The 72,089-nt window shown below is 41.5% G+C and overlaps 4 protein-coding genes across 4 annotated transcripts in view; 3 read left to right on the top strand and 1 right to left on the bottom strand.

Moving 5' to 3' along the window:
- cabin1 (calcineurin binding protein 1) overlaps positions 1-18,823 on the top strand; it is an 83,991-nt gene extending 65,168 nt beyond the window's left edge. Inside the window, 4 exon segments of the mRNA XM_080738004.1 lie at positions 5,790-6,066; positions 11,251-11,394; positions 14,612-14,814; positions 16,362-18,823. Coding sequence (XP_080594130.1) covers positions 5,790-6,066; positions 11,251-11,394; positions 14,612-14,814; positions 16,362-16,505 — 768 coding nt within the window. The 3' untranslated portion in view covers positions 16,506-18,823.
- Positions 18,824-26,014: 7,191 nt separating this feature from the next.
- tbx16 (T-box transcription factor 16) lies at positions 26,015-29,836 on the top strand (the record flags this gene model as incomplete). Its single annotated transcript, XM_080738547.1, is given in 10 exon segments — positions 26,015-26,105; positions 26,487-26,643; positions 27,060-27,162; positions 27,581-27,745; positions 28,269-28,415; positions 28,525-28,601; positions 28,725-28,823; positions 28,825-28,912; positions 28,917-29,116; positions 29,371-29,836. Coding segments are annotated over 10 exon segments (1,593 nt in total).
- Positions 29,837-35,744: 5,908 nt separating this feature from the next.
- klhl22 (kelch-like family member 22) lies at positions 35,745-44,283 on the bottom strand. The gene is made up of 8 exons (XM_080739108.1): positions 44,163-44,283; positions 43,342-43,680; positions 43,066-43,231; positions 42,667-42,978; positions 40,894-41,303; positions 40,185-40,377; positions 39,039-39,272; positions 35,745-38,420 (listed from the first exon to the last, which is right to left on the bottom strand). Exons 2-8 carry the CDS (start codon positions 43,560-43,562, stop codon positions 38,076-38,078), a joined length of 1,881 nt encoding a protein of 626 aa, XP_080595234.1. The 5' UTR covers positions 43,563-43,680; positions 44,163-44,283; the 3' UTR covers positions 35,745-38,075.
- Positions 44,284-69,560: 25,277 nt separating this feature from the next.
- On the top strand, positions 69,561-70,661 carry npy8br (neuropeptide Y receptor Y8b; the record flags this gene model as incomplete). Its single annotated transcript, XM_080738038.1, has 1 exon — positions 69,561-70,661. The coding sequence occupies one exon, from the start codon at positions 69,561-69,563 to the stop codon at positions 70,659-70,661; it is 1,101 nt and encodes a 366-aa protein (XP_080594164.1).
- Positions 70,662-72,089: the final 1,428 nt, after the last annotated feature.

Genomic DNA, 72,089 nt, shown 5'->3' with positions numbered 1-72,089 from the left:
GTGTGTGTGTGTGTGTGTGTGCAGGCTAGACTCAACAGCACCTCTCTGGTCACCCAGGGTTACTACATACAGGCTACATACAGACCCACCCACCCACATACCCACCCACATACCTACACACACGGCCACGTATAGGGAGCTTGTGTTCCACACAGCTCCAAAAAAAGCTATTTTTGAGTGAGGACCAATTATATGAACATAGGTTGAAAAGTGGTGGAGTGCCGCTTTAACAAAGGAGGCGTTTTAAGTTTTAAGCAGAATCATAATATGAAAAACTATGATCCTGCAGGATACAAACCCTTTTATAATGACATACTGTATAAGGTCAAGTACTAGAATACTTAAATTACTGATCTGCGAGTGACCAGTCATTTAAGTATTCTAGTACTTGACCTTATACAGTATGTCATTATAAAAGGGTTTGTAATGTGGTATGATTGCTTTATGAGTGCTTAGAAATGTAATTATACAGTGTTATAAGCCGACCAAAATGCATTTATACATGACCATATAAAAGTAAGCCTTGCCGAGCCATGAGGCCCGTAGGGCAGGAGCCTAGCTCCAAATTCTGTAGCGTGAGGCAGCTTGATGTACAAGTACACCCACTGGACATGACGCTAGAATGTTGCAGGGACTTAGCCCCAATCCAGCGCTTGATGCTGAGTGCCAAGCAGAGAGGCACTGGGTCCCATTTATGGTATGGTTTGGTCTTTGGTATGACCCGACCGGGGTTCGAACCCTGACCTTCCAGTCTAAGGGCGGACACTCTAACCACAAGGCCACTGACTGTATAAGACATTATGCAGTCATGTTCTAATCTAGATAGATAGATAGACACTCACAAACATAATACATACATACACCACATACAAAATATAAAAGAAAAACATATTGATTGTCCACAGTGTGTTTTTTACGGATACAATGTTCTCCAACGCAACTGCCATGCCTTCTCTATGAATTTTGCTAGAACAAAAACGTCCTTATTGAACAACCAGCATAACATAGAACATTCAGACATTCAAAACAAATCTGGATTTTTGGCTTGCATTTTTTCAAATAAAGAATTTTTTAAGTCATGGTAGAGTGGACAGTAAAAAACCTCCACAACTCCCAAATCACAAAGAGCACACAAACGTGTATAAAATGCTCTATATGTGTTATGTTTATTGTTACAAAGCATTATGAATCTAATCATTATAACTATAATATACAGCATTATAAGTAGATTTCTTTTTTTTATGCCAGGTGCATGAATGGGACTTTGGACTTGGTGAACTTGACTAAGTGTTCGGAGCATGTCTAGCAAGCTAGCACATTCCAGGTTCATCTGCAAACCGAATAGGGACTTTATTGCCGGATATAATTAGGTCACTGCCATTGTGACTGTATACATATTATAATTAATCATATTCATGTGGTCATATTCGTGTTCCATTATGGTCCCTGTTATACTTTAGATTATATAATTCTACATATTAGTTTCATATGTTTATGAAGTCCATCTAATGGCTCGTGTCTGTTTGTGCTTCAGGTGCTTTTTATGAGATGAGCTACTGTATATGTAAGTGACTCATCCAGGGGTCTTGGAGTGCTAACTGCTAAGATATGAAAAAGAAAAGTCTCTATATGTGCAGTCCTGTGTTATAAACTCAATAAAGACTTACTTATTTCAACTTCAAGTCCCCACAACTGTACAAATATTGTGATAGCGACCCCACTTCGGGTAAGGAAGAACGGTGCACTGCAGCTGCCAATGTAATCCCAATGAGAGGCATCGTGAAATATCATAATTTCAGTGGTTGACTACTGAGGCCGTAGCGATTTTTATTGTGTTCTAATAAAGTATCCCATGAGTTTAATTTAGCCTTTTTAAAGTGGCATATCTGTCATCTTGATACACTACCTACAATATACTTTAATATACTTCATCAGTGAGTCAAAAGTGCTAGCATTGGAAATCTTAAGTTTAAGTGGTCGCATGGTACACACGTCATGGACGCATCCCTTGAGGTTTTTAATACCCAGATACGCTTGTCTCTCATGTATAAGTAGGCTGTTTATTTTTGGGACATTTGGCATATTGCTTCTTCCAAACGGAGTATTGCAGGTTATTTTTGGTTAATACTAACCTGGAGAATTCACTCTGTAGTTGAAAAGGTGGGGATCTTCAAAGTCGGCGCTCATAAACGCACAGCAGTAAAGACAGTGATGTCACTGAAAATCGACAGGTTTTCTGTCTGCTGTTTCCCCTCTTCTCTGTTAACATTATGGGTAATCCATTCAAGTGGCAAATTAAACGTGACACACATCATGTATTTAGAAAACAAGAAGATATGTTGGCAGGTTCATGCCATATATTTGAAAACATATTTTTATTTAAATCAATATAGTCTTCACCGTGCACCGTTCTCCCTTACCCGAAGCGGGCCGCTGTTTCAATTGTGGGCATGAATTTGTAGGCGCCCGTGTGTCTCTATAGTACTTAGCCGCAAAATCAGCACTGGTGTTGTGCTACGCTGTGTTCCTTTTCATTTATTCATGTTTCTTGCTTCCTATATCAGCAAGGCATGACAATTGATATACGTGAATGTAGCCTAGGCTATGTGGCAAGGAGTGTCGTCTTTAACCTGCTCTCCTGTCCTCTGAAGCCTGATTTATGCTTCGGCGACAAAGCGGTGTGTGATGTCGTGAGAAGAATGTGACACGTCAACACTTTTTCAGGACGAAAATACATTTTTGTGCTTGACACATCTGGAGTCTCGTCTAAAACCACACTGTAGTGTCACTCACTGAATTGGCAGGCTTAGCCCTGTTGGAATATTGAGCTTCTCTTATGGACGAATATGGTGATTTAACATCACAAAGGAGCTCCTGTCATCAGTCTTGTTTAGGGAGGCAATTTAATTAAAATGTTAGCTCGGCCTGCCTTTCCTATTGTGTTTGAAAGATGACCATAGCCTCGGATGACATCCATAGCTGCGATAAGCTGATTTAAAGCCCCATCTCAGTAATTGCAGAGAAGCACCATTGTTTGATACACGGTTGGGGTAGGCTGCCAGCAGCCCACTATATTATCGCACGGTGAACACCTGAGGAACCCGCGGCGTGACTGCATGAAATCTACTGCTATGTTTTCAGGTATAGTGTTTCCTGGGGCACTGGCTCGCATTTGTCTTGTGTATGTTTAATTAATGACAATGTGAATCACCAGGGGTAGTGTTGTTTGTGTATAATTCTATGTGCACGATGGTATCTGCTAGACTGGGACGCCTGGGTGTAGTTGAGGAGATCAATTGCCGTCTGAGGATTTTGGAGGGCAGCTGTGTGTTTTTTTCAACGCATGTAGGTCTACCATGTGATTTGTCGGCAGCCTCATGATACAAGCTCTACCCAGTGGTGGAAAGTAACTAAGTACATTTACTCAAGTACTGTAAGTGCAATTTTGTATTCGTACTTTACTTGAGCATTTCCGATTTCCAATACTTTTACTTCTGCTCCAGTCTCCAGTACATCTCAGGGGCAAATATTATACTTTTACTACACTACAAACATTTGAAAACTTGAGTTACTAGTTACTTTGTAGATTATTATTACATACATGCATTAACTTAACCACTTCAACCCTAAACATTTTGGCCAGATTGGCAGCAGATCTCACAAATGTCTCACAAATGTGCGACGCATTGTTAACTTATAGATCTGCTATTTTCAAAAGATATTTGTACATAAAAAAACTGGACATTTGGACATTCTGCGTACTGAGTACTTTTACTTTTGGTACTTTAAGTATATTTTGATTCCAATACTTTTGTACTTTTACTCAAGTAAATTTTGAATTCTGGACTTTTACTTGTAACAGAGTATTTCTACACTGCAGTATTAATACATTTACTCAAGTAAAACATTTGAGTACTTTTTCCAACACTGCTCAGAGCATGACTGAAGAGAGATTCGTGTTACTTGTAAATTACGTGGTGATAGTTTTAAAACGAAACTGTCGCACCCTTTGATAGTCAATTTTGATGTTTTGGGCATGAATCCGGTATGCAAGAATCCATATTGGATATTGTCACATGCTCTGGACAGTGATTGGATCAGTCTGCATATGATCACTGTCAAGGCAGAAACCTTGTGTGTCCATTTGAATCTTTTTATGCCTTTTCATAAAGTATTGCCCTGTTTTAACTCATCTGCTGCCATTTAACAACACCTTCGTACTCCCACCTGCCATAAGTCTCCATAGACTTCCATGTAATTCATAGTGCACGGATCATGCACACCCATGCCTAGATCATGCACCACGTGTGTCCACATTGCTCACAGCTTTCAAACAAAAAAATCCGAATGGAAATCCGTTCAGGCATTCATGAGATAACAGCCATTATGTTTTCCTAAAATGTAAACAAAGATGGCTGCCATGCTTGAAAGATGGGGTTGCTATGGGGGTTAAACATGCGATTTCGCGATTGCTATCATGCCTACAACATTTTTTGGGGTCAAAATAAAAAAAAAAAATGTTTTTTTTTTTTTTTCGGGATTTACGGGCTTGGCAGGGAGGTACAATGGGATTTTTACAGGATTTTCGGGCTTGGCAGCAAATGAGTTAATGCCCTAGGCCTACTTGTATATTGTATGATGACGGTGTCGCTCAAAGATACAGAGAATAGCTGATCTACAAGCTCACGTTGCGTCGTTTGTTAAACGGGTGTGGTGATCAGCCAAATTAACGAACATTTCATCCACTGACGACTCGCATTAACTCACCACCAGTACAGAATCCAAGGCTCGTCCTGGATGATCGTCAAAAGACAGGAGTGGAAGTATGAGACAAGTCTGGTAAGTTGGCTTGAGCTGTCAGTGGATGAAAAATGTCTGTTATTTTTGGCTTTTATAAATATTTAACCAATGAAAATCATTTTTAAAAGCTTGTGACTAAATAACTACATTGGATCCATTGGAACCCTGGTTCTTTTTTCTATTTCCTGAAAAGTAACATTGTCCAAACGTCCAAAACCAAATACAGTATATACTGTAAGTTTCATTGCCATGTTTCTGCATTGGGATTGGGATATGGATATGCTATGGTCCACTAGGTGCTGGGATAAGGGAAATTCATTTTTCCCTCATTTATATAGTTTAATCTTACAGTATGTACATATGGCCAGTTTTGATGTGTTTAACAGAATATGTCATGCTGTCCATTTCAACACCGCTTCCGTTTAGAGGATAAAACTGTGGAGAAAGTGTATTCATTGCCCGTGCTCCTCTGCGTTGCCATGGCAGCGACCGTGGGAGCAGGGCGGCTGTTGTCATAGGTTGTTTGTGTGGCTCTTTGTGTTTTCATGAGTGGTCCTCAAAAGACACCTAAGAAAGTAGCAGCGCGCTCTTGGAGTTGTCATCATCAAAACCGGCCCACACGGAGACACAGGGTCCAGAGCACACAAAGTGAGCCTCTTGATCCCCCAGGGAAGTCCTCGGAAACATTGTATAAGATATCCTAGCCTCCCAGTGTGGACAGCATTGCATAATAGGTGTTGTTCAGTATTGTCTGAAAAAAAAAAAAAAGTGCAGCGGTATCGACTGTGACTCATCCTGTTTCCATGGCTCTGAATCCTGCACAATTATGACTCTGCCTCCAGGGAAGAGGTTGTGCCGTTCTCAGCATTGTACCTGTACGGGGGGGTGGTTGGTTGGGGAGGCGGGGGGTCCATCGGTACTGCAGATGGATAACCACCAAGGTCAGTCTCACACTTCATTACCGCCGCCACTTTCCTCTGTGTCCGCAGTCTGCCGGCGATGCCCCGACCACACCTAAGTACGCCAAGGACCACCGTGATATTTTCTTCCCTGCCTCGTTGCCGACGCCGGTCCTGCTCAGCCACGGCTCCTGCCACCACCCGCTGTCCGCCGCCCCGGACGGCCAGCCTGCCAAAGTACCGTCGTACGAACCCCCCGGCAAGGTGCACAGACCTTTGGCCTCCTCTGTCTTCCAGCACGAGCAGCCACAGCACAGAAGAACGGCCTGTCACCCGGCTGCAGCCATGGCCTTCCTACCACACACAGGTCAGTAGCCTCCCTTTAATCACCTCTGCTATCGGAGGAGTTGCTCGGTCACTATACCATGTCTCCTCTAATGGTGTGAGCCTGCACTTTAATGTCACTCTTTACATTGGGATACTTGTTTTAGAAGGCAAATACTATCTTTGTATGGACTGACTCATAATCTTGAACTGAAGGGGGGTGTGTGTGTGTGTGTGTGTGTGTGTGTGTGTGTGTGTGTGTGTGTGTGTGTGTGTGTGTGTGTGTGTGTGTGTGTGTGTGTGTGTGTGTGTGTGTGTGTGTGTGTGTGTGTGTGTGTGTGTGTGTGTGTGTGTGTGTGTGTGTGTGTGTGTGTGTGTGTGTGTGTGTCGTGGAACAATCCTTGAGGGTGTTGGTGCAGCTGTGATATATATCCTTTGCATAGTCATGGTCTGACCAGCAGGTGGCACACTTGGCCTTTCCCAGCTGAATGTTACATAATCTCTGACCTGCTTTATTTTGCCTATTGAGCTTTCTTTGTCTGGCTCCTAATTAAGTTACAATAATGTCTTGGTAAGATTGTGACCTTTTTTTTGTATTATTATTTTTTTTCTTTTTTGCATTTGAGGTCTATATGAAATCCCAGAACTGTTTACAATAAGTGGTTTATAAACTTGTGAATGTTCTGTTGCTGATGATGCATTTGCATTTCATCCATCTTCTAGCACCACCTACTTGAACCTGGGGTCAATGACGTAGGTCTGAAATGACAGAGATAAAGTGAACCTCCAATATGCTTATAGGACATAATTACAGCAAAGATAAACTCATAACTTTGTTTGCAGCCAGATCTAATTTAGTCTCTGCCAGGCAAATGCTGAGTTTGCTGTAGCTGTTGGTAGTCGGCCGTTCATACAGGCAGCTGTTTTGTGCCTGTTCTCACATGTACTTTCCAGGTTTAGTGTTATCCCCTGGAATGTCTCAGACACAACTTTTAGTCTTGGGTTACGTCAAGGCCCCTGACCTTTTCTTAAAGGAAGCTACAGGAAAGCCATCAATCTTATTAATAGTGCATTATGTACTTTTACAGCAATCTCATGATGGTGGTGGAGAGGTCACAAACTCTACAATGCTTTTCAGGAGATTATTTTATACGACTGTTACGCAAAGAAATAAACAAACAATAACTAAATAAACAAAATTAATCTGTGTCTGTAATTGTACTAAAAACATATGCATTAAATATGTTAATTTAAATCATTAAATAAAAGGTTACAAATACAGAACTACCGGTATTTAATTCTTCAAGATTATCGTAATTCAAATAATTCTCACAAAATAATTCTGTCTGTCTGTGAGAAGTATTTGAACTATGAGAAGCTTGAAGACATGTGCGTACCTGCCAACACTCCCTTTTTTGGAGCACTTAAGGGTTCATGGTTCCCAACTTCACAGGGTGATGAAATTCCTGGAAAAGTATTTTGGCTATGCATTGTTTTGGACTATTTCTAACATTACATGAAATATGTAACATAATAAAGTAGTCTTAGTAGGTGAAGTACTACGACATGATTCATGATTCTGAATCCATCGCAAGCATTTGTTTTGCATGAAAAACATTCCTTGGGTTAACTTTCGGCAGCCTAAAACTGTGAAAAGTGGAAAAAAAGTGATGACTTTTCACAGTTCTGGGGGGCCGAAATCTAGCCCAAGGAATGTTTTTCATGCAAAACAAATGCTTGTAATGGATTCAGAATCATGAAGAATCCCTAGTTTGACCTCTCACATGCTACTTAAAGCAGACTTTTTTTCTCTTTTTAAATATTTCTAGTGGAGTCGATGGGACAGTGAATATACAAATGGCCATAACTTTTTTTCCGCGACTTTTCCAGCAGAGCAGGCCTCTCATTCTGTGGACCTTAATGACCAAACTAATAGAGAAAACAGAAATAAAAACTAAGGCAGAAAATCACAGGTCCCCTCCCATTTTGGTGACTGGGTCCCCGGCTACTACCTCCACGGTGTGTATCAAAACAGCAACCCGGTATCGCCAGTGGAAGCTTGTGATTGGCTGAACCGGAGGTAGGGAGCGCTCCGTTGTGTTCGTCTGGACCACGCGGAGGTGACGAAATTCGGGGGGATGAAGATTTACTATTCTGCCCATAACGGCAGACAGCACATAAGCCGGTAATGGAGCTGAGTCGGCTCATGCGACCGTCACAGACTCGCAACGCTCGACTATGCGATGTTTCATAACATATATAATCATAAACATTCTATATTTATAAGGTCAAGTATTATACTTAATAATTGGGACTAATTAAGAACCATTATCATAGTTATAATAGGCCTACATTTACAGTAGTTTAGGCATTTTGGTTTGATAAGGTTGTAACTTGTGGGCAGAACTATTTGTCCTTGTTTGTTATTTGACTATTTTTACTTTAATTATAATTAAAGACACTTCATAGTGAATTAGTGATTATAATAAATAGCCTATGTCATGATTGCTAGATCAGATTGTGTTTATGATATAACGCCGGCGTGCCAACGTCATCTCCACCGAAAACAAGCGCTCCCCCCTTGTTCCATTGTCGAAACCGGGGTGCTGTTTTGATTCACGCACCTCCATGGGTGGGAAACAGAAGGCCATGGTGAAATATGATGTAAGAACAATAATGGCCTATTGATAGTGTAGTGCAGGCCTCTTGAACGTTTTCAGGCCAGGGACCCCTTAGTTGAGAGAGAGATGAAGCAGGGACCCCCAAAACCTTTTCAGAGACTTCATATAGTTTTGTTATTTGACAGCACAATCATCAGTGTATTTTGGATTCATGTCAATTTGTGTTTTCAGATACTGAACCACTTGAACTGTCAATACATAATGAACTTGACCTTTCACTCTGTAATTAGTCTGATCTTTTCCCCCCTCTACATCAGAGCTCTTTGCCAAAAATAGCCGACATTATAAAAAAAAAACTATGGTGAAAAATGTTTGTTGACTACCTTTTTTCAGTGACGAAAACTAAATAAAAACTAAGCTATGATGACTAAAACTAAGACTAAATATATTGAAAATTTCTAAAACTAAATCAAAATTTGCTGTCAAAATCAACACCGGTTCCACAGGGATGGAATTTGCCACCCCTGCGTTCACATTTAACCTCATAATAGTGATGGGTCTGTTTGACAACGTAATGAACAGCATACTCTATCCATGTGGCATTGCAAAAGGGGAATAATCTTTCTGTCCCAGCTAAAGATTCTCTGTATAAAATGAACTGTATTCATGTTTCAAGTAGGCTGGCACATAAATGTGTGTTTGCATGTATACAGTCACAGTGCCCTTCCACCCGGCTAAATCTCGATATTCCGACGGCACGGAGATCCGAATCCGATGTCCCAGACAGAGAGAAAGAGAGAGAGAGAGAGTGAGAGAGAGGGGTCCGGTCCCCCCATGCGCAGAGGTTGGCATGATTACAATAATTAGGCCTAATTAACAAGCCCAAAAGCCAGCAAATAGCCAAATCTGAGCAGTGAGCACATATCAATATGTAAGGCCAAATCTCAGTAAAACATTTAGAGTATAAGCCATTTGAGATATAGAATCTTTACACACAGGTGCTGCCAAATAATTATATAATCCCAGTTCACTGCGCAAAGTAGGTCATTCCAATTAAGCACACTCACTCCTGTCAGCTGGTCTGAACAGAGCCGAGCAGCTCACTTAGTTTAAACTGGCTATAAAATGACATAGGCTAGAATGGATCTTCAGCCAACATCTTATCCATCACAACATCTTAATGAAGAAGGTAGATACCTTTTTGCTTTTGGACAGATGCAACCTCTCTCGCGTGCACTCTCTCCCTCTCTCTTTTTGCTTTTTGAGAGAGAGAGCGACACACACACACACACGCACACACGTGCACGCACGCGCACACACACACACACACACACACACACACACACACACACACACACACACACACACACACACACACACGTGCTGCAAGCGTTTGCATCCTCAGTCTAACAGCCGCCTCTCCGCCTGACTCGGACTTTAAGGCCATTGGAAAATCACCACGCGCCCCTTCCACCCCCACCCCCGAAAAATAGGACTCACCCGAGAGACACTGTGTCATTTCAAACACTGCATCGATCCATTTCTATATGTTTTCTCTTGTGTACTTTGTATTGGATGAACTGTGTGTGTGTGTGTGTGTGTGTGTGTGTGTGTGTGTGTGTGTGTGTGTGTGTGTGTGTGTGTGTGTGTGTGTGTGTGTGTGTGTGTGTGTGTACAGTATATGCATTACACAACATGGAATGTTAGAACGTGAGGATATGTTGTGGTATTGCCTCATACCATGACATCATCAACTTGCGACGGGCATTTCTCCTATTGAGTGAAAGATTAGCTATTTCTAGAAGAAATAAAATAATTAAGGTGTTTTTAATCTTACATTGTATTTATAGAGGACAATTATAATGTATTAAGGCATATTTGTATATAGGGCATAGGGATCGGAGTGTGGTTCCCTAGCATCCTTTAAAAACGCCCTGAAAAACCACTTACAGGCGGCAGCCATTCGCAACTGGCAATAACAAACCTAGCCCAGCCTCCCCTGACCCTTCTTTGTATTTACCTACTGTATATATTTTTTGCACTGTTTATTTTATTTTTATTTACTTTTTTTCTTTTTCTTTTTTACTATATCTACTGCATAGTACTGTGTTCTATCCGTCTGTCATTCAATGTTATATGAGATACTTAAATGGTTTCCTATGGAAATAAGCGTAGTCTTTTCTAGGATCTCCTTTTAGTTGACCTTGTGCCAGTGAACTGTACCGTCATGAAACTGTACCTTTTTCTATGCAAACTTCTAATAAAGTCTTCAATCAATCAATCAATCAATCAAACATAAAAGCCCCAAAACAAGTCTTTAAAAAAAAATGTATTTAATATTTTTTTCAAAACCGGCTACAAGAGACTCTTTTCCAACTCCTTCAGAATGGCAGTCAGTGGCATTTAGGTTGGCACAGACTAAGCACAAACTGGACTAGAACTTCTAGTTATTAGTTGTAAATCAGTGTCATGCACCAAAATTAGACAAGCTCACAATGCATCACAGCATGCGTTGCAGATCTCCTTGTAGATCTGTGATGTATGTTGTTAGAAATAATGCTTAATAACACCTGGTCTGGGTTGTTGACCTGGTGATGTATCTACAGAGGAGCGAGAGGAACCCCCAGAAGGCTTGTCGTACCGCCAGCAGGAGTCTCACCTTTGCCAACAAATGAAGATGGCCACTGTATCTCCTGGGCAAGACCCCGCAGGGACTGGCTGGTACCAGGAGGAGCCTGCCACATGTAGTGGTAAGTTACTATATTTACTATATTATAGGGCATTCACCAAATATTCGAATATCAAAGTCACTATTCGACGTTGTTCACCAAATTCGAATATTCGCTTTTTTTCTTCTTTTTTTCTTCTTCTTTTTTTTCTTTAAAAATATATATAGTTTATAAAGCTTGGCTAGATTGGAAGTTATAAGAATGAGTTGTCAATGCCCCTGGTGGATGAATTTGTTAATGCTCTATACCAGGAGTTCTCAAACCTTTTTAGGCCGTGACCCCCGAAATAAACATATTTGAACTGGGGACCCCCACCCTGACAAGCACTTGGAATTGTAGGTATTACATTTAATGTGACTCTGTTCCACAGATAAATATTGTGAAAATAGCAGATCTACATGCTCACAACGCCTCACAATGCGAGGCGTTGTGAGCATGTTGTGAGCATGTAGATCGGCTATTCAAATACTTTGAGGTTGAATAATTTGAATACTAAAAATGTTGTAAAAATCACTATTCGTGAATGCCCTACTATATTACTATATTTTGTATCAGCTAGTGGTGGGAAAATCCGGTCATTTCAGTTCAGGGCATTGATCAGTTCACATGATTCATTTATGTTCACCGTTCACATTCCGGTCAGCAGCCTTGCGCAAAGATGTGCATGTCTCGCACTGCATCTCGCATGCACCCACACAGACACTCGTTGCTTATCGCTAACTAGCGACCATTACTGTCCAGTGTCCATTCACTGATTTCACTCCATTGATCATTGGGAAGGAGGCTGGACCCATGCGCATCTACTATATCCCTTTCATACTTAAATGTGGCGTGCTAATGGGTCACTACCTGTCTTTTGTCCAGGAACAACAAACACAATCACATTGACACAACACAACGGGGTGCCTGCTGGCCTAATGGTCCAGGCGCATACCACATAGGCTATGATGCCTGGTTCCACCCTGACGGCCTTTGCTGCGTGTTACTCCCCATCTCTGTCCCTGTTTCCTGTCTACCTGTACTATCAATAAAGGCAAAAAATAGCCCCAAAAATATATATATTATAAAAACACAACACAACGGGGTGCCTGCTGGCCTAATGGTCCAGGCGCATACCACATAGACTGTGATGCCTGGTTCGACCCTGGCGGCCTTCGCTGCATGTTACTCCCCATCTCTGTCCCTGTTTCCTGTCTACCTACTGTACTATCAATAAAGGCAAAAAAATAGCCCCACAAAATATAAAAAAACACAACACAACAATAGTTTTTAATTTGAATTCAAATCGTAAATTAATGCATGTCCACTGACTGAGCTCACTCTGTCTGAGTGTGCCGTCCTGTGTGCGGGGAGGTGTGAACGAACGTGTGAACGCAACATTTTAAGGACATGAACAAATCGTGTACGAGTCGTGATTCGTTCTTATGAACAAATCACTTAATACAGTCAACCCCAAATCGCCAAAACCACTTTGACTTTTACGAAAAGTTGAATTGTATGTTGTAGAAATACTGTGGAGCCTTTACATTTTCTTTTTCTCAAGTGTAAATTTAAATGTTAAAAAGCTGTATTTCTGTGGACACAACTACAATTTATTAAACAATGGATTTGTAAATAAAATATTATCTGGAATAAATTATCTTTTTACAATTTGATTACCAAGAAGCTCCACTTTGCTGGTTGTTACCCAGTTGATGACCAGCTGGTTAAGGCAATTAAGATGAGACAAATTTAACTGAAATCTCAACGCAGTCTTTGAGCACAGACAGGATCACTTGCCTGTATTTTCTATATTGTTTACACAGACAAGGCTATCTTTTATGTTATAAACCATGATCAAACATGAAGCAGTTTGATTGTGTGGGTTTCCTTTTGAAGTACATGGTCCTCTTAAGCCAGGAGTCCAGTCTGTTCCTATACACCCATTTGCCAGAGATTTGCCCGGGCATGTCCCGTTTTGGCGACGTAGCGTTAAGGCGACGTAGCGATAAGGCAAAATACAAGTGTACTAACAGCCTTCAGGCAGCAATTAGCGATGGAAGACTCTCTCTCTCTCTCTCTCTCTCTCTCTCTCTCTCTCTCTCTCTCTCTCACAAATAAAATATATATAGGCTATTAAGCCTACTTGATTCATTTAACAATAAATAGCCCAAGAAGGCGTGGCCAAATAAAAACATAGCTCAATAAGCGTCACCGTTTCCACATCAAATAATCTCTCTCTGTCTCTTTCTTTCTTTACAAGCAACGGGTCCATAAATATATAATCCTATCCTTATCAGGTTGGAAATGTGAAGCTAAATTAATAAATAACCTAAATAAAAACAATAAAATAATGCATAGGCCTACTCCCAAGTCCCAAATGTTGAATCTAGCATAGGCATATGCGTGTGAGCCATAACTTTATATTCGGTGGCGCATGCTTAACAAGAACAGATCTAACAGGATGCTAGCTTGCAGATCTGTTCTTTTTAACCACAGGATTCATTTTGCCCTGAAACATAACAGCCGTGCTATAAGGAATCCTATACTGTACTATCAGACAGTAAGCTTGTGCACTGCACACGATTACTAGGGACAAGCAGTCGCCTTATCGGCACGGCAGAAAAGCGTGAATGAAAATTTGCATGTCGCCCTATCAGTACGGTAGGAGACCCCGTTAGTACATTTGCCGCTGTTAGTACACTTCGCCTTATCGCTACGTCGCCAAAACGGGATTTCCCCATTTTAACAGGGGACCCCCACCCTGACGAGCACTAAGAGTTGAGGAATTACATCACATAACTGCCTCATTTTGGCAATTTAGTCAATGTTTAATTTGCCATTTTAGAGGTACTAAAAAGTCCTTAAATTGTCACGTTAGAAATGTGCATATACTCTGAGTCTATACACTTAAACTTTGTTGGTTTGTTTACTGTTGAGTGAGGAAACAATCTTTCATCTGGGGACCCTTCAAAATAATTTGGGGACCCCGACCCACAGGTTGAGAACCACTGGTCTAGACTATATAAGTAATGTATAAGTAATGTCCCATCCTTAAATCAGAAGAAGTGCCAAAATGATGGCACTTAATGTCTTTAATGAGAGACCCTTTGTGGTTCCATGGAATGAGGCAGGTAATGTGTCTCATAAATGTGCCGGTTTTTACTTGTCAGGCACGTCCTGCACCAGTAATGATACTGCATCAAATGAATGTGCAGCTGCAGCACTAGGTTCAGCTCTGCTTCTCTCTCTCCATCAGACCAGCAGCAGTATTCCAGTGGTGAGCAGTCTAAACTTCCAGATCCCAGTCGCATCCGTTCACGGATCCCTCCCAACATGCCAAAGCTTTTCATCCCTTCCACGGTGACCAAGTTCCCCCCAGAGATCACCGTAACACCGCCCACACCCACCCTACTCTCACCCAAAGGCAGCATCTCAGAAGAAACCAAGCAGAGGCTCAAGGTACTTTGGATGCCTGTGTGTGTGCGTGCATGCATGCGTGTGGCTGCTGTGGCTGTGGCACCACGGGCCAAATGTCGCCACAAGTATAGTAGAAAGAAATAGACATTTAGGAGTCAGTTTTAGCAGTTAGAGTTTTGCCCGATTCATACATGGTTACACACTGGTGTCATGTGCTCAAGCTAAAACTTTGCTATGAACGAGTACATTTCTCTTCTTCGACGGTGGCTGAGTTATTGTTGTGTGCAGATGGGATACTGGCAGCAGCGGCTATTGAAGCCAAAATACTGTGTTGCTTACCGCACTGGTTACCAAACAGTGGGTCGAGACACATTTGTGGGTCACTGACACATTTTTATGGGTACATTTGCACACTCACTTGAAAACCTGTTATGCAAAGTAGCCATTTGTGGTACTTGGCTCATGAATCGGGGGAGGGGCGTCTACATTCGGTACCAGTGCGTGCGTGAAGTGACCAGTACACCCCTGGTGTTGAGGTCCGTACACACCAGTTGCGTTTATTTTGTGCGATTAATTCATATCAATTATTATTTGTTATGTGTACATGCACACTGAGCGTGATTATAACATGGTGATCAAGCGAAATAAAATGTTTTCGAAACGAGGTAGATTTTTCAGCGCAAAAGAAATCAGCAAACCTGTATGAATGAGGCTCAAAGTAAAAGTTTGATTTGAAATAATCACACGTTTTTCATATCGTTTATTCACATCGCTCCTGGAGTGTAATGGCCTTTGGGGTAAAATGTTATACGTAAAAATCTCACCATTGCGAAGTGAGTGGTGCAAACACGCCACACGTGCATATCTCCTTGTATGGGCCGTTCCGGCTGTGACGCCAGTTACTTTATGTGAGCACAGATCTCCATACACAGAGAGCCGTACTAATACACACAAAGTGAAATGTTGGAGTGGATTTCATAAAATCACCATCCAAAAATGTTGATGTCAGTACAAGTATAGTAATACAAACGTGGATGTACACCAGGGTTCCCCAATTAGTTTTCCCCAAGGGCCGAATTATGTCTAGGGTACCAAGCCGAGGGCCACAACATTGCAGGGGGCGACGGTGGCGTTCCTGCTACTCCAGCGACAGTTCAGATATCGTCGTTGTCGGGTGAACATTTTGTATGTCCAAAACCGTTCGTTTTGAATTTATAATTTTTAAAATTATTTAAACTAGTGAAAACAGCCGATCTACAAGCACACAACGCCTCACGGTGCGTTTTCACTACTTTTGTGCGACGGCCTTGTATGATTTGCAAAAGAACGTACAAATTTGGAGATACAAGATTTCCAGCCGACAACGACGATATACTAGTGTTGTTGCTGCTCTTATACCACCATTATAACTGGGGTTGGTGGGGGCCAGACAGTAGCCATCCGCGGGCTGCAAATGGCCCGCGGGCCGCCTATTGGGGAACCCTGTATATGTTACATGTGGACACGTGTATGTGTATGTGTCTCCATCCAGCCATTGAATAAGCATTCTAACACTTAACCAGTGCCCCTTGCTGTTCCGTCCCGTTCAGAACGTCATCCTCTCCTCCCAGTCGGCAGCCACAGTGAAGAAAGACACACTGAGCCAGCCGGCTCTGGAGGTGCAGGAGACCTCCAGCCAGGAGTCGTCTCTGGAGAGCGAGTCGGACGAGGAGGACGACTACATGGACATCTGAGGCTCTGGTTAATGCCATGCCTGCCATGGCCTCGGACCCTCGGCTTTCTGTGGACTGCATAACCGAGCAGCAGCAGTCGGGCCGCTCTTTTGAGCACTACTACGTTGGCCTCGCCCCGTGAATTAACAGAACGGTACCTGTCACTGCAGCTAAAAGTCTTTAAATGTCATTATTCTCTTTTAAGTGTGTATTTACTAATTCTTCTAGCGCAGGGGTCTTTAACAGGGGGTCCGGGACCCCTAGGGCAGACCTGGGCATTGTGCGGCCCGGGGGCCGTATGCGGCCCTTTGGTTCACTCTGACCGGCCCTTGTAACCCTACAAGGGACAGTCAATGTCAAATTACAAAATAAACACATTTTCAAATTTTACCTCATCCATGGACTAAAGCTGTATTGCTTTTATTTTTACATTTTTTATTCACGTACATATGGGCGCAATGCGTACATCAGCATGTGCGCGTGATCATTGGATGTTGTCTCAATAACAGTCAAGACGACCTGCCTTACCTTAACCATCAAAAATGGCTAAAGTGGCTAAAAAATGAAGAGTCGATGCCAAATTCCGGGTTTTCATCAAATATTGGACTGCTAAGTATTTATTTACTGAAGTCGGAGGTAAAGCCATGTGTTTAGTTTGCGGGGAGCACATCTTGTGGGGAGCACTGCCTTTTGGCCCGGCCCTCCACAATATTTTCTGTTGTTCATGTGGCCCCATGGAAAAAATAATTGCCCACCCCTGCCCTAGGGGGTCCTCAGAGTCACTACAGGGGGGCCTCCAAATCTTTGTGTGATAGAATCCTTTGCTTCTCCTTTTTTATATTAACCACTTGAAAGCTAGTGTCCTTATTTTGTAAACTTTAGCCAAAAATAGCAGATCTACAAGCTCACAACGCCTTGCGCTGCGAGGCGTTTGCGCTGCGAGAGGTTTGGTGTAGAGGGGAAAAGGAGCAGACTAAGTACAGAGTGAAAAGTATTGACGGTTCAAGTGGTTAAATATTTGAGAACACGAATTGACATGAATCCAAAGTACACTTATGATTTTGCTGCCAAACAATGAAACTATATTGAATCTATGAAAAGGTTGTGGGGGTCCCTGCTTCATCTCTCTCTCGACTAAGGGGTCCTTGGCCTGGAAACTTTGAAGACCCCTGTTCTAGCGGGAGAGAAAAAAGAAACACCCCAGCTGAACAGATGCAGTATTTTCTGTCTGTGATGTGACAGGTTTCCTCTTGCTGTGAGCAGCGTGTATGCAGCCAGTGTCTGTACTTCTGCAACATGTCTGTAACGTGCTGTTCACAACACATGTATCATATATCGGCTAACAGGGAAATCGCACGAATGGACAATTCAGCACCTAGATACTTGGTGCTGTTAAGCTGATTTTGTGGGCTAGTCCCAGTTGTCCGACGTTCCAGTTGGGCGAACAGACTGTAAAGCAAGCGATCTTCATCCCAATCATGCTTTTATCGTGCGCTTGCCCAGGCCTTACGGCCTGGGCATAAATATAACGATTGCATTCACCACGGCTTCGTAACTCGCGCGGCGCTCCGCCGGCCGCGCGGCCCTGGCCCGCTCTTCACGGGCACTCGCGCCTGCGGCGCTCGGGCGCGAAGAGCAGGACCAAGGTCCGCTGGCCTTCGCGCCGCTTGCAATGTCGTGGACAATAATTACAGTCTGTTCGCCCAACTGGGACGTCGGACAACTGGGATTTTCCCGATTTTGTGGGGGGCATCTATGGTAGTCCAGTCATTTTGTTTAAGCATCTCTTCTTACTTTGTTTGCACGCTACCTGTGTCGCTGACCTGCAGCTAAATCCTCGCCCTGAGAAGTCCACGTCCCCAAAACCGAGGTGTTCTTGTCTGGACGTTTGCTCGGCGGCATGTTATTAGAATACTACTGCTGCCAAACACTTTGAACATTTTTACAAAGGCATGAGAAATAAAATGCACTTGCATTTATTTGTATATGACATTTCAATGGACACTAAGGTGAAATTAAGTACAATCAGCTTAGTTCAAGACCTGTCTGTCATGGCCAGTAGGCCACGCAGCCTCATAACCTGTAGCAGATTGGATATGTTTACACTTTACACATGGGTTGTCTTTTATTTGTCACTTAATTTTTTTTTGTTTTATTTTTGTACTGTTTTTCTTGTAATACTTAGTCCCTTTTGGTGTTCTTTTGTGTGCATTTGTGTAGCTATAAAGAGGAACGGTACCTACTAGGAGGGAGTTGTGACACCAGCATCGCACTGAATGATATGGATATGGAGTTGGTTTTAAATATTAGAAATTAGCTTTTGTACATATCTTTATCGACAAAAAGAATTTCCAGCATGACTGCTTTAAATGGTGTTAAGGGTGTTAAGTTAGGCAGCATAGGTGTGTGTGTGTGTGTGTGTGTGTGTGTGTGTGTGTGTGTGTGTGTGTGTGTGTGTGTGTGTGTGTGTGTGTGTGTGTGTGTGTGTGTGTGTGTGTGTGTGTGTGTGTGTGTGTGTGTGTGTGTGTGTGTGTGTGTGTGTGTGTGTGTTTGTTTGCGTGCGTGTGTGTGTGTGTGTGTGTGTGTTTGCGTGCGTGTGTGCGAGTGCGTGTGCGCGAAAGAACCATTAAGAGGTCACTTCAATTCCAGTCAACTCTAGAAACTATTGCTAGGTCTAGTTATTACGTAGATTGTTTTGATTATTTAGACCTTTTTGATAATTCCTGAATTCATTGGAATTGAAATGAGTATGGAATACCTTCTATATAGATGCCTTTACAATGGATCCATTTTGGTAAGTTTGTCACAATTCTGGACTAACTCAGAGGAAGACAACCGAATGTTTTTTTTTTTACAGATTGTTTTCTACAAGGGACGTTTACTGATTGTCAGAGTTTCTTAAAAAGAAAAGCATGCAAATCAATAGCTGTACATGATATTCACCTTTGAGAAAACCTGTTGGGACTGTCTGGGAGTTTGTATTTTTTTTTGGTGTAAGATATCTTTTCTATTCTAGTGCTGAGTGTATAATGGCCAAAGGCTAATTTATCATTTGTCTCACGACAGAGTCACTTTTTTCAGTCACTCATTTTTGTCGAGGGAAGCAGTTGTGAGACTAACTATAATTTTAGCCTGAGAGGTTACTGGGTTCAAGGATGTTTTTCTTTTTTGACCCCCTCTTAGCTCAGGCTACAAGGGGAATTGTTATATACATTTGGACTGATTCAAGATGTCACAAACCAAAAATATTGAGAAACACATATCTGTTCCGTGTGATATTTAAAATGCCTTCAAAACAATGCATACAAACCAACACTGCATGGGGTCTTTTACATATATTTATACTGTAATAATGGCTGTAGTGTTAATTGAGAGCTGGGTAAGATGCAAATATTTCAGTATGTATCTGTCTATTTCCACAGTAAATATATTTTTGAATTGTACTTACAACTCCATTCAAATGAGGATGGGAAACGTTTAAGCAACATGCTAAAAATAAATAAAAGATAAAATGCTGTTACATTGTAGCAATTTTTTACTAAAATGACCAGTGCCATTACATGTTATTGTCTCCGCCAGGCCGTAAGGCATGGCCGAGACTATGTTTTTGCCCCTGTCCGTCCGTCCTTCCGCGTGCGTAGTCTGCGTACATGTCCTTCCGTCTGTTTGTGAACGGCTAATCTCCGGCACCGTTGGCACGATGGCAGTGAAACTGTGCACGCACACTCCCTGGGTGCCAGAGCAGAACCTCTGATTTTGTCAAAAAATCGCGTTAATCGGTACACACTATCTCTAAGTCATTAAATGAAACGGGTCATTCAGATTTTTCATATTCCATCCCGATTGGCTAAGATTGGCTTCCAAAATTTGCAAGAGTGCTTGCTCCCTTTTGAACAAAATGCCTCAAATCAAGAACAGAGACTGCGATTCCCATGAAATTTTGCACGCACATTCCCACTTGGCCGAGGAAGAAATGCCACTCCATGGTGGCGTGATTACAGGCCGATTTGTGTTTTTACCAATAACTCCACCGATCACTGTAAAACTTTTTATGCGCCTAGAGGCCAAGGAAAAACCTTTGCCATGCATTTTCCTGCTCTGCTTTTTATAGCGCCACCTGGAGGCAGACTTATTTAAAACACGCTTTTGGATATTATTATTACTCCTTCATATTTTATCCAAAAATCACGCAAAACGATACACAGTATCTCTATAGTCATGTGATCAAGACTGATCTGTCCGATATTCCCTCCCAATTGGCTTACATTGGCTTCCAAAGTTTGCGGGATTTGTCCGTTTTGAATAAACTGACCAAATTTCTTTTTGACATTTTTATTCACTTCCCCATCAGAGTATGCATATACAGTGGCTCTTTAAGTATAAACTATATATGGTGCAATATTGTAATATTATTTCTGCCGTTACAAATACCTCATGGTGTATTCCATCATGAACAAATGGCCATGACTACAGATTTTAATGATAGCTTTGCCTTATAAGAAATGGCAACATAAGGTTATAACTTATAACTGTTATTTTTACAATGCCGTTTGGGTATTCTAATACAGTGGTTGCCGAACTTTTTAGCCTGTGACCCAAAAGAGAGATTCGACGTTTGCCCGGGACCCAAACTAGTGAAAATAGCAGATCTATTTTCTCTTAAACACTTCTCACTGCATTTCTTTTTTTAATTCATGATCGGGGGAATATTTTTTTAAAATGTTTTGAAATAATAATTAAAAGGAAACAAAAAATTAAGGGACCCATAGAAATGTGTCCGAAGGGACCCATAGAAATGTGTCTGTGACCCACAAATGGGTCCCGACCCAGTGTTTGGGAACCAGTGTTCTGATAAGGCCAAGTTGTCTTCAGAAGTATGTGTATTATGTAGTGAAAGAAAGGTGTCGCTCCCTCTTCTGTGTCTCACTGCTATTTTCCTTCTCCCCTGACAGACCACCCTGCTGACCATTGACATTGTGGTCAATGGGCTTGTACACTGTAGTGCGAAGTCTTTGACACGAGGGAAGTCATTAGTCTTCATTAGCAACTTCCAGAAGTTTCTTATGAAGTGCTGTGAAGTTGTCATTTGCCCCTTTACCAGGCAAGCTAAATTTGAGGTTTGTTTTCTTATGTAGCAGACCAAATGTGTTCACCCCCACAGCCACTACTTTGATGATGTGACATGACTGTCACTCCTATTTTAAAGAGGGGGGGATTTCAGAGAGGGATTGTAACAACATGGGTACTTCAGATCTATGCTCTATCCTTAAATAATATGTATTGTTTGGCCCATGTGGCAAAAGTAATATAGGCCTAATACAAACACACACACCAAAAAAACAATCATATCAACTATGCGTCTTGCTTTTCAGTGTTTTGCTGCACATTCGTTCATATGCATTACTTTAGAATCAAATACTGTTCTCATTCATCTGAAGAGAATAAACCTTGTACCCACACACAACACCTTTTCTCCCGGAGCACAGTGGTGAAAATATAAATTCAAATTGTGATGGACCTCTGTTGTCAATACACAGCAATCACTTCTGTCTGATCTGAGAGGACCCCATCTCGGTTGGATTCTAGGTCTCGTGTGACATCGGGTTGTTTTCCAGCCGATGGGTGCTAAGCTCTACAAGCCCCTCCAAAGTGGCCAATTAAGGCATCAAAAGGGCATGCTGCATGGCTAATGTGAGCGAAAGGTGTGAGATTTCTCGTCAGACCACTCCGGGGGCTCTTTATTGGGCTGCTAGAGTGCCGTCTGAACCCTGTGTATTGGCAGCTGTTAAGCATGGAGCACAAGGGGATCTGTGCACTTAAAGCAAATGGCCAAACACCTGGGGATGCGGTAGAGCACTGGTGCTGAAGGCTGGGCAGTTAGCAGAAACATGGGTGATATGAACCTAGTTGGACCGCAAATGGACTGGTAAACAAAAACTGAGAAACAGGCCAGTGGAAAAACATCAGTCGTAGACATCTGGATCTGGACGAATACTGTATCTTTATTGAACAACTCATACAGTGTTTTAAAAAAACATACACTGTACTTTCTCTGTGCGATAAAATGCTTCCATTGGTCCCCACCATTCACGTTTCACCGTCAACTATTAATGAGTGGTGTAATACATATTCAATAATTAAACTATTCATAAACGGGAGGAAATTAGTGAGGGCCTTGGACGGGATACCTCTAGTTGTTGGAACTGGCAGTTATTATCAATGTTCTCGCTCACTGATGTGCTATCTAAGACAAGTCCAAACATCCCCCCTGAGGCTAGCAGCGGCCCCTCTCATGAGGCTCTGGCCTCTGTTGCCAGCCCAGCCACGTACGGAAGCAGAAGTCACACCTGCCACCTCCAAACCCAGAGTGTGTAATGGGAATGACACTGGCACTGTTGAAATGTACACCTTAGCTCTCAACAGTGACACTCACTTTGGGCGGCATGAGCCTGGTAAATAACAGGACTTTAACCTCACAATGTCTCAGATTTGGAGCTTCTTTGTTCATTTATATCAGTGTTTTTCAACCTGGGGTCCGGATGGGGGCCTTGTGTCGCACCAAATTCTGGTCCCTGGGTACAACGATTCACTGTGGGGCCCCCCATGAATGTTCTTCATAGGGGGAGGGGTTTAACCCATTTAGACTGGGAGTGCATTATTACGGATTATGTTATGCTTTAACTTTGAAAAATGGCAGATATACAAGCTCACAGCACAGCACAGAGTGCCGCGCTGCAAGCTTATAGATCTGCCATTTTTGAAAAATTGTGAAAATGGGTTAGGGTTAAGTCTTTGAATATTTAAAATCCTTCTAAGGTTTTTTGAAAAAAAGGTTTCTATGTCAGTGGTGCGAGTTACAAATGTTTGCTTAAAAAATACATATATTCAAAGATTTGCACACATGGCACTCGGTGCCGCGCTGTGAGCTTGTATATCTGCTATTTTTCAATATCTAAAGTATAAAATAATTAAGGCCCCTCCACCTTGGGCCCTAGTAACTCAGTCCCACTTTTCCACCCCTTGTGACGCCCCTGCTTGTGTGTCTGGAAGTAGTCCAAAAAAATAATAACTTGCTTTCATCCACTGTCTGCCTGTATGTTCTCAATGTGACAATAGTCCAACTGCAGAATTTACATTATCCTGTAACTTTTTAAAGCCAACTCCTCCATGTAACATCATTGTAATAACATGGTTAACATGTAACCACTTTCAACATGGCATCCCTGTTTTGGGCATGTCATATTTTTCAAAAAATAGTCAATAGTTGTATATAACTGTAGATTGGCTATTTTCACTATTCGGCACACAAGAAGTTATTGGGGACTTCAGTGGGTAACATGTCTGAAAATCACAAGTGTACGTGCATGTGTGTGTGTGTGTGTGAGAGAGAGACGAGGGGGGCTCAGCTTTTGTCAGATGTAAGAAAAGAAAAAAGATTGGGAACCACTGATTTAAATATAAAGAGCTGTGTGATTTATCTCCTTGAGAAACAGTTCAATTTAAAGGGTCCTATGCTGGATACCTGGTAATCTGCAACTGGGAGAGGAAGATTACCCAGTGGTCCCTGGCTGGGAATTTAGCGTTGGCCCTCAGAAGTGCAAAGTGAGGAGAGCAACACTGAACCTGTGATTAATAACTCCTTCACAACAATTGGGTTCACGTAAAGGAGCATAATGCCACACATCACACTTCCTCAAGTTCTCCCACCAAGGTGACTCCAAACCGGGGGATTATTGAGATGATCCTCTCTGGCTGTTATCTTGTTTTGTTTTGGCATTTTATGGTTTATTTAAGACGGATACAGTGAGAGTTGAGACAGGAGAGAGAGGGGGGATTACATGCACCAAAGCACCTTGGGTCGAACTTGAACAATCCACGGCTACAATGTCGAGCCGAAAGCAAACAATTTTACTTGTGTGTAGCTTTCTTGTAAATGGGATGTAACAAATGCAGTCTAGAGTCATTAGAGCTTTGCATCTTTTAATTGCTTCTCGTTGATGACACCATTATTCTGTGTTCGTATTCTAAATTGACTCATCATAGGGCCCTTAGACAAGCAACTCAATAATTTCACAGGCACGTCGCTGTAGTTGTAAACATGTAGTTGTAAACGTCTTTAGATGAGTTTAACTGCTTGTCCCTCAGGTGGCCGTGCTCTGCTCATTTGCAAAGTGCCCGTCTGTCTTCGGTTCTAATAATATTAATTGGTGTTAGTTTCACATGCATTTGTTTTTGTTTAGATTTTTTTGCAATAGAGCTGTTTTTCATATAATTGCTGAGGCTCAAGCAGCAAACATTCCCATTGTGTATGTCTGCAAGAAAACTACTAGACAACAGATGATATTGTATGCTATATGTAAATGTCAGAATACAACTTGAGATTGGGTAGGTGTAATTGGACGTGTTGGGGGAAGCTTGCATGAGATTGGATAATTCTGTTTTTAACGTAAACCCCAGCCAGTGGAGACAGGACATTTGGAACTGGGCTCAGATGTGAATTCAGGTTCTCCATTCAAACAATGCTTGTGTTTAGCATTTGCATTGCCTATGGTAACAGGGCACAATGCAAGATGTGGACTATGAATAACGCTTGTAGATTTGCTCTGGATGTGAATGGTTGGGATGGTTCAGCTATTGGGGAAGGTCTTTATTCTCTGTGTCTCTCTTGGCCCATTCATTGCTGACTTGGGCTTGTGGTGCTAACAGGCTGTTAATTGCTTGCCCATACAGTGTCTTTCTCCACATGCAGAAACCAGGTCTTCAAGGGAAACTAGCCTAATGAGATTATCTATCAATGCATGGCCCAGTCTAGACACCCAATACACAACCCCCACTGCTGGCCACTCTGCAGCCATCAGCAAATGCCCTCAGGTAAAACTCACCTGGAGAATTACCGTGGTATCATCACCCTATTATGGGTTTACACAGAGGTTCCCTCCCACGTTTCAGTTTCTATTATGGAGAGTGGCCCTAAGCAGAGACATTTAGGAAAAGTGTGAAAGTGTGGCCAGATATTGCTGTAATTTTTAATGCAAATCCACACCAGTAGGCAACATTTGTATTTAGGAGACTCATAGGCATCAGAACTTTTGTTTGGTTGTGGCGACCAAAAGGCTATTATTTAATGGGGAAAAATAAGAAAATGCATTGGGTTATTTTTACAATTAAATCTTGTTAATTCTACGAGTTCTGTCAATGGAATTATATGGGATATTTGACCACATTGCATAAAGACACTAAATGTCTATTTTGTGTACACTTATGTCCCAGTTGTACTTAGGCTATGTCTGAATTGCACTTATGTCTGAATTGTATTTTCACAGATTCTGTGAGCGGGACAGATGCACTCTTCATTGGGGAAGCCTGTCCATATTTGTTTAAAAGTCTCTTAGCAGTTAATAAAGATGCATTTCCTCCGTCCCTCTTCCTGTGGGGACGGTATCAAGGCTCTGTTAAGTCTCTTTGATTTCCTGCACCCTCCAATCAGAGTGGAACATTGACCCATCATTGTGCCACTTCAAAGACACAGAATGGCTGTCTTGACCCCTCCCACTGCAGGGCTCCCCTTAAAAGTCAGGGACACCCCATGCCACAGATATGTCCTGCTGCAGTTCTGCAGAAGTAACTGATGACTCAACATTGACTTGCTGCCTAACCTATTTCTTAAGCCACTGGATTTTACTCAACACACAAGAAGACATAGGAGGGACCGTGGACCAATACCAACATTCACTTTGGATATTTCAGGATAACCGGGCTACAGATTGGCCCTATCGGCATTATTCTTCTCCGCTTCTCACTTGCCGCCGCTGAATCGGAAGAATGCAATCCATTAGAGGTGAGCATTACTCTCTGGCCCTGGAGATTTCATCGCTTTGTCAAAACAGGATTCTCCTATAATCTATAGCATTCATGTCTAATTTTCATTTGATCACAATGGCTCAAATATCTTGATCTTCCAGAATGTTAGTTTCTAATGAATCCATCTCTACCCTTTGCTAGACATGAAGCCCAACTTCAGTATCCCACCTCCATCCTCTGTGGCCCCTGGACCTGATGCTTACCACCAGAGCAGCATCAAGCTCACTCTAGAGGACAATGACCTCTGGAAGGACTTTCATGAAATTGGAACAGAGATGATCATTACTAAATCGGGCAGGTAAGATAAAGAAAAGACACACACTGCCAAGCAAAAAACAAAGTTAATTTAACTCAGAGAGTGTAAAGATGATTATTAAAGTGACATTGATATCAGTGTGATACTATAATATAACTGTATACTATAATGTATGAAAGCTATCTAAAGTTGTAGTTATTGTGATTTTTTAAATTACATTAGCCCTGGTGTCCCTATCCTGGGCTTGTCATAATAGTCAAACCTTTGCTGAAAAACGCTGACCTACAAGCTCACAATGCACTGCAGGAGATTTTTAAACAAGAAGGGGGTTAACAGTCAAGGATAGCCCACTGGGGGACCGCAGTCAACCAAGTATATATGATTTTAGTGGTTAAGGAAGCAGTATGTTTGTTGCTGCTGTCTTGTATTTATGCATGTGTGCATTTGTTGTTTTTCAGGAGAATGTTTCCCCACTGTAAGGTCAACCTCGCTGGCCTGATTCCATGTGTCAAGTACATCTTGTTGGTAGACATGGTCCCAGAGGATAGCTTCAGATATAAGGTAAGATTTCTTTCAAGAATCCAGTCAGAAAGTAATCTCATTTCAGCCCTTGACTAAAATATCAATACTAATACACCGTTGTATGTAAATGGAAACTATGCGAAATGTTTAATTCATCCCCACACCTATGACATTGGAAATAGAGTTCCCTAACTAAAATTGTTACTACAACTCCATCCCCCTGTTTATCACCCCCCCTCCTTGCACATCAAAGGATGTTATCTCTTCCTGTTTTTCTATCCCCTGCTGGGACCCCACTGTACTATGCCTTTTTCTCTGTGGGTGGCAACCAGCCAGCCATCACTCTGTGCTCTATCTAGCCTGCCCCTAAAACACTGTGGGAAGGGAAGACGGTGCCCTATCATAATATCACCTTTTTGTATGGCAGATAATAATGACACTTTGGCTTATCTTCTAGTGGAATAAAGAGAAATGGGAGGTGGCAGGAAAAGCAGAGCCCCAGCCTCCCTGCAGGACCTACGTGCACCCAGACTCTCCCGCCCCAGGGTGCCACTGGATGAAGCAGTCTGTCTCCTTCCTCAAGCTGAAGCTCACCAACAACACCCTGGACCAGCATGGCCATGTAAGTTCAACTGAAAACACAATGAATGTATTTTAATGTCATAGAACTAAGTCCTCAGTTCCACTCAAAAAATGATAAATCATAATTGGAAAAAAAAATCATAGAATGGTTGCTAGTAGAGCAATTTATGGTAAAATAAAGTGCTAACCTTTCAATGAATACAAATTAAGCAGAATACATTATTGCTTATCGTCGTTGTCGGGTAGAAACCTCGTATCTCCAAGTTTCAAATTTCTACATTTTTTCGCAAAGTCCTGCATCATCATACAAGGCCGTCGCACAAAAGTAGTGAAAACAGCAGATCTACAAGCTCACAACGCCTCGCGGTGCGAGGCGTTGTGTGCTTGTTGTGTGCTAGTTTAAATCATTTTCAAAATGATAAATGAGAAAACTAACGTTTTGGACATACCAAAGGTTTTCATCCGACAACAACGTTATCTTTGTGTGAAGTGTGCATGCTCTATTTCTATTATATACTGACTTATTTCGCTGTAGATTTTAATCAGTTTTTTTCTCTCACCAGATCATTTTGCACTCCATGCATCGGTACCATCCGCGCTTCCACCTGGTTCAGGCAGAAGACCTGTACAGCGTCGGGTGGAGCATGTTTCAGACATTCACCTTCCCCGAGACCTCGTTCACAGCGGTCACTGCTTACCAGAACACCAGGGTGAGTGTTTTTTTCCCACTGTTGCTACTGTGACTCTTGCCACGCATAAACATTACAAGAGAACAAGAACTCTAACTGTGATTTTAAACCACTTTTGTTCTTCCCCTAGATAACAAAACTGAAGGTGGATAACAATCCGTTTGCAAAACGTTTCCGTGATGAAGAGGAAGGAACTAGTGGCAAAAGGTAATTACCGTAAATGCAGTATGGTGGCATTACTTTGAACAGGTTCATTTCGGTTTGTTTACATATTGGATATGTACGCTCTCTTTCTAACCAATACATTTTATTATTATTGTTTCTTTGCAGACGTGCAGCCAAAGCCGGAGGCTGCCCAGAAAAGAGAGCCAAGAAGAATGCCATGATGAAAAGGGAGTCTGATGAGGACAGTCCTACAGGTACGGCTGGTTTCAAAATGTTCACTCTGTCGGTGTTTGTTTCTGTTTGTGATGATGGCGAATATGTTTTGGTCTTTATTTAATTCATCTTTATTTGATTACAGGTTTTTCATATGAGGGTTATGAGGGAGAGGAGGGAGATATCCCAAAAAGCAAAGAAGAGGTCAAGGAGGAACGCTACTCCCCATGGGCCGCTGAGAGGGAACAGAGTGTGCGCACAGAATCCCCCGCAGGCACTGACACGAGAGATATGTACAATACGGAACAGCTTGTACCAGGACCAGCATCTTATCAACCTTACAGGTAATTAATGACTTACACCCTGCACCACTAGCACAACCCTGACGAATGTTGGGAAATAGAAGCACTTGTTTTTTCATGCTAAAAAACCTTAATGCCTCCCCTTTTCTTCTAATGCCCAGGGCTCATCTCTGGGCATTCTCAAAGCTAACTGTTCTTGATGCCTGGCGTGCATGTGTATTGTGTCAATAGGGACATGAAATTCCTGTTCTTGGTTTGTAAGATGATTCTGAACCTTCTCTTTTGATTTTTTTTAGGATCCATGAGTTTGCAAAACCTCCCTCTCCTTCCTCCAGCGTGGGCAGCAGTAACGGAGGCTCAGGACATACAAGCTTCGAGTCCCTGGCTAGAGTCCCCGATGTTGCAACTGTGCCGGATCACCCCGATTCTTCCAAGTCCCGTACTCATGACAACGGACCATCTTCTTGTGGGCCACAGCAACAGCCCCTCCCGGCCCACCACCAGGACTACGCTACCGGGGTACTCAACATGAGCATGGCCCAAGCCAGTAAGCAGGGAGTGCTTAGCCATCACCACATCTACAACCCCTATGGTGCTGAGCAGGCCCTGGGCCAGTGGGGCGGTCCTGGTCCCACCCAGTACCCACCTCCTCCTCACCATTTGCCCGCTGATTACACCACACAAGCTGTGCACCATGGGTATCACCATAGCAATGTAGCGGAATGGAGCCAATACCCACTCTTTTCCTATTCTTGTTGGTGAATGTATCCCGCAACGTGGAGAGTTATACTGACTGACTGAGGGTGACGCTGTAGAGGCAGTTGCACACATCTTTCTGGGGGTGTTGACCCCGGTGCTCACAGCTATGAGAATGCATGCCCAGACATGGCCGATAGCCAGAGACCGATGGAAAGACTGAAAGGTGACATTGAGTGAGGAGCGACCTATTACCACCGTATCTGAGGAGCGCACTGGTCGCACGGTTCAATATCACAGCAGAGTCCAGCACGGACTGCAACCAGAGTGCTGATTAGTTGTTGTTATGAATTGTCTATTTATTTTGTATTTGAATTCCTCCTGTCAAGTTTAAATAGCCTATTATTTTTGTAAAAAGCGTGAAAAAGAGTGTGCGGTTATTTGATATGTTAAAACTGTGATGTGATCTGTATGAAAATAAAAACCTTAAAGTTATTTTAATTAATCCTTTGTGTCGATCTTTAAAACATAAATATATAGCAACCTGTTTTGAACACTTCTTTTGAAGTGGAATTCTACATAGCATTATTTTATTTTATTTATATTTTAGCAAATGTAAGACAGATATGGAAATGACCAGACTTTTTTTTTTAATTAAAAGTGTGGAGAAGATATAAGGCATAGAGCCATAAGGCCCTTTTCCCCTTCTTATTTACCTGCACATACTGTCAGTATGTCTTCCATTCAGAATGTGCAGATTTTTTTTGGAGCGGTGCAAACGGCTTCCCACGTTTGACTTAGTGTGTATTAATGATGGGCAATCCCGTTCATTTCAGTGAATGCATCATTTTGTTCACGGTAATGATCTGTTCAAGCGATTTGTTCACTTTCACTGTTCATAGCGCGATCGTCAAGTGAAAAACACAATCGCAGGAGCGTTTTTACTACGTCGCGAGTACAGCCCGTCCTCGACACATTTCAGGGATTTGAACGAATCGTTCACAAGTCTCGCTAATGATTCGATTCTTATGAACGAATCACTCTTGAACGACACACCACTAGTGTGTATGTCTCTTTGTATCATGTATGTATGCAGTACCAACAGGTGCAATCCCAGTGGGTGACCAAGTGGCAGGCCTGGGTGACCAAGTGGCGCTGTTGCGCAGCCTAGACAGAGACACACACACACACACACACACACACACACACACACACACACACACACACACACACACACACATACACACATTCAACTGCACCACTCACTTCAAACTGTGTTTGATTTTCTTTTACTTAGACCTGTAGTAGGCTCTTGAGTTAATTACCTAAATAATATAACTGCACATTTTCTGTGAATTGGCCTATATGGGACTTGGTTATCAAAGACAGATCTCCAGCATGGGAAAAGCTGCTTTCAATTCCACATGAAGGCACGTGCAAAGTGCAACATGCACTTCACAGAGAGGCTGACATATCTTCCAACCACATCCATGTGCCTCCAGCTAAACTGTACAAAGGTCTAGAGATGGGGAGTCAGCTAAAAAAAACTAGGGACACATTTATTGCTAGCCAATAATGGCCACTTCCATCCATCCATCCATCCATCCATCTTCAACCGCTTATCCGGAATCGGGTCGCGGGGGTAACAGTTCCAACTGAGACTTCCAGATTTCCATATCCCGAGCATCCGACCGTACTAGATGCCCGAACCACCTAAGCTGACTCCTTTCCAAGTGTAGGAGCAGCGGTTCTACTCCAAGTCTCTCTCGGGTGACTGAACTTCTCACCCTATCTCTAAGGGATCCCAGCCACCAGTCTGAGGAAACTCATTTTGGCCCCTTTGTTGTAATGTGTTGCTTGGTAACGATGTTAAAATGTCTATTCTTTCAAAAATATATATATTTAAAACAAAAATTGGGGAAATGATCTGAAGTAGGCATAATGCAAAGTCAGCTATAGCCTACATGATTGCCTGCTACAAAACATGTGGCTAATCAGTAAGTCATTGTGGGCATACGTTTAAGGGTAAATTTGGGTCTTATAATGATGATTATCATTGATGATTATTTCAGTATGCACATGATGGAACTAAGCATGTTTTTTCCCCTGACAAACCAAATGTCAAAACTTTACATTCATTGTTTAATGTCTATGGCATACATGTACATTGAGCAGCATTCAAACATTTGGAGATGCCAAAGATCATAAGGAAGAGCAACAGGTCTTAACAAGACAGTTGAGTTCTTTGTCTTGGGAAACTTGTGGGAGCCAATCAAAGTTGGGCTCTCATAGACTTTACTATAGAGTAAAATAATACAAAAAATAAATATGCTTTAAGTAGCATGTGAGGGGTCAAACTAGGTGTTTTTCGGGATTCTGAATCCAATGCAAGCATTTGTTTTGCACGAAAAACATTCCTTTCCGAGAAACGGCCACCACAAAACTGTTGAAAAGTGATGACTCATCACTAAACCATACTTTTATCACTTATATGGGGTCCGTTTTTAGCCCAAGGAATGGTTTTCCTGCAAAATAAATGTTTGCATTGGATTCAGAATCCCGAAAAACACCTAGTTTGACCCCTCACATGCTACTTAAAGCATATTTATTTTTTGTATTATTTTACTCTATAGTAAAGTCTATGAGAGCCCAACTTTGATTGGCTCCCACAAGTTTCCCAAGACAAATCTGCGATGCCCCTATAGCCAAAAATGTTCCATATGGCATGTTCTAACTGTGTACCAAATTTCATGCTTCTTTCATAAAGTGCACGATTCCATCAAAATACTGCCCGAAACGCCTGCACTACAGGGGCTCCTTCCTCCACTAAATCTGAGTGACAATGACATTTGTTTTCATGTTCATAAGTCAAGACCAAAAAATGTGGAGTATTGAATGAATGAATTTGGTTATTTCTAACATAAATTAAAAACAAATAAAATACAAAACAGGAAAAAAAACAGAACAATGTTTGAAAAGGAATAGTATGAAAACTCCTACTCCTCACCAATGGTAAAAGTAACAGTAGTAAACTAATAACATCAATAGACAAAACCAATGTGTACCTATTTAAACCCTGCATAATAATTGAGTTATTGGCTATTGGATGGGCTGTCTAATAGCCAACAGTGGACACATTGAGTACGGTATTTGATACTGTTGCATTGCAGTATGTTCACTTAACAAGTAGTTTGCATCAACAACGTAATCAAAGACGTAACAATAAAGTACAACCTTGAACCTTGAATCAATGTGTATTTTTGTCTCCATCAGGCCAGACAGCCGAAGGCTGTTTTCACTGGTAGTCTGAGTGTAATAAATAATATTAATAATTTTAACTGGAGGGGAAAGCACCAGGACGGTCTGGGGTGGGATCTAGGATCCAACTAAGGTTACAAGTGAAGATAATACACACGTTTTGAAAAACAGTACTTCCTGACGTAGGCATAATGTTTCTTTTTACTTTCCATTAGCTGATGTAATGGATGACAGTAGTTTCTGTCCCAACCCAACATGCATTAAAAGAGCCTTATTACTGTGACTCTGAACAGCTAGGGTGTGGGCGGGGGAGGTTCACCTGCTGAGGTTTACCCACTGGCATCATAAAACATGCTACGACTATCATTCTCCATCTCAATGAGCGTTAAACAGCCTGAAAATGGGGGGCTGTCGGCTTCCTTTCACAGTTGAAAAACAGGGCTGTTCTGGGTGGATATGAACCGCTAATGACCATCGTAAAGGCTAGGATGGGAGGAGGAGGAGGGGATATGTCATCCCCCAGGAACAATTCTGCGGTGATGTGGGCTTTTACTCAGCTCAATTCATTAGTTAGTAGGCCTCTTGAGCCATTAGTGGGGCCGGATGTCTGGTCACTTTCTCCTTTCCCCCCAGCTGAAGCATGATGCACGCCAGTTTATTTACACATTTTGCTGAAAAAGGGTAATGGAGAGCAGAGTGGCATTGGTATTGAGCATTACTACATAGAACAGTCAGTCATCCTGCCTGTGCAACGTGGAACAGTCACATGATGTAATATTTGTGTTTTGGGCTGGAAGATATTTTTTGTCCCCCTGGTTTTCAGTGAATTATCTCACCTGTCAAAGACACAACAACACATGTTGCGTTCCAGCTATCCTAAGAGCAATGTTTGTGAAAGATCAGATTCAAATTAAAAGGTACATTACAGTTTTTCCATGACCATGGCATGTGTGGAGGACTAACACATATTCCAAATGTAGAAACAAATGGTGCGATTAGAGTGTCACCATCAGAACACAGCAATGTCTTGCACATTAGAAAGACTAGCATTTTGAGGTGGAAACATGGAGAATGCACAGGCTTAATCATAGCCTATATAATTTGAGAGTGAGAACTCAGGTGAACAGCGGCATATGTTATAGTTTCAGTGAGCTTGAAAATCGGCATGTTATAGTTTCAGTTTCAGTGACATTGAAAATCTCTCTCTCTCATATTTGAACAGCCTTTCGGCTTTTAAGTCTCTCGGACTTAAAGGCCATCGGAAAATCACCACGTGCCCGTTGTAAACAAAGAAACATGGCATCAGTTAACAGAGGAAATAAAGTTCTTTCAAACTAGGGCTTTCCTTCTTAGAAAATAGTTTTTTTTTGGCAAGTCATACGATGAAAATAGGTAGAACAGGTTGTTGTGCAATCTTTGTCCATGACTGAAAGGGGGAGTAGGTGACCAAAGCTGTACTTTATTTTTGTAGTAGTAGTAGAAACGATTATGGAACATGATTATTATGGTATCTAGAATGGATGTGAAATCAAACAATCATAGGATGGGTTGTACTTGAAGAAGAACAGCCCCCCACTCAAACTAACCGATAATTCTGATAATCTGTATGCCCAAACTGGGAATAGAGTCCAGTCTGGAAGCCAATGTGATTTAGCTGTGCTTTGGGCCCGGTGTGCAGGGGTCTGGACTATGTTTCTGGATGTCTAGGTTCAGGTTGGATGTACAATTAAAGATACCCTTTCAAGTGCAGAACTACATCCAAGATGTCTTTTAACATTTCTCATTCCCCACCATTCTAAAGACATTCGTAGGGACAACCTTGTTTATGCTCAATGTTATGTCACCCTTCACAGCAGGAGAAACAGCAAGAATAGGGCGCAAGCACTTAGCAATGTAAACCCCCACTCCCACTGAGTTTAAACTGCTCAGCACTACACCAATGGGCAATTTAAGGGTTTTAATTGCTCGGATAATGGACAAGCAAAGAGCAACAGATCGACCTGCACTGAGATGATGGTAAAGGCCTCTGGCAAGGCTAAGTGCATGGCATATGTCTTGATTATCCCCCAGGTGGTGATAGTTTTAGGATGAATAGACTGCTATTAACAAACACATAAACATAAATATTGTTCCAGGTTGATGTCCAGTGGAAGTGTGAGCAGACTTGCAGCCAGACATCATGATGGGGGCTGGCACAGCAGTGTGAAATAGAGAGGGGGTGCACTGACTTGGGGCTGGTGGGGGTAACAGATGTAGATGAAACAGCCTTTTAGAGAGGAAAGCAGCAGTCAAGCTTCATAAAGTCAATGGACTATAGGGCCAAATGGAGAGGAACTGGTAGAGACTGGGCGGGATAAAGGGCAAAACACAACAACCATCACTGCCTGCTCACTCCCGCTTAGTGGCTTCCATTTCAGTTCAATTGAGAAACACAAAGATCAATGGGAATATTCTCTTTCAACTACACTGTAAAATGCTCAGAGTTAAATTAACAATGAGCATTTTACTGTGTACACACACTACACAAAATGGACCGCATAAACCTTTGGGAGACAGGTATAGACCAGGAGGGGGGAAACCTCCAAAGCCTATACTCTGAATGAAACGTAATAGAAAAAGAAATCACATGTGAAAACTGCAGTGTATTATTATTTTTTATTAATTTCCAAGCTCTACCCATGAATCGACTTCATTACTTGCATATTTTGACCCTTAAGTGTGGCACTGAATTAAAATATCGAGTCATTGTTCCCCAGGCCTTTCTGTAACAGATAAATAATGCATAGTAGTGGTATGGATGTCATAAGCAATAGAATGAGGCAACATTCTGAACTCGTACACAGTTTCTATACAATTAATTTAACTTTGGAAGAACCTTAAGTTTTATAGCTACCTAAACATGACCAAAGTCTATAAATATTTATATTAGAGGAACAATACCGTAAAGGCCCATCACCATCAAAACCAAATATAATGTGACTGAGAAAACAAGGCACAAACAATGACATTTATTATTAATGATTACTCGGAAGTTATATTTTTTTACTGCCCACATAGTTTGGCAATAATCACTAGTGGATAAGACTGGTAAAAAACACCAACAGATTATCCTTCAAGCTCAGAATTGAACAATTCAATTAGCTTGTTAAGGACATTACAAAATGACACAGCCACAATTAATAGTCTTAAGGGTTCGGTCACACTGAACTTTGATTCGGCCTATGCAGCAGACTCTGCCAATGCTTTTCAATGCAGGGTTCCCACACATTTTTACCAATTAATTTCCAAAACTTTTCCAGAATATTTAACCCAATTTCCAGGACTATACAACAGTAATTCAGCTCAATAACGAGTCGCTTACTCCTATGCGCAATGCCTAAAGACAGGTAGTGTATGCCAGTGGTTCTCAACCTTTTCAGGCCGTGACCCCCGAAATAATCATATTTGAACGGCACCCTGACGAGCACTAAGAGTAGAGGAATTTTGTATAACACGGTTTTATTGTGAAAATAGCCGATCTATTCACAATTTCTTCCTCTAATATTTGACAATTTGACCAATGTTGAATTTGTCATTTCATACTAGGTATTAACAAAATCAATAACCAAAGACAATGCATAGCCATTTTTTCCAGGACCTTCCAGGACCCTTGATCAATTCCAAAACTTTTCCAGTACTGGAAAAATATTTTTCTAATTTCAAAATATTTCCAGGAATTTCATGACCGTGGGAACCCTGTTTGAAAAGCATTGGCAGAATCCATCTCATAGGCATAATCAAAGTTAGGTGTGACCACCACACCCTAAAACCTACTTTATGCTTTGGCGAAAAAGTATTGTCTGACAAACATTATGTATTTTCAACTTAAAAAAAAAAGTGTTGACAAGTCTAAGATCAAATCGGAAAATAGCATTGATGAGCAAAGTGTATTCCAGAAAACCCTGTTATAATTGCATAGCCTATATTGCTGCTGAGGGGGACAAAGTGAGGGGGAGTCACCTATAACATTAAAGGAGCTATAGTCAACTTTTTCATTGTAGGGCTGACACTTTGTTTACATCCTAGTCTATAGACTAGAATGTAAACAAAGTGTCGGTCTGAATAGAAACACATATATGAATCTTATGTTTTAATAAAATATTTTCGAAACATTATTTTTATTTTAGCATCCGTTTTTCAAGAAAAAGTTGACTATAGCTCCTTTAATTCATGTAGGTATTTACATGTGTGCTAGGCAAGGATTGGTGGACAGATTAAATATCTTAACTATTATACTTTAGCAATAACAACAACAAAAAAAGTAAAAAGGCCCAGATTATCATTTTGGTTCAGAGGCACTCGTCAAAGTGGTCAACATGTAGGGACGCAACAACTCTCCAAAGCTGAGGAACAAAGTGCTTAGGCCTAGAATTATTGAATGCTTTAACCAGTGAAAAATAGCAGATATACAAGCTCACAGCGCGGCACTCGGTGCTTGTAGATCTGCTATTTTTGTCGTGAAAATGTGTGCAAATCTTTGAATACATGTATTTTCAAAGTGAATGTTTGTAACTCAAATTTTGCTTCTGGGGGGTCCCTGGAACTAGATATTTTGAGATGGGGGTCCGTGGCCAAATACATATAATTTTGGGGGTCCTTCACATGAAAAAGTCTGAGAACCACTGACATAGTAGTCTCTCAAGAACAGACTAACTGAGCTCCAGTTAAGTGAAAAGGACCTTTTATTTGACGATGGCTAGCCAGATTTCTGACAAAGAAACATGAGTTTTTCAAAAAACCTTAGAAGGATTCAAAAGACACTTATAGAATCGGGTCAAAATTCTAATTTTCACGATTTTTCAAAAATAGCAGATCTACAAGCTCGCAGCGCGGCACTCTGTGCCGCGCTGTGAGCTTGTATATCTGCTGTTTTTCGATAGTTAAAGCATAAAATATTAATACACCATACCCGTTCTAAATGGGTTAACAGACAGTCTTGAGCTCCCCGATCATTCCGAACAACACCGCTGCTTCTGGACAGCATCAGTACCCTACAAGAAGACTCAAATCAGTCGTCACTGGAGTCCTCCTCCGTGTTGTCCATCTCCACGTCTTCCCAGGGGGCCTTGTTGCGCTGCTCCCAGGTTTTGGCCTGAGCGAGAACAGCCGAGGGGAGGAGCAGCACACAGGCCGCCAAACCAGAGATGCGGCCCTCAAACGGCATCCCGTCCGTCCAGTCGTCCGTCTCAGTGTTGTATATGTGAACATACCTCATCCTTCTGCCTTTATCATGGGAGCGCCCTCCCAGTATGTAGATGAAATTGTTCAACGCAGCAATGCCTGGTTCACCATGTCCAGCTGGGAGAGGGCTCACCAGAGACCAAGAGTTAGCTGCTGGGTTGAAGCACGCCACCTGAAAAGTTGGAAAACGCATTACTCTCTGTTACATCTGTAGCAGTGTTGATTTTGTTGACTAAAACTATGACGAAAAATGTTTGTCGACTGTGTTTTTTTCATTGACGAAAACAAAATAAAAACTAAGCTGTGAGGACTAAAACTAAGACTAAATATATTGACAATTTCGTCAACAAAATAGAAACTAGACTAAAACGTTAGGGAGGGACTAGTGCTGAAGAGAGTCATTTTATGTTTGGTTGCTCTCAGGTGTTGAGTGCTGAAAATAGCAGATCTACAAGCTCACAACGCGTCGCGCTGCGACACGTTGTGAGCTTGTAGATCGGCTATTTTCAGCACACAACCAAGTGTAAAATCAGTCATTCTGATGCCATCAAGGCCTGCCAAAATACATTTAATTTGACTAAATCAACTGTAGATTTAGTCGCCTAAAATCTTATGTTATTTGGTCGACTAAAACTAAAACTTTTCAGGTGACTAAATTGTGACTACAACTAAATGGCATTTTAGTCAAAAGACTATGACTAAAACTAAATAAAAAATGTCTGTCAAAAACAACACTGATCTGTAGTGCCGTACAATTGGTAACAACCACCAGGGAATGGAGATGCTCTACCTTAAGGACATCACGGCGGTAGCCACGCTGGTCATTGCTCCCGCCGATAACATAGGCACGTCCATTAGCAGAAGCCATGCCGTGCCATGCCCGCTCAACGGGCCCCTCTGCACATCCTGCCCACTCATTGGCAGCTGGGTCAAAACAGTACGTCTCTTTTAGGTATGTCGCACCTCTGCGTCCACAGGTGATGTATATTTTGCCATTCACCACTGCTCCAGCATGGGCATACACCTAGAAGGAAGGCTGGACTATTATTATTATTCAAGGACATGTCATATCATGAAAAGATCAAATTTACCTTTGTTTCACTGAAACTTTGTATAACTATAACACCTATCCACTTCCACTCACAGATCAAGTACTGACTGTTACTGATTTACGTATCTTTGTATTTGGCTGGACAAAAAGTTTAAATTTAAATGCCAATCTCACTAGCAAACTGCAATAGAAAATGTGGTTCTTTTACATAAATAAATTGCAAAATGAGGATTGTTGATGCACTTACGTTAGTTCTGGGTTATAGTGATGTCATTTCTAATAAATAAAATGCCAACCCTACCACTCTTTTACCCCTCAACACCAATCATATGTCTCTTAGATTCATTACTGGTGATCATTAAGGAACGTATCATAGCAAACTTGCATCTTTATGATAAAGTGGGAAGGTCTTCTCTCTCAGAGGTGACATTGACAGATTGGTATCAGTTTTTAATCTTCTTTCTAGGCGATAAATTACAGTTCTTATCTGACACGCTCAAACGATAAGGTCACCACATGCACACACAGTCTGAACTTGAACTTATTTTTTGTTTCCAGCTTCCTGGAATAGGACCACAAATCACATCACCTACCTCGGTTTGTGGCTGATCTGGTATCTTTTTATGTTTTTGTCCTATTCATTTAAATATATGTATTGACTGCGTTTTAATTGTTGAAATAGTTTGTCATCTTGACGGCTTTATGAATGAGATTTTAAAAAAAAAATCTTCAAGAAATGAACAACATTTTCCATTGCCATGTCAACTCTATGGCAATACCTATATTTCTTTTTTTGTGTGGCCATGTTAAACTTTAAATGGAGTTCTAGCACCATCAGGTGGACTGTAAGAGTATTGTGCAATCAAAATGTCTGTTCTCACATACCTCTCTCTTGAGGGCAGCAACATATTCCCAGGTGTTGGTCTGTGGATTATAGCATTCCACTGAATCCAGTTCGTTGCTGTAGTCCCGCCCACCGATGGCGTAGATATGTTCGCCCACCACACAAACACAGTGGTCGGCATGCTGCTGCTGCAGAGGCTTAACCATGCACCAGCTGTTGTGACGAGGGTCATACCTGGGAAGAGAGAAAGGATATCAAAGCAATCAAGTAGAAATATGACTACGTTGCCAGGTTAGTAAGAAATTCAATCGGCAGTAAGCGGATTAGAGGGTGCAAATAGAGTTAAAAATCGAATCAAGTGCAAGCCCCGACCAGGAGGAGTGAGAGAGAGACAAAAACAAATCTTTCGACTCATCTTTCGTCCAATAAAAACGGACACGTTCACTCCATCTCAAATAATAACATTTTAAATTGTTAAATATTTCCAGAATACAGACAAACTATTTGACACAAAAAGTTCTTCTGAGTGTTATTTAAGTCAGTGGTTCTCAAAGTGGATTCCAGGGACTTTGTGGGTACCTTAATGGGGGTCTAAATTTACCCATACAAGTCTGTAACTCTAACAGCATACAAATGGAACCAAATGGACCCTAGCGGGTCCATTTGGTTCCATTTGTATACTGTCAGAGTTAAGGGGAGACCTTGAAATGTAAAAGTTTGAGAAACACGGATTCAAGTCGTTGTTCCCACCTCCAGCAGCGGGTCTCAGCTCGAAATCCACTGGTGTTCTTGTCCCCTCCGATCAGGTAGACAAAGTTGTTTAGCACAGCGATACCCTGGTTTGACATGCGTGGAGCCTGATTTGCAGTGAGCGTGCGCCACTTCTCCCAGCTCGGGTGGTACACCTGGAACAGATCTTCTGTGTCCGAGAGGGATCTGGAGTTGAACATCCCCCCAAAGCCCACAATGCAGCGGAGGCTGGAGCGGGGCTGGGTGAGAGGAACTTGCAGAACAGGCTGCCTGATCTCCTGCTCGTGGTAGCGCAGCGCCGCTGCCACCGAGTCCCTCAGCGGGCACTCCTTCAGCCGGCCATACAGCCTTAGCAATACCTGTTTCTCCATCAGGCAGAAACGCACAGCCTCAAGCATCTTCAGGTTGTCCTTCGGGACAGAAAATGACATTGGATATGGTTAGCATAGATCATCTAACTGTATTAATGGACACAGGCAGCAAGTTTTCATCTATACTATAGATCAGGGGTCTTCAACGTTTTCAGTTGAACACAAAAATGTGGTGGCTACCACAAACTGCATTTCATGCTCTACTACCAGTAAGACGCCTAAGGGCGAAAAGCGACCTCGCCCCAGTCGCGCCACGTCTTGGCCATGGCCATCTGGCCAGTGATGTATATCGGACCAGTTACCCATATATGGAGACCCCTGGTAACCATAAATATTCACAGATATGGGCTTAATTTTAATGACATAAGGGATCTCCATATATGGGCATAAAGGGTATTTGGTTCCCCTGACATCACAGTGATGTCAGAGCTTGAGAGTCTGCGTGATTTCAGAGCGGCAAACCCATAGACCGTAAAAAAGCGCACACGGACGGACAGACACGGACATGATGTGCCGTTTCTCATAGTAGACTGCGACCTTCGGTCGCAACTAGGTATGCTGGAACCAGCTCAGTGGCCCTGTAGTTAGTGTCCGCCCTGAGATTGGGAGGTCAGGGTCCGTTACCCCAACGGGTCTTACCAAAGAGTAAGACTATAAAAATGGTAACCAATGCCTCTCTACGTGGCATTCATCATGGGGTTGGATTGGGGTAAGTCTCTATGTCATCTGTACTTGTGTCATGTCCAGGGGTTGTACTTGTGCATCTATATTTCACATCATCATTGATCTATAGCAGGAGTGGGCAACTTTGATGATGGCGAGGGCCACTATATTTCCACCTTCACTCCAGAGGGCCATTGTCATTCTAGTATCTCATACAAAAGAAGCAAAAATAGCAAATCTACAAGCTCAAAACGCATCGAGCTTGTAGATCGGCTATTTTTACTGCTTTTGAATTGGAATCCTGAATAATTTTTTGTTATTTTTTAATTGGATCCTGAAATGTAACATTTTGATTTCATTTCAAACGCATTTAGTTATATACTCATGTTAACTTTATGAACCTGAATACAAATACATTGGACATAAAAAAATACATTTTAGTACTACTAATATACTAGTCATTAAGCTACTTATAGACTGGCGGAATTAAAGCAGGTCATGTTTAGAATTGTAACAGCTGAAATCAATTATAATATCAGTATTCCGGTATTAACCTGCGGGCCGCATTACAGTAAGTAAAGGTGGGGGCCGCATGTGGCCCCTGGGCCGCCAGTTGCCCATGTATGATCTATAGCTATGGGTAATGTTCAGTAGGAGTTTCTACCCCCACATTGCAAAGAACTTGTTTAGTCAGACAGACACAAGAGGCTTAGGTCAAGCGGACACATTTATGACCCACCTGCAAGCACACCTGGTCTGTCTCCACCTGCTCAGGACTGTAATGGTAGTGCAGCGCTGCCTCGTACACCTCGTTCTCCGAGTCCACAGCAAGTTCGTCGCTGCTCAGCACAGCGAAGACTTTATCTGGGGGGAGCTGACGGTAAACCTCGGTCCGAGAAAACGTCTGGATGTTTTTGAGGATGTACGTGTGCAGCTTGGACTGAAGTTGTTGCAGCCCATACATGTCAGCCAATCTATCCACCTCTAATATATTACTGTCATCCAGCCATGAGAAGAGGAAGTCGCAGCAGAAGCCGATAACATCCTCGATCTGTGAAAACAAACAGAGCTTGGTTAGTTAGTTGTGTGTCACGAACAAGTCAACTAAAGAGGTAAGAAAGGGGTAAGAGAAGCCTACCTGTACCAGAGTGGCTGCAACAAGGACTTCCTGTACATTATCTACATCTAAGTCAATCTCTGACGTGTAGATGAAATCAAGAAGTTTTGTCATAGCCAAGTAAGTCACACCATGTACTGGGATCTCTGTCAGCTGTGTCTCCCGGAGCCCTCCAGCAAACATCCCCCTAATGAAGACAAATTGATTGAGCAGGTAAATGGTGGCTGAAATAACTCCATTGGAGTTTCCTTTACAAGTAGTCAGGTGAAGATAGCAGAGATAATATGTAACTCTTACCTAAAGTAATCGCAGGAGGCTGCCAGGAGGATACGGTGGGCTTGAATGGGGCGAGCCTCCACCAAGAGCACAACATCAAAAAGGATGCTATTTTCCCTCAGAGCAAGCAGGCCGCCCAGTAAGCTCTGGGAGTGGCCAGAACTTCTGTAGGTTTGGCGGCCGCAGTGGCCCGATGAATCAGCGTGACCTCCCATTGGGCTCAGCTCGCCATCCTCAGCCATCGCAGGAGGATCCTTGTGGCTTGGCTACATTCCTTGTGCCTGCCTTACATTACTAATACCGACACCATCTTTGCATAGCTTCACTCTAGTAGTTAAAAGGAATGAGCGTTGGTGGTATCTAAAGAAAGACATAAGTAGGAAGTGGAGAGATTAAACTGGAGTCATGATGTTTGAAGAAACACTTAGCTTGAAAGGACTAAGGAGTAATAATAATAATAATACATCTTATTTGTTTTTGTTTTATCTGCTACAATATAGAATAGAACATTTGCAAAAAAAAATACATAATTATCTTATTTGTCTAAAAAACATGGTGTGTGCCTGTTTTCCCGGAAGTTCTATATTTCACACAGGCTGCAGTTCTGTTTCTGAACGATAAGCATCGATCCATCAATAGAATTACGTCCCTGGACGAAACAATGCTTTATTATTTTGTGACCAACATTGGGGAGCAGATAATAGAGATACTATGGTTTAAACTCGTAAAATAATAGACAGTGGTGTGTAAACGTTAGCTGACAAGCTAAGGTGGGAGCACGGATTAAACCAAACAACAATACTAGAATAAGACAGAAATTGGATTAAAGGAAAAAGTCTTACATTACATGTAAACCCTCCAAGCTTTAAATTTGATTTAAAATGACAGCGCACGCATTGCTGGTTTAGGCGTAGGCAGCAGACTGAGGCTTGACAGAATCAAAACAGGACTGTTTACTTTCGGTGGTACAGTTGAGCCCATAGCTCGTAAGGACGGTCACGCTGTTGGCTAATGGATAGTTGGTTGTTAGGCAACCACCAGTGGTGTAAAGCCACTGGTTCCCAAGCACTGGGTCGGGACCCATTTGTAGGTCTTGGACACATTTTTATGGGTCCCTCTATTTTTGTTTCCTACATTTTGTTTTTAATTATTATTTCAACATTTAAAAAATATATATACATATTTTTCATTAATTAAAAACAATTATTTATTTCAGTAATTTCATGAAGAAATCAAAGAAAAATCTAACAAATTCCATATTAGAACACAAATGTTTAAGAAGTAGTGAAAATAGCCGATCTACAAGCTCACATTATGCATTGTGAGCTTGTAGATCTGCTGTTTTCACTTAGTTATTTGTACTTTACTTGAGTATATCCAATTAACAATACTTTTATTTTATAGGTCTACTCCACTGCTACTTGAAACTGGAAGTCAACATTCTGCATAATGATTACTTTTATTTTTGGTACTTTAAGTGCATTTTGATGCCAATACTTTATGCGTTTGCGTTTGACACACTTGTAACTCTACCAATGACAGCACAGCCGTCCATCCAGCCTGTGGGACCTGGGACCTATTAATAGTAGCCTACACACCATGATCACTGTCATTTTTCACTTCGTTTCTGGCATCTGCTTGCTGCTTGCCTGCTTGCTTGTAACAAAGGCCAGTCATAATTTGTTACACGATGGCACTGAGCATCTCAATATCAAACACAAGAGGGCACTGTTTCCTTCTTGTGTGACCTGCTCCTAATTAAGAGAGGAGAGAACTCAGAATCAGGAGACACACGTTAAATTGGAAGTGATGACAACGAAGTGAGAAGACTGGAGCAGACTAATTGGAACTGGAACAACGTGAGTAGAGATATTGGTCCAATCTATACATGCACGCACACACACACACACACACACACACACACACACACACACACACACACACACACACACACACACACACACACACACACACACACGGACGGTTCTATAAACAGAAACAACTGTATAATAAGGTGGTGGTAGCCTGGTAGGAAGGCAGACTCAAGACTAATTGTTATTTACAGTGCTGGGACAAACACATCACCTTAATGGGGGCGAAATATCCAAACAATTCAAAAGCTCTTTAATGATCAATTAAAAAAGGGCATGTGGGCAATGCCTAACCTCTGTCTACTGGCTTGACTCACTGCTTTACTCCTCAGTGTAATGTGCCAGCATCAACCATAACATCTGCAGGGTAGTCATTCTCTATGTTCCTAATTCAGGTAAGGTACCTGTCCTTTAACTATTCTCATGTACAGATCTTCTTATTCTTTCCTTTTTTTCTACAACACATCAAATGTATTCACAGATCTGAATACCATAAATTCTCCACATGAAATTCCCTCCACTTGGACTGGTCATCAAAGATGCTACCAATCTTATGTGCCCCCTTACACATTGTATCCTGCATGCTGAGTGGAAAAGGAAAAACTATTTAATAATTAATGCTTACTCTTGTACAATGTCTTCTGTTTCCTTTTAAACAGAAGATATGCTTGTAATTATTAACACAAAAGCATATAGTGTAGAGTAGGCCATGTTGACTACACCCTTAGGAAGTTGGAAGCATGGGGACAGAATGGTGAGACAGCACCCAAACAAACAAGAGGCATTTCCCTTACTGTGTTTTTGATTTACTCACTATATTGAAGAAGTGAGTTGTTTGATAGGTTTCTGAATTTCTTTCTGAGGCTTCTTTTTTCTTCTTCTTTTTTTTTCTTTTCTGTTTGAGGCCTTTAGGTTTGATCTTGAAGCTGAAATGTCAAAAAGGCCTTTGGGTTTTCTGTTGCTCTGTTTACAACTTCACTGTTGCATTGAAAGGTCCCATAGAAATAGGGTAAAAGTGATTGCTTAATAGCAACAAGTGCTAAAATTAACACTGTAGGATAATATTTCAGCTTCGGTGGTAAACCGCTCCATAGAGTGGATGTGCGTGTGTCTGTAGCCACTTTTTCCTCAGCGTTTTGCCTTAGCAATGTGTGTCTGTAGCCTGTATTACATCACCAATTACATCCTAGACCTATATCCTAGTCTGAAGACGTTATGCAAGCACGACCACCGCTCACTTCACATTGGGTGTGACTTTTTAACCTTTTTATTTACCCAGGGGAGGTTAGCTGAGAACAAATTATTTTTAGGAACACCCTGCTTCACACTCATACAGACAAAAACTTGTTTTTGTCGCTCCTTGAGGGTAGACGTGTTCGGAAGTGGCTCAGCAGTTTACATTTTATTTCTTATTTTATTTTTTTCTATCTATCTATCTATCTATCTATCTTTCTATCTATCTATCTATCACAGTGGTTCTCATTCTCAACCTTTTCAGGCCATAACCCCCCAAAATAATCAAACTCAAACTGGAGACCCCCCACCCTGATAAGAACTTGGACTGTAGGAGTCCAAGTGTTTTTTTCTTTTTTGTCTCGGTTCCACTGATAATGTAGTGAAAATAGCAGATCTACACGCTCACAATGCCTCGCAACACCAGGTGTTCTGAGATCTGCTATTTTCACAACATTTGCCTTATATTATTTGACAATTTAGCCAATGTTTGATCAGTTTTTATTGTATAGTTTGTTGATTACTTTTGATGCCATATGGTCCTTTTCTTTTTTCTTTTTTTTGGCATTAAAAGGGTCTTAAAATTCACTTCACTGTCCTCTGGCGACCCCCCCCCCCCCCCCCCAATTTCACCTTGACAGATATTACATTTGGAATTGCCAACTATTTGATCTTTAGAAATCTGGCTTTAGCTTCTCTCCTATGTTATCTTAAATTTACAAAGTTTGCAAAGAGCAACAGTTGACTATTTAAATATTAGATAAGCCTCCAACTAAACAAAGTGTTTATCCACGTTGGCTTGCTATTTCTTGGAAGTCAGACTTCTGCACAAACTCACAGATAGGGTTCCTAAGTCATCCTGTCATGTCACTCGATATTGCTTTAGTTTAAAAAAAAATTGCATTCCTCTTTGCCACAGACTTGCATTTGAATATAATTTCCTGACACAGTTTGTAATAATCTACCCCTTGATTTATTGTCCAGTCAGTCTACATCCTACTATAAATGTGTGAAATCTCTGTCTGTCTGTCAGTCCGTCCATCCACTTGCCTGTTCGTGAGTCTTTAGTGCACGTATCTCGAGAACTGGGCGAGACATAAATTCTGCACTTGCGTCGGTGATGACCATGGAGTGCCATGCCCGGTGTCAAGTCGGTCAAATAGGTGCATGTCCAGAACCACTGATCCGACCGATACACCCATATAGGCAATATAGATAGATATATGGGACCAACAACTAACTTCAAACTTGCTACACACATCGACGAGAACCCGAGTGAGTGTGGTGAGGCGTCGAGTTGAGTCCTTGTATGGGCCATTCTGTCCGTGATGTCAGTCTCAGTTATCTCCATCCATATCCGTATACTTATACATACGTACATACACACAAAGCCAGATATAGGAGCGGTTAGCACTCCTCAAAAATATTGATAAAACCAAAAATCACCATATAGGCCAATGGAGTACCCCCATCTCATAAGTCATAGTACTGGTGTCATAGACTGACCTGAACTCCATATATGGCCATAAAAGGGACACAGATAGATGGTTACAACAGGCACGCTGACAACCGCGAACAACAGGTATTGCATAACGTCACTGTCGGGCAGAAACCTTGTATCTCCAAGTTTCAAATTTGTACGTTTTTTCGCTAAGTAAAGCCCTGCTTCATCATACAAGGCCGTCGCAGATCTACAAGCACCGCGAGGCGTTGTGTGCTTGTAGATCTGCTGTTTTCACTAGTTTAGTTCATTTTTTAAATGATAAATACAAAACAAACGCTTTTGGACATACACGGTTCCCCGGCAACGACGATAACCAAGTGGGGAATGCATTTCCATCGTTCCCGACTCGCATCGTTCCCGAGAGGGTCTAGAAAATGGAATTATAAGGTTTATTTTTTGTGTAATTTCTCTTGGCTCAGTGCTTTGGTGTACAACATGTTATTTTAAATTTGATCAGTGTCATAAGCACTTAGTTTTTCTCTTCAAATTATTCACGAGGCCACTCTTCTCAGAGCATTGAAATTGACAGTGGGAGACCCGTGAGCGAGGCAATATGTGCACAGCAACATCCTCAGTGTAATAAATCAGTAAATTACTGGGACGCATAGAGGATAGAGGACTTAAACCCTAGTCTCTGCAGTGGTGGTGGGCACTGGCAGGAACTTTACTCCTGCATGACCCTGACGCCCTGTTGTTGGAATTGTTATTTCAGTCCATATTCAAAGGGATGAGGCAACTGACTTTACAATACAGCAGTATTATAACTATACAGACAGCAACATAGCCTACACCCTACAGAATACAGTGTAACAACAATTGTATAGGCTAGGGGTCTTCAACAGGGGATCCGGGACCCCTAGGTGGTCCTCCAAATCTTTGAGTGATAGAAACTTTTTATCTTCTTATATATATATTAACCACTTGAACCCTGGTGTTCATATTCTGAGAACTTGAGCCGAAAATAGCAAATCTACAAGCTCACTCACAGCGTCTCGCAGCGCGAGGCGTTATGAGCTTGAGGTTTGGTGTAGAGGGGAAAAAGAGCAGACTAAGTACAGAGTGAAAGGTCAAGTTTGTGACTGACTGACTGACTGACTGACTGACTGACTGACTGACTGACTGACTGACTGACTGACTGACTGACTGACTGACTGATTGATTGATTGATTGAAGACTTTATTAGAAGTTTGCATAGAAAAGGGTACAGTTTCATGACGGTACAGTTCACTGGTACAAGGTCAACTAAAAAGAGATCCTAGAAAAGACTAAGCTTATTTCCATAGGAAACCATTGAAGTATCTAATATAACATTGAATGACAGACGAATAGAACACAGTACTATGCAGTAGATATAGTAAAAAAAAAAAAGTAAATAAAAATAAAATAAACAGTGCAAAAAATATATACAGTAGGTAAATACAAAGGAGGGTCAGGGGAGGCTGGGCTAGGTTTGTTATTGACAGTTGCGAATGGCTGCCACCTGTAAGTGGTTTTTCAGGGCGATTTTAAAGGATGCTATATAGGGAACCACATAGAACCAGATAGATATTTTGTAAAGTACAAACCATGAAAAGTTGTCGCTGATCTGATCTGATCTGATCTGGGGGCCCCATGGACACACGCGCACAGACATTGCAGGAGGCTCTTCCTCCTACAGGGTCACGCTGTAATAACATACTGTATGCTGTAGTGAGATGCTGAAAAGTGAGTGTACAACCTCTGCTCCACACCATATAGCTCCAGCATACTGCATCTGAAGGACCTGGCTGACCTGGGGACAGTGCAGCTGATTACTCTGGGACATCTGAGCCCCAGTGGTGCCACTCACTCACCTCACATACAACCCAACATGGTTCCCCTGCCAACCAGCTGCCAACTATGGTGTGGTAGTTAAAGAAGTGGTCTGGACTATTATGGCAGTCATCTTATAATACTTCTACAATAGTGCAACGACCACGCAAAAGACCCGGCCGTAACTTGCTCCTCTAAAGGCAGGGGTTTTCAAAGTGGGTGACGGGGCACCCTGGGGTGCCATGACGGCAGTCCAGGGGTGCCGCGAGATAATTTGATATTTTTTGGAATGTATTTGGACACAATATTTAGTATCATTTTAAACTTGAACTTGAAATAAAACTTTATTTTCAGTCAGTTCTAGCCAAAATGGCTATTATCTCAATGTTTTCCTCGCAACATAATCACTAAAATATGCTATAAATATGAGGTGCTGGGAGTGGAAATTATGAATATAGTGTATGGGTGCTTCGGATGAAAAGAATATTTATAGGGGTGCCCTGAGCCAAAAGAGTTTGGGAACCCCTGCTCTAAGGGAGCTAGCTCTCAGAGCCCCTTTTCTACTGACGTGGCCCAACTAACACCACACCACTCCACACCGCCCACTTGTGCCAGGTTTTCCACAACAAGGACCTGGGTAGAGTGGTGTGAAAGTGGTACTAAACGTGGTACTAAAATGTATCCAATCCAGAGTAGGTCTGATCTAGACCAAATAGGGCCAAACACTTCATAATGACGGATCACTCACTGACCTTTCATTTAGACCACAGGATATAGTTACATGATAATAGATTCTATTGTGTTATAATCACTGTTATAATATATTATTAGTGTATTATTGGTAGCATAGTAATATATTAATACTTTATACTATAAAGTAAAGTTTATAGTGTATTGTAATCACAGTTATAATCCATTATAGTGCATTATAATTAGGATAGTTGTAATACAAATGTATATTGTATAATAATCACAGTTCAAGATTCAAGATTAATTTATTTAGTCCCGAGGGAAATTTGTCTTGGACATGCAGGCTGCTACATAACATACAACAGGACAAGACAAACAGAAAGAAAGAAAGAAAAATTACAACGAATAGTGCCAAAAACACAGTGCTGACATACAGGTCAAGTGCATACATTACATTACATTACACTAGAGTCACCACACCCACCCACACACGCACACACACACACACACACACACACACACACACACACACACACACACACACACACACACACACACACACACACACACACACACACACACACACACACAGTTAAAAGGGTAAATTTGTTTCCGTCAATACGTAACTTGACATTTCACTCTCTACTTGGTCTGCTCTTCTTCCCCTCTACGCCAAACGTCTTTGCCGAAAATAGCCAATCTACAGTACAAGCTCACAACACCTCACAGCGCGAGGCGTTGTGAGCTTGTAGATCAGCTATTTTTGGCTAAAGTTCTCAGGATATGGACGCTGGAATTCAAGTGGTTGATATAAAAAAGGAGAAAAAATGGTTTCTTTCACACAACGATTTGGAGGACCCCCTATAGTAACTCTGAGGACCCCCTAGGGGTCCCGGACCCCTTGTTGAAGACCCTTGAATTAAGGCCTATAAGGCTTATTAGCCAGGGATCCTTTTAAAGACGTTCCACAGTGTAGTGATCGTTGCGTACAGAGATTGAGGCATAAGTGTGGTGGCAGGTGTAATTTTGCAGTCGACTTGCTTGGTGATTGCAAACTGCGTGATCAATTTTCCCCTGCACCAAAATCCTACAACACAACAGCTCCCTGGACTGCTAAGTTTGATAAAGCTTATACTTCGTCTAACTGACAGTTTGAGTAATACATAATTCTCTCCCTTTTAATGATAAATAACAGGGATTTCTTCCTCCAGTCTTGCTATAGCATATCGGTCAGGATTCAGACACGGCCATGAATCATTTTTTTTATGAATCTAAAATTGTGCACCACAGCACATTTGTCTGATAAAATATGGTACCTTTGCTGTGATTGCGACCGTCAGGTCGCAGTTACTGTCAAAACCTCGACCAGCTGTCCGTCTGTCAGTCCGTCAGTCCGTCAGTCCGTCAGTCACACGTCACACGTCACACTTTTGCCCTGCTCATATATCCGTAACCGTTGCCCCGATCCATGCCAAATTTTGCACACACACTCCTTGGCTGCCAAACCACAACCTCCACCCATCAATTCTCACATGGCCCTCTTCTAGCGCCACCATGAGGCAGATTCTTGCAAAACACATTTTTGGACACTGCTCCTACAATTTCTGCCCTAAAATCACACAAATCGGTACACAGTATGTCTACACTCATCTCATCAACATGGATCTGTCCCATTTAGCGCCACCTTCAGGCCGATTTTTTAAAACAACTTTTTGGACACTACTCCTACAGATTTGGCCCTAAAATCACGCAAATCGCAACACAGTATGTCTACACTCATGTCATCAACATGGATCTGTCCCATATAGCGCCAACGTCAGGCCGATTTTTTCAAACACATTTTTGGACACTGCTCCTACAGATTTTGCCCTAAAATCACGCAAATCGGTACACAGTATGTCTACACTCATCTCTACAACATGGATCTGTCCCATATAGCCCCACCCTCAGGCCGATTCTTTTCAAACACATTTTTGGACACTGCTCCTACACATTTTGGCCTAAAATCACGCTGCGACCTGACGGTCGCTTATCTCCCGATTAAGGAGTCTTACTGGTTTGTATATGCTTATATTTGGAGGGGAATTCAGGTAAAGCAACAGTGGAACTGTGAATGGTGACAACAAGGGACCCTGTCTCCACTCACTGGGGTCAGTGTGTAGTAGGCCAGGGACATCCATGGAAAGGCCAAGATGTTTTATATTCGGAGGGGAATTCAGAAAAAGCAGCTGTTGAACTGGAAATATTATATTCTTTGCTGCTTTGCAAGCTCACACCGCTGTGAGCTTGTATAGGCTATCTGCTATTTTTGAAAAATAGTGAAGATTTGTGCAAGTCGTTGAATATTTCAAATCCTTCTAAGGTTTTTTGAAAAACGTATGTTTCTATGTCAGTGGTGCTCAAACCTTTTCATATGAAGGATCCCCAATGATATGCATTTGGCCACAGACCCCCATCTTAAAATATTTAGTTCCAGGGACCCCCCCCCCCCCCCATTGTGCACACATTTTCATGACTTTTCAAAAATAGCAGATCTGCTATTTTTCAATAACTAAAGTATAAAATAATTAAGGCCCCTCTACCTTGGGCCCTAGTAACTCAGTCCCCCCCCCCCCCCCCCCCTTGTGACACCCCTGTTTACAGTATGACTGCACAATGGTGGCAAGAAAGGCTGTCTCCACTGGGGTCAATGTATAGAGTTAACCCCAGGGACATTCATGGAAAGGCCAGGCCGTTTCCATAGCTCACGTGGGAGTTACAGAAACCAGCTGCAGGAAAGATCAATGTCATTGCATTTAAGAACATAAACACTCACTCCCAAGTGGAATGTGCTTTCTCCACAGGGTGTGATGATTATGTATGTTGAGTAAGTCAAGCAAGGAAGAAAACAGGAAATTACCATCTAATTTTAGTTTGTGATATTAGAAAACCGGGTTTCTTGATTTCTGTTTCAAGTTCTATATTGTTTTGAGTCTTGCTGGTTATTGTTTTCCAGTGGCCCCACCTACGCATTCGACAATGCACAGTTGTTGTGGGACAATTTTATGACTTCCCACACTCAGTAAAATCTCTGAAGACTTTACTAGTCTGTCTTGTGATAAATGTTTAGAACATTTCTCCGGTCATGTGTCAGGAAAAGACTTGGTGACCACAGATAGCTGGACTGAACTGCTCCATGGCGGCTAAGGACAGATTTATCACTGACTATGTATACACACATTTGGTGTAATTCACAAGCCTCTCGGATTCCTATATTTATTTTTGGAGCTGTGTGAAACACAGGCTCCCTATACGTGGCTGTGTGGGTCTGTGTGTCTGTCTGTCTGTCTGTGTGTCTGTGTGTGTGTCTGTGTGTATGTAGCCTGAACTTCCTAAACTTCGGCACGCTACTAGTCCCACAGTTTTGCCACCACACACTCGCGCCATATGTCAAATCGACGGGCTTACTCGGGAATCGTGGGCTAGTAACTTGCTAAGAGAAAGGTTCAATAGTTTAATTGATATTAATTTATTAGTGAATTAATTTTCCCCATTGACTTATAATGGGAATCGCAAAAACTCACATTCAATTATTTGTCTCTCGCAAACCATAGGGGCTAGAGTTTCAAGACTTGGAGAGGAGGTTCATAATGATTTCAAGGATTAAATAAAAAATAATTGTGTCATTTGGCCGCATGGTGGCGCCATAACACCCCACTTTACGTTTTGGCCTGTAACTCTTGAACCGTAGGTCGGAAAATTAAAAATATTTTTTTCCCTGGATTCCTTGGGTCATGACGCATCTCCCCATATAGGCCACGCCCATTTGCGCCATGATAGATTTTCCGCCATCTTGAATTTTCTCCAAAACACACTTTTTGCTCCTTTTCCTACATATTTTCTTCAAATGTCACAAAAATCGGTACACATGATCCACACACACACACACACACACACACACACACACACACACACACACACACACACACACACACACACAGCTCCACTTCACACGGGTGTGATTTTACAGTGTAAATAATGGAATCTGAGAGGCTTGGGAAATACTGTATGTGTTTTGGTAGCTGTTTTAACTCATATTTTTGATACAGATGGCTATGTTCATCAAAAGTGGATTATGTTACATTTATAGTGTAGAGCAGGGGTCAGCAACCTTTTTGAAATGAAGTGCCATGTTTTTATTTTTTAGAATGTCAGCGTGCCATGTCAACATACATTTTAATGAAAAATATTTTGACATATTTTGATTGGCAGGACATAACGGTCATTAGACCCAGAGCTCCCAGTCAGAGTTCAGAGTTTTAATGAATGTAGAATTTTGTGCAAGATGTCATTTGCTATAAATTAGCTAACTTCATTTAATTGACCACGTTTTTTATTTTTTTTAATGACAAATATTTTGGCATATTTTGATTCGCAGGACATTGTTATAACGATCATTAGACCCAGAGCAATAACCCATCTGTCTCCCTGACTCCCTCCACAGTCAGAGTTCAGAGTTTTAATGAATGTAACATTTTGTGCAAGATGTTATTTGCTATAAATGAGCTAACTTCATTTAATTGACCACGTTAAAAAAGAAAAAGATTTGTTTTTAAAATAAAAATCCTCTCTCTCACACTTCTACCAGTGCCGGTGATCACTCTTCCCTGTGCCAATGTTGGCACCCGTGCCTAAGGTTGCCTACCCCTGGTGTATAGTATATATGTTTAATTTGACAAATCTATTTTGTCTGAGACTGTAAAACTCCATATATGAGGCAAATTAGAATTAGACAGATATACCATTTTGAACCCTCTGGTGCTTGAATACAGTTGAATAAATGTTTTACCCATTAGTAGTGCCCGGGAACTTCAGTCAGCATCTAGTCACATCTACCATAATGATGTCAGTGGATGTGGGATTAAATTGAACTGGGCTTCTGTGGTTCAATATCGTGTGACGTCCACAATCTTATTTACTGTGATACAACCTGTAAATATTAAGTGATACCTGGGAACAAAATGTTTTGAAATTTGGATTTTTCTAGGGAACAAAATTACAGTATAAGATTAAGGTAGTTTTGTGGTCTAGGCCAGTGGTTCTCAACCTGTGGGTCCCCCAGATGCCAGTGAAGTGACAACATAAGGACTTCTAATGCCTAAAATCAAAAGTAATCAACAAACTATACAAAGAAATATGATCATTTTGGGGGGTCGCGGCATGAAAAGGTTGAGAACCACTAGTCTAGCCTACAAGTACATGTGACTGGCGGTGAGTAGAACACAGGTGGCTTTTCACTCAATAAAATTACATTTTGAATAAGTCATTGCAGTTTAATTACCATTTACATTGTGTATAATGTGCACCAAATATCAAAAAGGACTCATTTTGTGTCATACCTATCATTACTCTATGATTCATAAATGGGAAACGCACATTTATGTTCATTGAGGATTTCCTGAGACAGTGATTTTGAATCTGTATGAGTTACCTCACCTGAACAACACAATTAATGCTTCCGGGGCCAACTTCGATCATTTTCCAACCTAGGGGTGCATGACGGAAATAAGTCAAAGTCAATCTGTAATCCATTAGACTAGGTTTATTGATGTAGCCACACTTCCAAGCGTCTGAAGGCTTGTATGCTGAGTGGACTCAACCCCAGCTCTTGAATCACACTCCTGTTTATGTTCTTTAAAGTCCCATTTTAACCAAGGAACATCAGGGTGAGTCCAATGTCAGATGTGATATGTGCAACCAGGGGGTTGTTTGTCATCCTCGAGTGCAGAGGCACTGTGGCCTTTGTTCTCAGCGAGGGTTATTTAAAGCCCTAGGGGATTTATAGGACTGTGTTGCAGTGATGGTGTCAAGGATCACTTCAACTTACAGTAGGTTCTTGTAAGTGACTGCTGTTACAGAGGAGGGCAAGGATACCCTGATCTTTTGCTAAACGAATGGCTCCTCGGTCACGACTCAGGACTGTAAGGAGGTAAGCCTCAAAGAAAAATTCCATCCAAACTTTATCTGTTTTGTTTATCTGAGTGCAAAACAATACGAGCAACTTGGAATGTGAAGGTCGCAATGTATTTTTCCTTCTGTAGTTTTGTGTTGCATAACGTGTCACTCCGGCCTTGAAATCTCAAGATTAATCTTGTTCCCCTGCTGGAAACTGTTATTGCATACACGTGTAAGTACTGCTTTAGGGAAACATCAAACAGATCCTAAGCTAATTTAGTCTTCACTGTATGATCGTGTCCGTGTCACTCAAAGAAGATAACTGATTTGCATAGATCGACACAGTCCTTCAACAGAATATGAAATGTAGCCTTTGCATGCGTGACTTCAAATAACTCAATCTCCTCGTGTACTAACCGTGCTCCACTATTGCCACCTCAAACAATAATGATATCCTTGGCATTATTATTTCATAATTATTATGCTCTTGCTGGTTCTGTACCAATTTCTCCCTTTCTTTGGAATGTCTTTGCAACCTACCCCTGTCACCTGTCATCCAATGGATTGTAACCCTCTGACAGCTGTATCTTTGTCCCTGTGTGTATAAATAATCAATGTACTGTAGGCTGGCTGCATACGTATGTCTCTTTTTCTCTATATTCTTTGTTGAATCATGCTCATTCTTGCCTTTTTTAAATTGCTCCTTAACCAAGACCCACCAGCATATCACACAACACAACACAGTCTAAAATATCATTCCAATAAGAACGTCAAAACTACATTTTAAATAAGAAAATGTAATTTGCATTTACAAGAAGATGTGTGTATTGTCTGTGATGCAATTTGGTTTGGAAGCACCACTGACCAACAGGGAATTTAAAATGTGTTTTGAAATGAGAGGACAAATCTCCAGGACAAATACATCACAAAAAGCACGCTTTGGGCTTAGAAATTAGAACAGCATTCCCTTCAAGTTTGGTGAAAAGATATCTTGGAACTCCAGGCAGGGTACAATTTACTGTTGGCACTTTATTGATTCACACAGCCAGTGACACATAAAACTATTAACCATTTTACCACATGAACTACACACACAGCACACTTGGCTTATGTAATATCAGTTGCACTCCAATCCCAAATATGGCCATATCAAGTCAGTATGTTGTCTAAGTAGGATTTAGGTTACAGGAACCAAGCAATTGCTATAGTTTAGACATGATTAAACAACCATCAAACATATCAAATGACAGGATAAGACAATATTTCAAAAGTGTTTGGAACATGTTATCTGTTGTTTTTGGCTGCCGAGAAAGAACAAGGAATGGGGGTAAGCGAGGATCTTGGGCCAGCTTGCAGGGGTAGGGAACTGTCCACCTTCCGCTACTCCACCCCCCTGAGATGTTTTGGTATGCTGTCAGTTTTATGCTCGACAGAGGGAAGAGGACGCCCCTGCGCCATGCATAGTCCCTTGGGACACATTCCACAGACACATACTGTCGGCAGGGGCGTCACAAGGGGGGGGGAGTGGGACTGAGTTACTAGGGCCCAAGGTGGAGGGGCCTTAATTATTTTATACTTTAGCTATTGAAAAATAGCAGATATACAAGCTCACATCGCTTGTGGATCTGCTATTTTTGAAAAGTCGTGGAAATCTTTGAATATATCTATTTTTTAAGTGAACATTTGTGACAAAGATTTTGCTTCGGGGGGTCCCTGGAACTAAATATTTTGAGATGGGGGTCCGTGGCCAAATACATATCATGTTGGGGGTCCTTGACATGAAAAGGTTTTTGAGCACTACTGACAAAGAAACAGTTTTTTTCAAAAAACCTTAGAAGGATTCGAAATATTCAAAGACTTGAACAGATTTCCAAGATTTTTCAAAAATAGCAGATCTACGGTTACACCCCGCCATTCCGAAACACCGCCATTCCGAACATTGACTTCTAACCCTAACCCTAACCCTAACCCTAACCCTAACCCTTACCCTAACCCTAACTAACCCTAACCCTACCCCTAACCCTACCCCTAACCCAGAGTGTATATAAGAGAGTTACGTCACGCTTTGAACTCGCCGCAGACCGGAAGTGGCGTCGCATGGAGCCTGTTCTCATTCTTATCGAGGCTCTGCTGCTCTCCTGCCCGTCCGCCCCCACTATAGCCGAGGTATTTTCAATCACTGGTAAGTAGACGAAATCACGTCTTTTTCACCCTTTTAACGCATTCACGGGCCTCTCGTGAATGTGTGAATGCGTGAATGCGTTAAAAGGGTGAAAAAGACGTGATTTCGTCTACTTACCAGTGATTGAAAATACCTCGGCTATAGTGGGGGCGGACGGGCTGAAGAGCAGCAGAGGCTAGCTAGGAATGAGAACAGGCTCCATGCGTGCGCAAGTGCGCATGCGTAAGCTTCCCACCATAGAGTAAATAGGCTTTCCACGCTTACTATGGGAGTCGACGTAAGTGACGTAACTCTCTTATATACACTCTGCCCTAACCCTAACCCTAACCCTAACCCTAACCCTAACCCTAACCCTGTTTCGGAATGGAGGTGTTTCGGAATGGCGGTCTGACACCCAGATCTACAAGCTTGCAGCGCGGCACTCGGTGCCGAGCTGTGAGCTTGTATATCTGCATACAAGCTGTGCTTTAACTATCTAACAATAGATAAAGCACAAAAGAATGCGTAATAATGCAGTCCCAGTTCCCCCTATGAAGAACACTCATGGGGGGCCTGCAGTGAATCCTTGTACACAGGGCCCAGAATTTGGTGCGACACCCCTGCATACTGTAGGTATATAATTTAAGGCACAGTGTGTCGGGAGAACAAGATCCTTGAGCTGGAAGGAGTGAAATATCAGTGAAGGGTGGCTCCCAGCTGATGAGCCTGGTCTGCAGCCTTGTCCGAGGCACTGACGGAGGTGTGCTCACCTCGTCTTTTTTTATGCAAAGCAATCCACTTGTTTCAGTGGCTGAATCTCTTTTTTTTTTTCTCTCCCTTTTCCATTTTGTAGGTATAAAGGATTTCTGACAGACCGACTTTCTCATTTGGAGACAATGTTCAGTTCCACAAGAGGTATTTCACATTTCCCAATGTATTTCATAAGCTTTTCTGATCTCAGAGTGATGCATCGGCTATGCTTTAAGTTAGCTAGCCCCTCAAGGGCCTATTTCAGTCTTCTCCACCCTCTGCAAGGCCAGTTAGCGGGGGGGGGGAAAAGAAAGAAAAAGAAGAAGAAAAGAAGAAGCCTGCGTGTGTGTGCATGCGTCCACGTGTGTGTCTGTGTGTGTGTGTGTGTGTGTGTGTGTGTGTGTGTGTGTGTGTGCGTGCGTGCGTGCGTGCGTGCGTATATGTGCGTGCGTGCGTGTGTGTGACAGTTGTAGTGATTGCACAGGGGAGATGTACAGCAGAACCATGTCTCAGGATATTGAATGGCTGCTCAATGGGATAAACAATCCATCTCTGCAGTACATAACAGCCTCTGTCAATGTTCCTTTTCCCCGGCAGAATCATAGTTTCTACAGCTCGCTCTACAACAGTCGAAGTAGAATTGTTATGCAGAGCCAGCTGACACCTCTTATATTAAACAACTACTGTATTATTATTGGCAACAACTGGGTGTTCTTCTCTCTCAGACAAACCCTGGCTCATTAGAAGAAGTGTCCAGTGAAAACTGGCCTTATAATGAGCAATGGTTTGTTTGAGACTCTCCACTCCTCTTAACCACTTGAACCCCAGCATCCATGCATGGGGGACTGCCCATAAGTCTGAAGGTTCATTAGTCCGAAGGGTCATTAGTCCGAATTTAGTTAGGGTTACTGAGGTTAGGGTTAGAGTTAGGCATAGTATTCTTAACAAATTAGGACTAATGAACCTTCCTTCGGACTAATGAACCTTCGGACCAATGCCATGGCACTGCATCCATGTTCTGGGGGCAACATTAGCCAAAAATAATAGATATACAAGCTCACCGTGTGTAAGCTTGTATATTGGCTACTTTGGCATAGAGATTTGGCGTACACTGTCTACACTGTAAAAAGCAGTCCAAGTACAAAGACAACTAATTTCCAAGTCTAGGGGGATTAAGTGGTTAAAAGAATGAATAGAAGCAATGGAGAGGTGCAAATTCAGTTTAGCAGGGAATGGTGCAATATAATAAATACTAGTGTATGTGTGAGCTGGCATGTCTTTACTTGTGATCGCTCTTCATTTCAGATGGATATCGTTGATATTAGGCAGAAACCTCATATCTCCATATATCAACTTTTTTTGGGTAAATGAATAATGAATGCCCTATTGTCACACAAAAGTTATGAAAATAGCAGATGCGTTATGAACTTGCCGATTGATCTATTGTCAGATTTGTCACTATTTCAAAATATATATATTTTTTTAAATAATGACATAATGGACATACAGTACAAGGTTTCCACTCGACAGTGATGATGATGTGTGACTTTATGCAACACCCACTGACACCGCCGACATGGCACCTGCTTCATGAATATAGCCTAAAATGCTAATACGCAATCTGTGATAAGATATAATTGCACAAACAGCTTAATGAGCTTGAGTAATAATGTTTCTGCAATCCATGACGGTTTGGCAGTGCGAGAACCTGTTGATGGAATGCCAAAACTAAAGATTATCATTCATCCTCACTCCCACTTTACCCATTTCACTTTTTAAACCTTTCTATGGTTTATTTGAAGGCTTATTCATTACCCATGTTTTCCCATCTACTTATAGATACAGGACAATATACACTTTGTATGAATGCTATGTGGATTTATCTGTCAACATTGAACAGTCAAATAGAATTAGAATCATCATCACTTTATGTTTCTGCAGAATCATATTTATTTTGAGGTGAAAATAAACCAAAATACAGCTTAGCTGTTATTTTATTATGGCTCCTGGACTTTATACTACAGTAAAACATATACCGGTAGTAGTGTTATTTCATGTAGCCATATATTTGTATACTTTTGGTCAACCCCCTTCAAGTTCAAGTTCAAGTTCAAGTTCATTTATTGTTTGTCCCCGAAGGGCAATTTGGTTACAACAATATATAAAAGCATACATCTAGCATAAATTCCTCTATAATAAAATTGCCATACCTCTTTCTTCCAACCTTGAATCAAGGTTGTTATCCTATGCAAAGTACTCGGTTCTATCCGTCTGTCTTTCAATGTCAGGATAAGAGATACATAGTGGTTCCTGTGTAAATAAGCCGTAAAGCTTACTAGGATCTCCCTTTAGTTGACCGTGTACCAGTGATTTGTGCTGTTATGAAACTGCACTTTTTCCTATTGCAAACTTCTAATAAATTCTTCAATCAATAAAAAAAAACAATCAAAGTCATTACTGGTCTTTGGTTCCTCCATGACCCAGATTGGGTCCTCTGGGAAGAGGAATGTCTTAAAGGGGGGGTGAATGTAATGGGGTGTTGCCCTGTCTGATTCTCCCTTAATTAAGCAGTACATGCTTCTCATGCGGTTTGAATCCAGTGGTACACACAGGCTAGAGAAAACAGCCCTACTTCTTTTCACCTAAAAGTGAGGCGTTTCTCCAGAACGGTGTAAAGCAGAGGAACACTCTATCCCTACCAGTATCACTTTGTGCTGAACAGGTGCCCCGTACCAAACAACCTGTAAGAGTCATTTTAGTGTAGCGACAGAGTTCACCCTCCCCTCCTGACTCCAACCATCAATTGTGTTTGTTGAAGTGTCCGGCCAAGCTGGATGCACTGTGGAGGGGTTGGTGGTCAGGAACTTTACTTGTGTGTTACCCGGACGGTAAACACATTTACCGTATGTCCCCTTTCTTATTTTGTCCCATGTTTACATTGGTGAACACGTTGTGTCCAGTCAGCTTTAGCTTCACCCCAAACCTCACCATTTGGATATACTGTGCATCTTACCAAATAGGTCTACCCATGCAGACACATCATTTTAAGGAATATTCAGGGTGGGCCGGTCAGTCTGTGAGCCAGACCTGTCTTGTTTTTTTGTTTGTTTGTTAGTTTTTCTGCAGCCAACATTACAGGTAGGCCTAAAATATGATTTAAAACCAGAGACTCACACAATGTGGCCTACGTGACCTCCCTCCCCATAATAACAAGTATGTAACCAAAGATGTAATTTTCCAGTGTTGTATTTGTAAGCAAGTGCGTAGAAACAATAAACATAATAAGCCTGCCCTGCACACTGCCAACGTGTACAGTACAGGAGCAACATGTATTAAAGAAGCAACATTTCGGTCATGACCTTCTTCATGCATAATAGAGCAGTCAGACAGTGCAAACCATCTGTGCAGGAGTCTCGGCTGCAAGGCTAGCAGTTTACACAGGAAATTCACAGACATACTGTAGTACTAAATCTGTCTCTAAAACAATGTAATTTCTATATAATATCTTAGTTACAATGAGATTGAGCTATTAAACAGTTAAGTTTTGGGGTTTCTATTCTTTGAGTAACACTCAGGGCTTAATTGGCCGAATCCGCCATTCCTTAGCCGGGTCTAACAACACCACCAGCTTTCACCATTGGAATTGCATTATGGAACATACACATTGTTAAATTTTATGTTTTTTAGCCCAACATATTTGTAACCGTTTTAGAAAAGCAATAAGCCACACAAGGTCTCAGTTTACCTCTATTTTATCATGGCTGAGAGGGTCCGAGGGACACGGCCTGAGCCTCATGCCTTGCTATGCCCCTCAGCCATTATGAAACTGCCACCTCTCTAGCAGTGGCCTATTGCTTTAATACACTGTTTCTCAAACTTTCAAATTTCAAGGTCTCCCCATAACTCTGACAGTGTACAAATGGAACCAAATGGAATCCATTTCTTTTGTATTTGTTGCATTCCTAAGACAAAAATGTTATTATAGTAAATTTACCCCCATTCCAGGTGGAGACCCAAATGCATTTGGGTCCCCATCCAGAATCAATGGGGGTACATTTATTGTAATACATTTTGAGGGTGAACTACTCCTTTAACTGGCAAGAAGTTAAAAAAAAAAGAAAACATGGGAGGGCAAAATAACCCTATGGCATGACAATTGTAGTATCACGTTTAGTAACTCATCATTAGCCCTTTGGTGTGAAGGGCCTATATCCAGTATGCTTCACGTTGTTTTAGCAAAGATCATGGTTCTGGGCAGGCAGACTTTTCTATGCCAATAAAACGAAAAGAAGAAATGCCATGTTTAAAATCATTGAAATGAACAGCAATAGGATAATCACGGTCATTTCTCCGGATATGGAGCTCTTATGTTCGCTGATTCTCTGCTTGAGGTGTCTGGAGGTATTACAAATTTGAATCTTGAACTTCTTGCCTGTGGGGATGAGTGAAAGAAAATTTCTTAGAAGTATTGCTATACTGAGCACACATGGAGGTAGCCAGGGGACTGGATTTATGTGACAGAAGGAGATTGAAAGTCAGCATGCACCAAATAATCATTCCCATGTCTGAATGAGAATAAGGATCTTTGAATAATGGTGCCAAGTCTGGGTCAGAGGTTGAAATATGCCAATGCTGTTTGAAAATGGATTTGATCCATGATAATGAGGAGAATATGTAGTTAGTGACATCTGAGATTGTTTTTCTCCTTCGTGTCTCTTTTATTTAATAACTCAGAACAGGGCTATAATTTGAAGCCGCAATGTGTACGCTCTGCATGTCTCTTAACAATCAGACGAATACTCTTTGTGCAAATTATCTCAGCAGATCTTTCAGGATTCAAGATTGGATGGGGAAAGACCTGACAGACGGCAGGTGGTTACTAATGGCCAGTAGAAGTGTATTGCAATCTGTTTCTTTCTGATACACAAGGTAGCAGACAGACTGACGGACAGATGGACAGACAGACAGACAGACAGACTCTATTCATCATTATCCACATGTCTAAAACATGTACCTTTTACTCAAGTTAGGATCATAACCATTTTGTAATGTCACAAAGCTTTGGATTTCCTCCAAGGCACCCTTAAAAATACAGAAGAGGTCATAAATGTATCTAAGCCATAGGTTATTCATAGACATTCTTTATAGGATTGTATATGCTGTTGTTTTTTTTCCTGCAAAATGACATAAACAAGACAACAGGTTAGCATGTTTGGTGCAAAGATGGAGCGGAGCCCATGGATGTACCAGTCTGTAAATAAAAATCACTGTCAAAACTGAAATACTTATATTTCAGGATCAAAAGAGGCTAAATCGTTGTGTTGACATCTCTACTTGGCAAATAAATAATGTTTGAAGGCAATGAGACTGGTCAGCATTGTGTGGTGTGTAAAGAGAAAGACTTGCAGTGACATGATCTGACATCTAAAGGTAATCAAGTATCATCGTGTAGATCAGAAATATCGGAGATTTTATTTATCAAATCTTTTGAATACTTATAAGAAGGTAACTTGTGAACCAAGGGTTTAATGAAAACATTTACAAATTCAGATAAGGTGATGACTGAGAGCCAGTTGATTTGTGCCACAATAGGGCATCCAGTGGAGTGGTGACCTATACTGAAGTAGGTCTATATTAAGATTCCATAAATGCCATTGAGTCATACAGGTGAAACAATTTGGTTTTATTCTGGGGCTACTGGGTCAGATTCATGGTCGTGGAGGTCAACAATGTTGACAGAAATAAAATAAATGGATAAATATGAATAAGAGATGTTATAATGAGAGTCCTATTAATGGCTTTTTAAGGCTATATATATATGTGTGCTTGTGTGTATATATATATATATATATATATATATATATATATATATATATATATATATACACTGTAATTATACTGTAATTGAGATTTTGGGCACATTCTGATCATATAGCCTGCATGCATTTATGATGCCATTTTTGTAATTTGGCATTTCCTTCATATATGGGAGCTTGGGAGGATATTTTGTTAATTTGATTTAATAGTTTTGGTTCTTTTTTTTAATCCATTAAAATTGTTAAATCTGTCCACTTAAAAATGTATAGATATCGGCCTACTATCATTCAGTACCCAATAACTGTTATTTTTATTGAATATCATCTGGACCAGACTAGTTGGCTGACGATCACTAAATTATTTCAAAATCACTCCTGTAGGTCTCTACGTGTTTCCCCGGTGTGCCGACGCGTATGTGCGTGTGCGCGAGCGTGTCAAGTGAAGCAGTCTATTGGCTATTATGTAACGCGTTTTCAATCACATCCCCTCTGGTGCGCTCTAAGGCATCTGGTCGCTTTAACGGTGGGACTACACCAAGCCGTTTCGCGCGCGTCAGTGCGTGTGCGTGCGTATGCGGGGCGCGCGCGCGTATGCGCGTTTTGGATAGATCCAATACATATTAATTCAGCCGGCTACACCAGGCGTACGGATAGCGCGAACCACGGATACGCATTCCCTAAAAATAGGATCGGTTCTATTTTTTAAGCAGGCGTATGCGTTTTGTACACAGACTATCTGGTCTTCCTCACATATACCCCCTCCTTGGTGTAGCCTGGAGCGTTTACGCATACGCGAGCCTCTTCACGGACAGTACGCGCGTATGTGCAATTTTTTTGGTGTAGTCCCACCGTAAGAGGAATCTGGGACTGTATCGTTTGAATGTGTTCTTGCAGGGACAGACCTCCTACGTTCTATCTCCTTATAGTCAGAAACTCTGCTATGTGATGTCTGCACTGGATCATCACAGCATTGTTCCAAGTTCAAAGAGAGGGGAGAACATTGACTCTGGTAAGTGAAAATTAGGCTACTATAGTGTGACTGTGACAACAACTAACTAAAAGATGTTCTTTTTTTTTTTATAGCTCATGTATTTTCAGAGTGTGGGGACTGGGGAGAGCTGCCTACCTGTGTATTTTCTGTAGCACAGGACAGGTTATTAATTTCATTTTCACATTCGCAATGGTGCTCTTTTTATGAAACGGAGGACATGACAGAGAAAAGAAAGAAATATGCGAGAAATGTTAAGTGATATCGTCGTTAACTCGTTATGGGAGATTGGGAGCACTCGCGTCTAAAACCAAAAGAGCGTCTCTGACTCTAGCCTACTGGGTGCGAACCTACCTGTCAAGAACTAGTCAGGCATAAGTCAATCTGAGAACAGCCCACTGAACACCAGCCGGCAGTTTGTCGAAGGATAACGGCGATCGAGGGTAGGAAATATGACACTTCCCACTTTATACAGTCTCAGACAGGTAGGCTGCGTGACTCTCCTTATAGCCTTTTCCCCCATGAGCGAATCTGCGAATGTGGGGGCTCTGTAGCATTTGATGCACGAAGTGCTTTCATCCATGAATTTGCTTATTTCCCATAAATCTGATATTAAACTAGCCTGCTCCCTTAGGCTATCCCTCAGTGACTTATTCTTTCCTCAACTAAGCTATTATAGGCCAATTTGATTCATACACTCTTAAAATTGTTGGGTCAAAAACAACCCAAGTTGGTTATTTATGTAACCCAACACGTAACACTGTTTTGGACCAGCCCAACATGGGTTATTGCAGACCAACAGGGTTGGGTTATTGTACAACCAAGTAATGGGTTAAAAGTGACTTTGCTGTTGGGTTAATGTGATACTGCTGATGGGTTGGAATCTAACACCCAAAAATGGCTTAAAAGTGACCTTGTTGTTGGGATTGTACGCTCATTCACATTAAATCTATTCATTTTTTTACAACATTTTCTTCAATGACATTTTTCATGCTTAATCTACTCAAGGAAGAATGCATGCAGAGTAAATTATGCATTTAGTCGTGGCAATATATCACAACTTTGAACACAACAGATTATGTGGTGCTTCACATTAAAAGAACAGCAAACCTGTTTGTATGTGTCAGTCTGGACCATCTTAGTCATGGTTTCTGTTTCTGTAAGCAACTATGTTTTTTTATATATTTTTTAATTAGGGATTATGACTGGGCTACATCCACTGCGATCATCTACAATACAATGTTGTTTTCTCTATCTAAAACCATAAAATAATGGAAAAGTTTGTAAAAAATATCTGTATGGGAGCACAGTTGCATGCTGGGTAACTGCCCACCCACTTAGTTTAACCCAATAGTGGTGCAATTCACAAACCAATGTGTTGATAGACAGAGAGGGCGGGTCTATTTTAACCCAAGTTGGTGCAATGCAGTGAACCATGTGTTGGGTAAACTCGAATTCAAAAGCCTATACCAACACTTGGGTTATGAACTCAATGCATTTTATCTGATGATGTGGGCGGGCCATCCATAGCCCAACAGATGGTTTACTAATTTTAAGTATTTTTAATCCAATGTTTGGTCAAACTGACCCAACCCTTGACCCAACAGTGTCAACCCAGCAAAAGGGTTGAACATTTGACCCAACATTTTTAAGAGTGTATCCTATATTTCTGACACAGTGACACTTTGATGCCTATCTAATTAGCCCATAATGACAGATTGAGTTTGATCACGTCCATAATTACAAGTTAATAATAAATATTGCACCAATGTTGCTATTTTCCCTGTTTGATTTTGAAACATTTTTTGAAAGCTTTCTCCCTCCCCTGGGCTGTCATTTTTCGCAGATGGTCACAGAGGAGATTTTGTGGTCATGTATTACCTCAAGTTCCCAAGCTCAGCCATAAATAATAATTATTAAGACTGCAGAATGATTGGCCAAAGTCTTAAGTTCACATCCTGAATGGTTATGTTGTTGAGAAGACAGTAATAGGCTCCACACAATTTGGGATTCATATCATATTCATATCATACATCGATAATGTAAAAATATCTATAATGATAATAATAATACAAAAAAATAGCTAATCTACAAGCTCACAACACATTAGGATGTGATATTTTCTATAGGGAAGATTAGCACGCCATTCGTAAGATGAATTGTAAAATAGGGCTGAAGTTATTAACTGTATTTGTAATGATCACTTGTGATGTGAGGCAATATAGCATACCATGAGCTTACTGTGACAGTTGGTCATTATGGTACATTTACGATGACAAGCCCTCATTTCAGTATGATAAATGCTTTCAATCGTTAGTGAACATTGTCTATTAGTGAACATTGCCTATAGTGTAAAGACACTATAGTGTAACACACAAGCATGTGTGGGTGACCACGCTCATTGCTCACTCTTGCATGTACCATCTTGGTTACTGTTCATGGTGTTATAGTGTAATGAAATGGCAATTATTTCCCCCAGCACACAGCTTCAGTACATAGGCTACTCAGAGTTAATGAGAAGATATGGGTCCATTTTTGTGTGACCTGTAAAGATGCATTTGGATAAATTGTTGTGTGATCTATAATGGTTACCATTTGGGTAAATCTTTGTCCTCTAAAGGTCTATTTGGATTCCGTTTACATTCTCAGACTTGAAATGAACATGGAGGTGCTTACTGTACAGTTTTGGCTATGCTCAGGATTCTGAAGTGAAAATCATGAATATGACATGGAAAAATAATACATTTCTCAGAGAAAGAAACCGTCAAATTCCCACTGTCGCGTGACAGAAAACAATGAGGAAGACTAATTGTGAAGTAGCAGTCATTAACACGGTTATTGTGATGGAAATTTAAATGATCTTAGCTTTATAATGATAACACTGTCTTCATCTGGGTTGGCTTCTTGATGAAATGCCATAAACGCATCATTTGCTCTTATGGCTAGCATTCAAAAAGAGAGAGAGTTTCTCTCTTTTTCTGTCAGACTCATCATATTTGCATACTAGCACAATTATTCTATTCATCATTCTGGGGTTTGTAATGTTAAATCTGTCTCCCGTGTTTACACAGCTGTAAAAGTAACCACTAAAGACTTTTCAAGGCCAAACGGATAATAATAGAATGCAGGTCACAAGCTTTGGAAACTTGAAACTTGTCCTGTGAAGTAAACTGTTGCTGAACCTTCATGTGTTGTATATGTCTCATTTAAAAGAAACACGGGACAATTCATCAAATTACTTTATATCATAGTAAAAGGGTATAAGTTAATTGTTTTCTTTCCCTATCCACTGCAGTTGTCAGGAATTTGATTTAATTATTATTAATGTGTACAGCTTTTAATGTTCACCTTTTCTTTTCCTCTTTCAGGCAGAAAACGAAGACTACATTAAAAAATGGCAAAAGTAAATGACGATGGACAACTGTGAGAAAATCCATTATTATAGACTGTAAATAATTAGGTGTGAAACAGAGTAATTAAACAATTAGTAATTAATTTGGTCATGGAGTTGCACAACACTAACCACAGCCTGACCTCGTGGAGAGAGATGCCATATTTAACAGAGGAGTGTCCACCCTCAGTTAGTGGCACCACGTTCCTGATCATCGCTTATAGTGCAGTAATAGCGGTGGGCCTCGTCGGTAACTCCTGCCTGGTGATCGTCATTGCACGGCAGAAGGAGATGCACAACGTCACGAACATCTTCATTGCCAACCTGTCCTGCTCCGATATCCTCATATGCATTGTGTGCCTGCCCGTCACCATCATCTATACATTGATGGACCACTGGATTTTGGGCGAGGCCCTGTGTAAGCTCACCCCCTTTATCCAGTGTATATCTGTCACCGTTTCCATTTCTTCCCTTGTCCTTATCGCCATGGAACGCTACCAACTTATCATCCACCCCACTGGATGGAAGCCTGTGGTGGCCCAATCCTATGTGGCTGTATGTATTATCTGGGTGGTGGCCTGCATCATTTCTTCGCCTTTTTTGTCGTTCACTGTTCTCATCAACTCACCTTTCCAGAACCTGAGCGTCCCCTTTCCAGCCAACGACCACCTCGTGTGTATGGAGGAATGGCCCTCGATTAGCAACCGGCTGGCCTACACCACCTTCCTGCTGGTCTTTCAGTACGTCCTACCTCTTGTTCTCATTGTGTTCTTCTACTTGCACATCTTCCTGCGCCTCAGGAGGAGGAAGAACATGGTCGACCGCGCCAGGGACTCCAACCAAAAGAAGTCCAAGGAGTCCAAGAGGATAACCGCCATGTTGGTCTCCATCGTGGTGGCGTTTGCCATCTGCTGGCTCCCCCTCACAGTCTTCAACACGGTGTTCGACTGGCACTACGAGGCCATCCCGTCCTGCCAGCACGACATCATCTTCTCAGCCTGCCACCTCTTGGCCATGGCCTCCACGTGCGTGAACCCCATCATCTACGGCTTCCTCAACAGCAACTTCCAGAAGCAGCTCAAGTCGACCCTGCTGCGATGCCGCTGCTGGGGGGCGACAGAGAGGTACGAGAGCTTCCCTCTCTCCGTTGTCAGCACAGAGCTCACCAAGGGTTCGATTTTGAGCAAAGAATCCATTAGCATGAACACCTAACCTTTAAATGTGAGACAAAAAATAATTGGGACTTTAAAGGAGTAGTTCACCCCCAAAATGACTTTTTTTCTATTGATTACTCATCCCATGGAGACTTGAATTCAATAATATCTTTGGGGTTTTGTCACATTCCTAATAAAAATTGATTACAATAGATTTACCCTCATTGATTCCGGATTTGGACACAAATGCATTTGGGTCTCCATCCGGAATCAATGATGGTAAATGCACTATAATCACATTTTTGTCAATGTGACAAATACAAAAAAAGTATTATTGAATTCAAGTCTCCATGGGATGAGTAATCAATAGAAAAAAAGTCACTCCTTGAATCCTCCATTGTTTTGGTCATCCATTGAGCCTTCTATCCCTGCTTTGTTTTGTGCCAAAACAAGGCTGATATCGCTGGAGTTATAAAACTTGTTAGACTGTCCAGTTGGAGACGAATGTAAACACTTAACAGCCATGGCACACCGCCCTCCATTCAGTTTGACTTCATCTGTAGGAGGAGGAAGTAGATAACCAAATGATGGTGCAAAGGTTGGACGTGTGTGAGTATTGTAGGACTATAGAAGACCCAAGCAGTCTTCCAACTACAATCTATTGTGAATTTCCATGTGTAAATGGCAACACAAACAATCCAAATCTTCTTATCTGAAGATGCTGTACAGTATATCTGCAATGTTACTTCCTTATCATGTGTATTGTTCTGAATTATGGAGTATAGACTGAATACCAGACATTATAATGTGCTTTTTACTTATCTGACCACATGGATGTTATTGACAAGTAGAAGTGGAGAGTGGAAATGTACCTTATGGGAGCTGTAGAATTCACTGTTCTGTGTTAACAGTATTGATTAAAACTAACATAATAAATTAAAGGGATTGTTAACCAAAATGTGTTAATGATTACACTAGCTTATTACATAACTGATGGAGAGCACATCAAATAGCTGCTTAAAAGTTGCCCCAGGCGGTTTCTTTGGATACTGTATTTTAAAATGATTTACTTGCATCATGTTAATGCAGTTTTCACTGCTGCAAAACATTTAAACTATTGAGAAATACGTGATCTATTTCAGAAAAATTTCAACATTGAATGAGTTTGAGAACTACCAACATATTCTCACCTTCAAAAGCAGATGGGGGTGAGAATGGGCTGGAACTACATACATATAATGCTGTCCACCAAGGTCTATGTCCAATTATATTGCTGTACTATAGAGGGAAGGTTTTTGAAATAAAATGTGTCACACAACAACTATAAATCCAGTGCTATAAAATAAAATATAAGAGGCAGAAAGGACTATGTCAATGTAGCGTTCCTCCACTGTATATATCCATAAGTTGATATATGTATGCACTGTAATAGATCTGACACAGTTATACTTCATGTTGTGATTGGCAATAAACAGCACTGTAGCAC

This window comes from Nannobrachium achirus (genome assembly GCF_963921795.1).
Source record: "Nannobrachium achirus genome assembly, chromosome: 12".
Lineage (NCBI taxonomy): Eukaryota > Metazoa > Chordata > Actinopteri > Myctophiformes > Myctophidae > Nannobrachium > Nannobrachium achirus.
The sequence above is the reverse complement of the archived record's forward strand: the minus strand, read 5'-3'. Positions and strand labels throughout refer to the sequence as shown.

What these genes read in the sequence shown, in the direction of transcription:
- klhl22 (XM_080739108.1), bottom strand. Translation starts at nt 43,562, where the DNA reads ATGGCTGAGGATGGCGAGCTGAGCCCAATGGGAGGTCACGCTGATTCA. An exon ending in CAGACCAGGTGTGCTTGCAG is followed by an intron (nt 41,304 to 42,666) that starts GTGGGTCATAAA and finishes TCTGTCCCGAAG; the next exon opens with GACAACCTGAAGATGCTTGA. An exon ending in ACCGCCGTGATGTCCTTAAG is followed by an intron (nt 38,421 to 39,038) that starts GTAGAGCATCTC and finishes CCAACTTTTCAG; the next exon opens with GTGGCGTGCTTCAACCCAGC.